The following is a 72,089-nucleotide window of genomic DNA, read 5'->3' on the forward strand; positions in this document are numbered from 1 at the left end:
CTCCATCCATCTCCTCTGCCTCATGTTCAGCTCTTTCTGATCAAACATATACTTCAAGCTCTTGTGGTCACTGAACACCGCAAACTGCATGCCAAACAGGTAATGCCTCCAAATCTTGAAAGCAAACACGATCGCATCCATCTCCAAATCATGAGTCGCGTAGTTCTCCTCATGAGGCTTCAACTGCCTCGAAGCAAAAGCAACAGCTCTACCAGACTGCATCAACACACAACCCAGCCCCTTTCCAGAAGCATCACAGTAAAGCTCAAACGGCTCCTCAGGATCAGGAATGACCAACACAGGTGAAGTAGTCAACCTCTCCTTCAACTCCTGAAAGCACGCCTCACACTCGTGAGTCCACACAAATGGAGTCTCCTTTCGGGTAAGGCGAGTCAAAGGGAGAACCATCGTGGAGAAACCCTTGATGAACCTCCGACAGTAACCTGCCAAACCTAAGAAGCTCTTCACCTCCGTAACTGTCTTGGGCCTCTCCCAATCCAATACGGCCTCAATCTTGTTGGGATCCACTGCAACTCCATCTGCTGAAATCACATGCCCCAGAAACTTGACTAATTTGAGCCAAAACTCATACTAGAAGGCTTAGCATAAAGCTTTTTCTCCTTCAGCACTTGCAGAACAATCCTCAGATTCTCCGCATGCTCCTCCTCAGTCTTGGAGTAAATCAGAATGTCATCAATGAAGACGATCACAAACTGATCCAGATACGGCTAGAAAATCCTGTTCATGTAATCCATGAACACTGCCGGCGCATTGGTGAGTCCAAACGGGATCACCAAATACTCAAAGTGACCGTATCTCGAACGAAACGCGGTCTTAGGGACATCCTCCGGCTTCACCCGAATCTGATGGTATCCGGACCGGAGAACAATCTTGGAATACACACAAGCGCCCTTGAGCTGATCCAACAGATCATCAATCTGAGGAAGGGGATACTTGTTCTTGATTGTCACCTTGTTCAGCTGCCTGTAGTCGGTGCACAATCTCATTGTCTCGTCCTTCTTCTTCACAAAGATGACCGGTGCTCCCCAAGGAGACACACTCGGCCGAATGGAATCTTTCGCTGAAAGATCCTCAAAATGCTTTTTCAGCTCAGCCAACTCCGGTGGCGACATCCGATATAGAGCTAAAGAAATCGGCCCCACACCATGCAACAAGTCAATGGAGAACTCTATCTCCCGCTGTGGCGGAAACTCAGGAATCTCCTCAGGAAACACCTCGAGGAACTCCCCCACCACAGGAATGCCAGTGATATCCTCATGCGTCCCACTCACCAAACCTCCCAATATGACATAACCAAATGCCCTTGCTCTCAAGGCCTTCCTAGCCTGCAGCAATGAAATATATGGCGAGGCACTAGCTGTGGAATCACACGGAGACATCACCACGCGCTTTGCACAACAATCAATTAGTGCACAGTTTCTAGACAACCAATCCATGCCTGGAATAATCTCCAAGTTGGCCATCGGCAATCCTATCGAATCCACCGAGAACTCACGGCCATCCACTGAAACGCTACATCGCGATGTACAGTGGTAGAATCACATATTTCTCCGGTGGCGGTCGTCACCCGCAATGGTGGAGAAAGCACAGACATGGGCAACTCAAGCCCTAAAGCAATCGGGGTAGCAACAAACGAATGCGTAGCCCTAGAGTCAAACAATGCATCAACAGCAATACCACCAATAGACACAGTACCTCTAACAAGGTTCGGAGCGCGGTCCGTCTGCTGCCTATCCAAGGTGTACACACGCCCAACAGAAGGTGGCACTGCAGGTGCCGAAGTAGAAGCCATCGGAACCATCTGCAAAGGAACTGCCTGAACAGCTGCAGCTCTCGCCGTCGACAACAGACAGTCTCTTGAGAAGTGGTCCTCCTTGCCACACTGAAAACAAACCAACTGCCCCGAAGCACAACGTCCCACATGCTCCTTTTCACATCCCGAACACCTCGGAGTGGAAGGAGGCCTAGCAACACTCCCTTGCTGTGAAGCAGCCTTCTTGAACTGACCAGGCGCCTGCCTAGTAGCCAACTGTTTACCCTTGCCCTTCCCAGCAAACTTCATGTCCTTCCAAGAAGTAGAAACAGGAGTGGAACCAACAGTCCCCTTGGTCTCGTCGACCCTGGCCCTCTTGGCCTTGCTCGCTATGCAGACATCCTCAATGTCCTTACACTGCTGAACCAGTGTACCAAAATCTCTCGAAGTAGCTCCAGCAATGTGCTCTGCAATCACCTCACTAAGTCCTCTACGGAACTTAGCAGCCCAAAGCATCGGAGTAGGAAGAACCATCTGGAAGTGCGCAAACTTCACCAGCTCATTGAACTTGGCCAGGTACTCGTCAACAGACATCGAGCCCTGAACCAATCTATCAAACTCCCCCTGCTTCCTCTCCTGCGCATCGTAGGGAAAGTATCTGCCCAAGAAGCACTCCTCAAAGAATGGCCACGTCATGACACGTCCCTGCATCTCATAAGCACGAGAGGTGTTCGTCCACCACTCATGGGCATCGCCCTCCAGCATGTAAGTCGAGAACATCAGCTTCTGTGGGTCTGTACACTGCATGACCCGAAATATCTTGTCCAGCGACTCCAGCCATCTTGCAGCAGCAATAGGATCCAAAGACCCCTCAAACACAGGTGGCTTATGCTTCCTGAAAGCATTCAGCCGGCGATCTATCACATCACGATCCTCAGCAGGCTCTACAAGAGTCTCCCTTGTCTCAGCGACATGAGCAGCACTGCTAATGTGGCTCAGGCTCTCATCCTGAACACTAGGTGGAGGCGGCGGCGGCGGACGTGGTGGTGCCTGGCCAACAGCAGGACCAGCCCTCATCTCCTCCAACATGACTCTCATCATCGTCATGTTCGCCATCCTGTTCGCCTCGAGGACATCCTCAGTGGTCTTCCGGTTCGCTTCACGAACCTCTTCTGCGGCTATGCGGTTCGCCTAGCGAACAACATCCATCATTGCCGCGTTGGCCAATCTAGTGGCCTCCTGATCAGCTAACCTAGCCTCCTGCATCTCAGCCAATGCAGTCAGGATAGGATCGGGTTGATCCTCAGAAGTCTCTCGTGTTCTCCCGGATCTTACCATGACTCTGCACAAGTTACACAATTTATGAGTTGATCAGGCCCACACAATGTGATTACATATGCATTATCATAATAAAATTCGATAGAGTAAACACACAGGACAGACACAACCAAACATCCTAACTATTGCAATACATACAGCCTTTTCCCTCGAACCATTGCTCTGATACCATAAATGTAACACTCTGTATATATCCGGTAATGTTATCATACTATCGTATTAAGCAGCGCTTAATTAAAAATGCGGAAAATCTTTTTCCTTTCAATTATGATGTCATTATCATTACCAACTTGCTTATTAATCAATTAATAAAACATCGCATGTATGTAATTGCAATAAAACAGCTAACCGAAATACCTCATAACATAGATAATAAAAGTGTGTCTCTAGAAATCACGGAACTACCACAAGTAGGCCGGACCAACTAGCAGGTTATACAACTCCAATCTAAAGGTACTAACATAAAATGTCATGGACAATCCCCATGCTCACTCAAATAAGGCAACAAGCCCAACATCAGTCTCAACAACAACATAATCATAAATAGGGGGAAACATAAATAGCATCCAAATCCAGTCATGGCAGCAATACAGCATAATATCATAATCAGCTAAGCTCTGGCCTCCTGCCGCCAGAGGCATCAGTCACCATACTACCTGAACCTGAAATAAGCATTCCCCAAACGTGGGGTGAGATCTCTAAACAAGAAATCTCAGTAAGACGAGGGGTCCTCAAGGATCTTCCACCCCAAGCTCACTTACATGTGCAATATAAGTTTAAAAGCAGTTCATCAATATCATTTCTAAAACAGTGCAATGCAGCAGATAATCATGTCATGTGTGTCAATTCTATTCTACTGGCCAGAGAAATGCAGGATTTATATACGCCAAATACCCACACATAGTGCAAGACGCCACTTGCATTCACCCCGGATCACTATATCGTATGACGCCACATACTCAGGCTTACCGTCAAGATGAAACAACACATGCATATTAAAAGCCATTACACATAAAGCTCAACAGCATTTCAAATGTTCAAAGCATGTAACACAGCATGCATATAACCACACCCCTATGGGACATGGTGGAACCACAACATGGTTAAACCGAGGACACGTAAGCTTACCTTGTAAACTAGCTATCCAAAGCCAAGAGTCCACAGCTCAAAGTCCAAACACAGCAGATTCACATATGGACCAATACTATATCAACAATAATACTCTACAAGTATATAACTTAAAGACAACGCCTTTTATTACGCTTTACGTCTTAAGGCTTCTCACCAAGCCATAAGCCCATAGTCACTTAGATTCTGACTTAGACAATTAATTACAGAAGTTCAACTTCATCAAAACTAGGGTCCACAAACCCAAACATTAGTTCTGGATGAACAGTACGCTACTGTTCATCGCAAACCCATAATATCCGGATATTCCTCTGGACTATATCCGGATATGCAATATCCGGATATCTCACTGGACATTTCCGGATATACAATATCCGGATATCCAGAATCCCATATTTGGATATCTTATATCCGGATACCCAAAACCCATATCCGGATATCACATATCCGGATATCGAATATCCGGATATTTCACGACAGAATGCAGAAAATGCATTTCGTGAAGATATCCTTCCAAGGTTCCATTTTTAACACTTAATTACGTTAAAGCATGCATCTTTATATTGATTAAGGTCCACACCCCAGTTGGTTACTTGGTTAACTCACTAAACATGCAAAGATCACACCTTTAACCCATTAAAACACAAGCTCAAGGTAGGTACAACTCACCAAAGCTCAAAACAGAGGATCAATGGCTCTTGGAGCTCACCACACTGCCTCTACAGGTTCTGGAAATAAGGTGTACGAAAATGCAACACAAAAGGTTGGTCCTTTCTTCACAAAGAAGCTTCTTTAAGCTCCAAAATGCCACCACAAAGGCTCAACACTCTCAACCCCCAAAGTCAGCAACCAAGGACCCTCCAAACAGAGGTAAAAACCCAGAATGATGCTCCCAACACACTCACCATAGTGTTTCCACTCACTCAAGGTGTCTACAAGAAGAAAGTGTGGAGAAAATGGCTTCAAACCTCAAGAAAGGAGAAGAGAAGCCTATGGAACAGTGTTTCAAGGTTCTGGTCAGCCACTCTCATGCACAAAAACTAAGGTCCTAGGGTTATGTGCCAATCATAAGGCTATATGTAGTGGTTTAACAATTAAACACACAATATTAACTTTAATTGCTACGCTTAACATTTTAATCCCAAACTCTGGATTCTTAACCTACTCAATTTTACAAGAATTATCATATTTTTTGTATAATTTTTGGAGCACCTTTTCGGTACGCGCTTTTCAAAGCGAGTACCAGTTTCTAGCACCCGTTCTCATTATTTGGACTTGAAACTCGTTTTACAAGTCCTACATATTATTCTAGTAATCAGCAAGCACTTATTATAATTTTCTGGGATACTTTTTCGATACACATTTATACCGACTAACAGAACCGATATCTGCACTTCTCTTCCGAAAAGCGACTTTTAGCATTCTTAATCACTTACTGTAATTATTAAAGCCTCATAATAATTATTAGGGTCAATTATGGAATCATTTCCTATTTTCACATAATTAATTAATTAAATACCTTAATTAACGGTGCAGGTTCTTACACTAGGGCAACGTGATGAGTTCTTTTCTAGTTAATGGCGATCCACCGAAAAATTCCACGGACACACAGGGTTCTATGCGCAAGAGCATTAAACGATCAAAGAATGGAGAGGAATTCTCCCCTGATTCCTCGAACAAAGGGGCGAGTTTGGGTAATATACAGGAGCGTATTCCGTCTGGAAAACCCAAGTCCTTCGTCGAGGCTCTGCGAGCTGATACCAGCTGTATGGGAGAAGAGGATGCTTGGCAAGATGATCTGTATGAGGACAACAGTGAGCCTCTAGACCCAAGCCTAGGTGCCATAGATGAGTTTGGCTTTCAAACTATATTCGGTGCTGATGGGTTAGTAAGAATAAGGTGCACCAAAGAAGCGAAACAGAGATTAAGAAGCCCATGGAGAAACGCCATCATCGTCAAGCTTTTGGGGAAGAGAGTGGGAGTTATGTACATGAAAACAAAACTGGGTAATCTATGGGCTAAATCGTGACCCATTGGAGTGGCAGACTTGGGGAATACTTTTTCTCCGCGAAATTCTCAAGCTTGGAAGATCTAAACTTGGCGTTAACAGGAGGACCTTGGATCCTGATGGGTCACTACCTGGCCATCAGAAGATGGGAGCCGTTTTTCAATCCTCATAAAGCAAACATTCACAGGGTAGCTGCGTGGATCCAACTGCCAGGTATTCCTCAAGAATTCTGTGTGTCTCCGTTTTTGAAACTCATAGGAAACACAATAGGTAAAGTGCTGAAGGTAGATAAAACAACTTCCACGGGGGATAGAGGGAAGTTTGCTAGACTGTGTGTGGATTTAGATCTTGCTAAACCCCTTAGGGGTGAATACATTCTGGGGGATGAAGTTTTTAAAGTAGAATATGAGGGCTTGTGCCTTATTTGTATCAAATGTGGTAAATATGGCCACAACACAGATAACTGCCCTGATTTTGTGAAAACTGATGAGTCTAATAGCAATAAGGAAACCAACATGGCGGATTCAGCTAACCCACAAGCGAACCAAGGGGTAGGCCCATGGATGGTAGTTCAAAAAAAGAAATTTTTTAAGAACTAATCTCCAAAAAAGAACGAAGCAAAAGGAGAAAGATCCTTTGGAGTGGATATCTCCAACAGTAAGAAGCCTATTCCTCTAAAGGCTGCTGATCCCGCTAATATGAGGAATCCAGGATTGGAACAAGCTACAGAGACTAAAATGGGGATGTACAAGGAAAATAAGAGGATTCCTCTACCCCAAGTTACTCCTAAGGCCACTAATTCGAAAGCCTCATCAGGTTCATCAGGTCTGAGTAATTTTGCAGCTAAAGCCACCTATAAACCAAAAAGTCAGAGAAGAAAAAAGCCTTTGTTTTCTCCTCTGAAGCTCAACCAAACAGAACAAGCTCTAGGCATGTAGAGCTCTCTTCATCCAGCAAGGTAATCAGTAAAAGTGACAGCAGTTATGTTCCCATCCCTCTACTGAACCTTTGATAAGTATCAGCAAAGATATTGTTTCTGCTGATACAAAAGGTGATCTATGTTCAAAAATTGCTGCTGCTAGCATCATCAGTACCGTCAGTCCTGTGCCAACTTGTGCCTTATGTGAGGTGGAAGAAAAGCCTTCGGATATGGATACTAATATTTCTAACAGTGATGAAAGTCTTGGGAAAATGGAGAATCCAGAGAGAGAAATGGAAGATGGAATTACTGGAGAAAAACTCTAGTGAAATTGCAATTGAGCATATGGTGAAGTGTGATCAGGGACTCAGTAACCCTGGTACTAATTCAGTTATCCAATGAACTGTCTTGTATGGAATTGTAAGGGTGCTGCAAAAAAAGTCATTCAAAACATCCCTTAGAAATTTCATTAAAAAATACAAGATTGGTTTGGTTGCCATTTTGGAACCTAGAATTAGTGGAGCTATTGCCCAGAAGAAGATAAAGCAACTGGGATTCAATAAATTTGTGGTAGAAGATGCAATGGGTTTTTTGGGTGGTATCTGGATTTTATGAAAAGGGGAAAATTTCAGTGTAACTATCATTGAGAAATCTAGCCAATTTATTCATGTTTCCTGCTCTACCAATCAGGGGTTATCTTTTTTCCTCACAGTGGTTTATGCCAACCCTAGAGAGGAAATCTGAGAGGAACTTTGGATGGATTTAAAAAGAATCAGTAGCAATTTAGTGGGTCCTTGGGCCATGATGAGAGACTTCAATGAGATTTCCTCCTTCAAGGAGAAGAAAGAGGGAGCCCCAGTTAATCTGTTCAGGTGCCAGAAGTTCTCCACTTTTCTTAATGATTGCAGTCTGCTTGACATGGGTTGCAAATGATCTAATTTCACTTGGAGGGGGCCCAAGTGGCTCCACCTTGATAGAGTTTTCAAAAGGCTGGACCATGTTTGTGCTAATGCAAATTTGAGAACAACATTTGCAGAAGCCACTGTTAGATCTCTGCCTAGGTTGAACTCTGACCATAATCCTCTCCTGCTCTCCCTCTCCCCTCCAAATCAGGACTGGAAAGAGAGACCTTTTAGGTTTCTGGTAACCTGGCAAGACCATGCTTCATTTCCTCATTTTCTCAAGTTTGTGTGGAAGCCGAATCTAAACATAAGGCAAAGTCTGAGTAACCTAGTTCCTCCTCTAATTTCGTGGAATAAAAGGGTGTTTGGTTGCATTCAAGTGAGGAAAGACTATCTACTCAAGAAGATTCAAGACAACCAAAACAGCTTTTCTACTCATCTGGATCATGTCCAAACTGAGTTAGATAAAGCCCTTCAATGTGAGCTTAACAGGGTCTTGGAACAAGAGGAAGCTTTATGGTTTTAGAAGGCCAGATGCAAATGGATTGCAGACGGGGACCGTAATACTACCTTTTATCATACTACTACCATTATTAGGAGAGCAAGAAATAGGATCAGGGAATTAAAAAATGATGAGGGTCAGTTTGTGAAGGAAGAGAGCAATCTGATTTTGCTAATACATTCCTTATTCAAGAACCTTTTCTTAGAGGAAGATGAATGCAAACCCTGGATCAATACCAAGAATAACTGGCCGGCCTTGGAGGATTCTGAATTGGTTGTCCTGCAAGAACCCATCACGGACTCCTTAATCAAAGAGGTTTTTTCTCTATGAATGGCCTTAAAGCTCCTGGTCCAGATGGATTCCCTGCTCTTTTCTTCCAAAAGAATTGGGATTTAGTGAGATTACAAGTGTTTGATTGTGTTAAGTAGGTTTCGAATATGCCAGAAATGGTGGGAGATCTAAACAAAACCCATCTTGTCCTTATTCCCAAGCTGGCTAAACCCGAAAAAATCAACCAATTCAGGCCAATTGCCTTGTGCTCTGTTATCTATAAAGGAATCAGTAAACTGATTGTGGGAAAGCTGAAGTCGCTTCTAGACAAGCTAATATCTCCACAACAAGTTAGCTTTGTCCCTCATAGACAGATCCAGAATAATATTGTTATTGCTCAGGAGATGGTCCATTCAATGAACAGAATGAAGGGGAAAAAAGGTTTTTTGCAATAAAAATTGATCTAGAAAAAGCTTATGACCCGATGTCCTGGAAATTTATCCACAAAGTGTTGACTGAGGTGAATATTCCAGTATCTCTGGTTAATCTAATTATGCAATGTATCTCCTCAACTGAAATGGAAATCCTTTGGAATGACACTAAGGCAGGCAGTATCTCCCCCAGCAGAGGCCTAAGACAGGGTGATCCAATATCACCCTATATTTTTGTCCTTTGTATGGAGAAACTTTCCCACTTAATTGCGGACTCTTTGGAGAAGAAAGAGTGGAAGCCAATGAAAGTTGGAAAAGGTGGGCCTTCCATTTCCCATCTTTTATTTGCGGATGACCTGATGTTATTTGGAGAAGCCAACATTGAGAAAATAAAGACAACGATGAGCTGTCTCAACAATTTTGGCAGCATGTCTGGTCAAAAGGTTGGCTTCCTTAAATCCAGTATATTTTTCTCTAAAAATGTCCCTCTGGACTATGTAGCACCGATACTGACACGGGACACGTGACATGATACGACCCGACACTCTGACACGTTAATTCTAAAAAATGTTAGATTTCGACACGTTATGACACGTTTTGATATTAAATAATATTTTTAATTTATGTAATCTATATTATATTTAATATTCAATAATTTAACAAAAAATAAATATAAACTTATAATATTCATAAATTTTGTAAAGAAACATAAGATATCTCAAATATTTATATTAAACTCAATAAAATGGTAATCGCAATTCATTGAATCTAATAGTTGAAACTAAAAACTCAATGCAACGCAACATTTGAACCTTTTTCTGAATTTTTATAAGGCGTATTGGAGTGTCGGAGAGTGTCGGACACGACACGTCAGAATTTTTGAAGTGTCGGTGCTTCATAGCCTCTGGATGTTGCTAATGCAATAGTGGAGATCAGTGGTTTTGCTCACACTAAGAACCTGGGAAGATATCTGGGCTATAAGATGAAGCATGGCAGAACTAGCAAACTGCACTATGGAGAATTAATGGATAGGGTTAATAACAGGCTCCAGGGCTGGAAGAAGCAATGTTTGTCAATGGCAGGAAGGATTATTTTGGCTAAATCAGTTATGTCAACCATTCCTATGTTCAACATGCAAAGCAGTCTTCTACCTATGGGAATTTGTGAAGAGATTGCAAAGGAAATTCATTTGGGGAGACTTTGATTCCCAAAGGAAGTACCATGCAATTGGCTGGGATAGCCTCAAGCTTCCAAAATATCAGGGTGGCTTAGGGATTATAGATCTCAGACAACAAAATGAAGCCTTCCTCCAAAAATGTGCCTGGAATATTATTCAATCCCATTCGCAACTTTGGGTTCGGGTCCTATCTCTAAATACAGAAGGAATATGGATTTGATGAAGGAGGTGACTTGTAAACCTTATGATTCCCACTTATGAAAAAGCCTATGTAGGATATGGCCTAAAATGCTCAGCAATACTGTTTGGCAAATAGGAAATGGGAGCAAAATAATCTTCTGGACAGATGACTGGATAGGAATCAACAGTAACCTCCTCTCTCTCACAGCTAATCCTCTTACAGATGAAGCTTCTGACCTCAGAATTAATCATAGTAAATTTTTGCTCAGAGGAGGGATGGAACATGCAATTCCTGCTAAGCCACTTTGACCAAAGCATTGTTAATCTGATCCTAGCCATTCCTCATCCAGAATATGGTGTAGGAGAAGATACAATTGCTTGGAAAAACTAGAATCCAGGTCTCTCCATAGTTAAACTTGCATACTGCAATCAGGCCCTTTCAACCACTGTTCCATCAAATAACTGCTGGGATCGAATATGGAAGTGGAACGGAAAAGAAATGATTAAGATTCTACTCTGGAAGATGCTACATGGTAGAATGCTGACAAAAGAAAAATTAGCTAAATGGAGTGGAGGGTCAAACAGTTGCCATCTCTGTCCGGATAAAGTGGAGGAGTGCTTACATGTTTTTAGGGACTGTTATATGGCTAAAAAGGTTTGGCTTTTACCTATTTTTCATCCTCTTCCTCAGGTATTTTTCAATTTGGGCTCCTTTTATGATTGGTTACTCTTAATTTGCATTTAAAATCCTGTCATGAAAAGGATTGGAGGGATACTTTTTTCATTGTTTGTAATTCCCTTTGGATTTGGAGGAATAAAGAGATCCATGAAGATAACTATAAGAGACCTTTGGACCCATCAACTTATCTAGCAACTGAAATCGAAGAAATCTGGTGTAGTAAGGATACCAGGAAAAAGGGTTTCCTTCGCATCCCTCCTTCTATCAAACCCGTAGCTTGGATAGCCCCTGATCATGGTTATTTCAAACTGAATGTGGATGGTGCTGTGGATGGAGAGAGGGCTGCCTGTGGAGGCCTTATAAGGGATAGTAATGGATCCTGGATTGGTGGTTTTTCGGTGTTCTTAGGTTCCTGCTCCCCCTTATTGGCTGAACTATGGGCTGTCTGTCATGGCCTTGTATTTGCCTGGAACCATAGTTGGAATCATATTATTTTGGAATCCGACTCTTCTCAAGCTTTAAGTCTTCTTACCCATGATGGTAATGATACTCGAAAGCTAACTTTAGTTGCTAAGATTTGAGTTTTCCTGCAAAAGGATTGGACTATTCAGTTAAATGGTATCCCAAGGAAGTTTAATATGTGTGCAGATTGGATTGCGAAAAAGGCCTTGGATGGTCCTCACTCCTCAGGGTCTCACCCCAATCTCTTCTCCTCACCTTGATCTCCTTAACCTTCTAGCTGCTGATATTCTGGATCCTGGGTTTGCTGCTGGTGTTAACTAGGAAATGTGTAGATTTTCTGATTTTTTAGTTTTATCCGTTTCTTCTGTTTGTTTTTCTGGTTTTTTGTTTCTGTCAGTTTTCCTTCTGTTTGTATTTCTGGTATTTTTGGTTGTTGTTTTCTTGTTTGTTGGGGCTTAGCCCGTATGAATACCAAAAAAAAAAAAAAAACAATATTTGGAAGCTTATAAAGTGGGCAACTACAATATCAAATGGGCTTTGTTGAAAAAATATATAAATCAAAGGGGTTGCTGAAAATAAATGGGATATTAGGGGTTGAAAAATGGTAACATAGAGCTCACAATATTACGAAACTCCATAGTGAAAAAGTAATGGAAATGTCACAAAAGATAAAATTGCTCTTATACTATATTGAAAATTCTACAAAATTGAAGTTGATTTAATTGTGGAAAGACATCTATAAATAGACGCAAAGTTAATGAATACATTTAATTTAAATAACTAACATATATCAAAGGATAAAACATAAGTTGTTTACACAATGTAAATGTTAACTTATCCTTATTCCTAATATTTTTTTTGTCTTTGATCAAAACTTTCTAGTTCTACATTTGCTTCACTAGCCAACCTATTCAGCTTTTTGATTAAAGCATTTGACCTAGTCAATTGACCCAGTCAATTGACCCATTTCACCTGAGTAAACAAGGAAAAATCTAAATCGTCGTAGTCGTGCCATGTGTACGGAGAAACCCGAGCAAATAGGAAAAATCTCGAACAAAATGAAAAAAAAAATAAAAAAAATAAAACTTAAACCGGAAAATGAGTCATGGTGACGTCCCATGTCTAATAATAATAATAATAGTCGTAGTCTTCGTAATACCATGCGTGCCTTTTAAATCTACTGTGCTAAAAAAAATGGGAGTAGATCCTCTTACGTGAAAAAGTTGTCATATGATCATGTTATTTGATCACAATCACTCATTGATAATGAGATAAAAGAGATAAAAGTATATAATTTTGAAATGATTGACTGTGATATGACCACATGATCACTCTTTCACATAAGAAGATCCACTCCAAAAAAATATATTCCAAACTGGATCGCCAGCAGGACTTTTATTTTTCAAGTCGCGTGCGAAAGACAACCATGCGTCATGAGGAAAGTGGCTAGTGGGTCAGTCATAAATCGTCGTTGGCTATTACTTTCTGTAAACAAATTTCACAATTGTTTTGGAATTTCGATGCTAAAGTTTACATTTTTTCATGTGGGACAACGTCAACGAGAGAAAAAGAGAAAATAGGCCGACACATTTTAGGTGTTGAGGATATGTGATAAACACAAAAACGAATATAAAGGATAAATATTTTCGTACTTCAGAATCATGACTTTTAAAAATATAGTGGAAAAATCATTTTTTTAAAAATATTATTTAATAGATCAAATATTATTGAAATTTTATTTCAAAAAAAGTGTGAAATTTTTCCAATAACTGATATTCTAAAAATACCATCTATTTGATAATATTCTTGAATGATATTTTGAATTTTTTTTTTTATAAAATCTCAAAAAATTAAATTAATTTTTTTAAAAAATCTTATACTAAACATAAATAAATAAAATTGAAATATATTTTCTTCTCTCTCACTGCAAAAATCATCTTCTCCTGTTACTCTCAAATCGAAACATGCTCTATTTTTTTTTTTTTCATTTAACTTGATGGCGCCCACTAAATTTCTCTCAAAATGCTCTCTTCTCTGACCGCAAAAGACATATAAAACCCAATAAAATTACCATTATCATTTTTTTTTTTAAACTTGGTTATCACTTTAAATCTCAAAAAATTGAATCTACCAAACACCCCACAAAATCTAAATCCTTTCACTTGAAGTTCATAGCTCTTCCGACAGTGGCAAAGCTTTGTTTTCAGAAAAGTGAGCTTCTTCTTCACGTACTATAGTTCAGTTTTCATTCTTATCTTTTTCTTTTTCTCTTTCTAGAAATGTAGTTTTTTTTTTTCCCTTGAGAAAATGCAGGAAGGTTAATTAAAAGGAAATAAATTTTGAACTTCGAAATTGTTGTGTGATGTCATGTAATCTATTCTGTGGGGTGAATTTGTTCTGATTTCACGTCTATTAATATTTTTTCTTTCCTCCTCCACCATTTTCGATTTATTTAGTCCCTTCTTGCTGAATGAAAGCTATGGAATTCTAATTTACTGATTGTTTAGCAAAGAGATAACCCGAAGTTGACTTTTCATTAAATAAAAAATAATAAGTTTGACTTTAATTTGCGTATTGTTTAGTATGTCTAATATTCAATATTACTTTTTTGGTTGATTGTTATTCAGAATTATATATATATATATATATATATATATATATATATATGGACTTAACATTTTTGCAGCAGCCGTCGACACTGTTATCTGACACAGAAAATGGGTCCAGGGCTTTTAAAATAAAAAAAAACTCAAGGATCCGTTACCGTATACTAGGATCCGGACGCGGATCCTTGCTTGCTGTAGGTACAGAAACTGCAGAAATCATCTTGCCCATATATATATGGATCCGGACGCGGATCCTTGCTTGTTGTAGGTACAGAAACTGCAGAAATCATTTTGCCCATATATATATATATATATCTATATTATCAGTAGCAGAGGTTCCTGCTCCTGTTGCAACTGTTGTTGTTGAGTAGTTGTGAAATTGAGTTTTCCTTAGTTTTGTTTCATTTTTATCACCATCTCAGTTGTTTTGGTGCGTTAGAATGGATTTTCTAGCTATTGAGAGCTATCAGATGATTACAAGTTGATTCTCAATTATCTATTTTTCACCTCCAGGGTTGATTAATTGGAACACCAGAGTTACTCTGATGACTTGTTGCTCTCATCTTTTCAGAAAAAAAGGGTCTTCGTCAGCCATACGATTAAATGGAGTTGATATAGGTATACTGCTAAGCAATATTGTACTTTTTTCTAGTATGCACTTGCGGTCAGCGTTCCATGAATGATATTCTTCTGCTTTGTGTAACTTTTTATTCAACTGAATTGTTCTAAAACTTAATCTGATAATCCCATTTGATTTTAAGCAAGAATTATCTACATGATTTTATTTATTTGGGAAACAGCCTCTTTGTAATTATGCAAGGGTAAAGTTGCTTACAAGGATTACCTCCACCCCACACTCGCTAATCGAGTTTAACGGGAAGTGGTTTTTTTTTTTTTTATTGTATTAATTGAACTTTTCTTCTTGAGAAAAGGTTTGGTTGGGTGATGTTGTTACACTAATCTAGGATGCAAGCTAAATTTATCTGAAGCATGAGCCCAATTTTAACATGCTATGTTTTTATTGGCAGATAATATGCAAGACTTTGATTCCAAATGTTCTATTTTTAAGTCAAGTTAATATATGTCTATATATGCTGCAACAGATATTTCAGAAATTCAGAATGTGAATATTTACACTCACAAAGAATTGCGAATTGCCACTGAAGGTTTTAGTCCCGCAAACAAGATAGGGCAGGGAGGTTTTGGATCTGTCTATAAGGTGATTGCAGTAGTATGGTATCATCTAGAATTTTCAAAGAATTCTTAGCCCTACTAAATTACTTAAAAAGATATGGTTTTGTTTCTTTCTACATGTCTTTTTTAGTGACTTATGGTTGTGCAGGGAAAGCTGAGAAATGGTTCTCTGGTAGCTCTAAAGGTTTTATCAGCTGAATCAAATCAAGGGGTCCTGGAATTCTTGACAGAAATCAAGGTTATCTCTAGTATAGAGCATGAGAATCTAGTGAAGTTGTATGGATGCTGTGTGGAGAAAAACCACAGGATTTTGGTATATGGCTATCTTGAGAATAATAGCCTAGCACAAACACTTTTAGGTACGTGAATTGTTATCATTTTTTTTAGATATATGTAAAGAACCTTGGGATACACCACTCCAAAAGCTAGCTCAAAGGGTGGGAGTGTCCAAGACCTTATAAACTCCACATTAGTTGCACATGCAACCAATGTGGGGACTATATATCTCAACACGCCCCCTCACACGAGAGCCTATTGGGCTTGAAGAGTGGACAATGCAACAGGCCCAGCCTACCTGTGCTAAGAAACGCCACAAGAGAAAGTGGGAGGCGGCGAGGCTCTGATACCATGTAAAGAACCTTGGGATACACCATCCCAAAAGCTAGCTCAAAGGGTGGGAGTGCCCAAAACCTTATAAACTTCACATTAGTTGCACATGCAACCAATGTGGGACTATATATCTCAACAAATTTATAAAATAATATGTTATATATTGATCTAATTCAGAGAGTTACAATATATAGAGACTCTAATGGGCTTGTAGGAAAGGCCAAGACCTAATACAATCAGAATAATTACAAACTAATCATATCTAATCAGATCTATCACATCTAATCATATCTAATCAGATCTAATCATATCTAACACTCCCCCTTAAGCTGGTGCGTATATATTGTGAGCACCAAGCTTGTTACAAATGTATTGAACCCGAGGACCTCTAAGAGCTTTAGTGAAGACATCCGCGAGTTGATCAGAGGAGTTGACGAAAGCAGTCTTGATTTCTCCGGAAAGGTGAGAGAAGGGCGAGTCTATCTGTGCTGGTTTCACTGGAAAAGTCCACCGGAACAGTGCTCACGCGGTCGCGGACGTGGCCGTGGACAGGGTGGTCGTGGACAGAGGCCTCGTTGCAGTTATTGCCAGAATCTTGGACACTTTGAAGAACGCTGCTATAGGAAGTACCCTCACTTGAAACCACCGACTGCCAACTTTGCTCAGACTGATGTTACACCACCTTCCACTGGATCAGTAACTCTTTCCAGTGCCAAATATGAGGCACTTCTCAAGAAGGTTTCCTCTCAGCATCCCACTCAAGACACTGGTAATCATATTGCTTGCCTTTCTCAATCATCTCTAGGACCTTGGATAATAGACTCAGGTGCTACTCATCACCTTTGTGGTAATAAGGATCTTTTCACTTCACTTTTTATTCTAATAATTTACCCTCGTTACTCTTGCTGATGGCACTAAGGCTCCTGCTCGTGGAATTGGGGAAGCCAACCCAACTCCCTTTTTAGCCTTGACCTTTATTTATTATATACCCGACATTCCTTTTAATTTAATCTCTGTTAGCCAGTTGATTCAGTCTCTTTCCTGTACTGTTACCTTCTCTAAACAATCCTTCTCTATGCAGGATCCGGGTACGGGGAAGACGATTGGAGCGGGCATTGAGTCACGAGGTCTTTACTATCTGATTGCACCACTTTCTCCAGTAGCATGTTCTCTCACAGAATCTCCTGAGCTACTTCACAGTCGTCTGGGTCATCTAAGCCTCTCCAAGCTTCAGCATATGGTTCCTTTTTTATCTAGTCTTAAGTCTTTAAATTGTCAGTCTTCTCAGCAAGGAAAGTAGACTCACTCCTCCTTTGCTAATAGAGTCAATAAAAGAGCTGATGCTCCCTTTTCTATTGTTCATTCTGAAATTTGGGGTCCGAGTCGAACAATGTCTGTTTTGGGTTTTCAGTATTTTGTCACATTTATTGATGATTTCTCTCGTTGTACTTGGGTTTATTTAATGAAAAATCGTTCTGAATTATTTTCAATTTATCAAAAAATTTGTGCTGAAATAACTACTCAATTTGGTGCTTCTATTCAAATCCTGCGCAGTGATAATGCAAGAGAATATGTGTCTTTTGAATTTTCTAATTTTTTGGAGAAACGTGGAATGATACACCAGACCACTTGCCCACATACTCCACAACAAAATGGAGTGGCTGAACGTAAAAATAGACATCTGGTTGAAACTGCACGTACCCTACTAATTCACATGAATGTTCCACTCCGTTTTTGGGCAGATGCTATAATCACCTCTTGCTTTCTCATCAATCGCATGTCCTCTTCCGTACTTAATAATGAAGTGCCACATAGTGTTTTATTTCCAGGAGCACCTTCCTATCCTCTACCTCCACGTGTATTTGGATGTACGTGCTTTGTTCATGATCTTACTCCAGGTAAAGATAAGTTAACATCCAAAGCTTTCAAGTGTGTTTTCGTTGGATACACTCGTTTTCAAAAAGGGGTACTGTTGCTATTCTCCTGATCTCAAGCGTTATATTGTTTCGGCTGATGTTCTTCCTGTTCCTTGTCTTGATTTGTCTTTACCAGTTGCAGATGAATCTATCCCGGAGGAGCTACCCCTTGCCTCCATCCGTGAGGAACGTCCTTCTCTCACCTATCAGCGTCGTCAGCCTGCGCCTCCAGCAGATTTGACTCTTACTGACTCACCGCCTGCTCCAGTCGACTCTTCCCCTCCGGATCCTCCATCAGAGATTACTCCCATTGCCCTTCGCAAAGATATTCGATCCACTCGCAGCCCTTATCCGCTTTATAGTTTCTTGAGTTATGATAGACTTTCTTCACCACATTTTACTTTTGTTTCTAGTCTTTCGTCTGTTTCTATTCCTAAAACCACAGGTGAAGCACTATCTCATCCGGGTTGGCGTCAGGCGATGATTGATGAAATGCAAGCACTTCACTCCAATGGCACCTGGGATCTTGTTCATGCTCCTCCTGGAAAGTCAGTGGTCGGCTGTCGATGGGTATTCACTATCAAAGTTGGTCATGATGGCACTGTTGATCGCCTCAAAGCTCGTTTGGTGGCCAAAGGTTACACTCAGATATTTGGTCTTGACTATGGGGATACTTTTTCTCCTGTTGCCAAGATGGCATCCGTCCGCCTATTTCTTTCCCTTGCTGCTGTTCGTCACTGGCCACTCCTTCAACTTGACATCAAAAATGCCTTTCTTCATGGTGATTTGCAAGAAGTTTACATGGAGCAACCACCTGGTTTTGTTGCTCAGGGGGAGTTTGGAAAAGTGTGTCGTCTTCAAAAATCCATATATGGTCTCAAGCAGTCTCCTCGAGCATGGTTTAGTCGCTTCAGTTCTTCCGTTCAGGCGTTTGGCTTAATCCGCAATAAAGTTGATCATTCTGTATTTTATAGGATTATATCTCCTGACAAGTGCATCTATTTGTTAGTCTATGTTGATGACATCATTCTCACCGGAAGTGATCAAGACGGAATTCGTCAGTTAAAACAGCATTTATTCAGTGCATTCAAACAAAGGACCTTGGGAAGCTGCTTTACTTCTTGGGAATTGAGGTGGCGCAATCTAGACAGGGCATTTCTATTTGTCAAAGGAAGTATGCCTTGGATATCCTCGAAGAAACTGGTATGTTGGGGAGTAAACCAGTTGATACACCCATGGATCCTAATGTCAAGTTATTGCCCGGACAGGGGGAGCCGTTATTTGATCCTGGACGTTATCGGAGGCTAATTGGGAAGCTCAATTATCTTACTGTGACTAGGCCAGATATTTCTTTCGCTGTTAGTACGGCTAGTCAGTTCCTTGATTTCCCTTGTAATTCACATTGGGATGCTGCTGTGAGGATCCTCCGATACATCAAAGGAGCACCAGGAAAAGGTTTGTCGTATTCAGATCAGGGAAATACAGAAATTTGTGGTTATTCAGATGCTGATTGGGCAGGATCACCCTCGGACAGGCGCTCTACTTCCGGCTATTGTGTCTTCTTTGGAGGAAACTTAATTTCGTGGAAGAGCAAGAAACAACCTGTAGTTGCTCGGTCTAGTGCAGAAGCTGAGTATCGTGCAATGGAAAATACTACCTGTGAGTTAATCTGGTTAAAGCAGTTGATTCAGGAACTTCATCTTTGTGAACAGAAACAACCCATGACACTTATCTGTGATAATCAAGCTGCGCTACATATATCCTCTAACCCTGTCTTTCATGAGAGGACCAAACATATAGAGATTGATTGTCACTTCATTCGAGAAAAGATTCAATTAGGAGAAATCACATCTAACAATATCAACGGGTGTCTGAAACACTAACGGGTCCTACTAATCCGGTTTCGGATTTGAACCTCTCCACCCTTCCAGAAGTTGTGACTCTTAGGAATTGAACCCAACTATCCTTTGCACAGATCAATCCTAGGGTCTAGCTGGACACCACTAGACCAACTACTCTTGCGTGTGAATTGTTTTCATTTGATAATGAATGTATTAAAATTATCCTAGTAGTAAATTGATACTTTTAATTTCATAGGTGGAGGCCATAGTAGCATCCAATTCAATTGGCATGTACGAAGGAACATTTGCATAGGTGTTGCCAGGGGCCTTGCATTTCTTCATGAGGAGGTTCGCCCACATATTATTCATAGAGACATAAAAGCAAGCAATGTATTACTTGACAAAGACCTTCAACCTAAAATTTCAGATTTTGGCCTTGCAAAGCTTATTCCACCAAACCTGACTCATATTAGTACACGTGTTGCTGGAACAGCGTAAGTTCACGATTCTGTCTTCCAAGTGCTGGAGAATTTTTATTTCGTTTATACTATGAAATTTCAGATTTTGGAATTTTCAAGTCTATTAACACTTTTTTTCTCTCCATTTTCTCCCTACCATGCCCCTGTTTGGTTTTGTAGTGGTTATGTGGCACCTGAATATGCAATTAGAAATCAAGTGACAAGAAAATCAGATATCTATAGTTTTGGAGTTCTACTACTGGAAATTGTTAGTGGGAGGCCTAACACAAACAGACGTTTACCTGTGGAAGAACAGTATCTTCTTACGAGGGTAAGGATTTTTCTTTTTGCAAATATTGAATAATTAAGAGCAATTGTATGTAGTATAGGATTTAACTTTTATAGTGTGACTGAGTAAGTTATATATTCCATGAGATTTGACATGTATTGATAGAGAATATTATTCTTGTTGCTCCTTCAATGCCACTTCACTTTCTTTTTCCATCTATTAGTTTAAGATATGGTGTTGTAACCACATCAAGTACTCCCATCTTGACAGTGAAAAATAATATGTTGAAATTGGGTATCAATCGTTTGAAAGAGTATCATTAATTAAATAAAACTGCAAACGGGGAAGCCATATTTATACCTTATATTCATCCCATTCTCTACTTTATTTACTGTTTTCTCCTTATAGTCCTTTAAGCTCCCATATTAGCTATCTGTAACATTTTATATACATGAGAAGGGCGGGTTAAAATGTTGACCTTTAAAATTGCAACTTAGAAGACTAGAGCTAATGGGTGAACCCTCTAGATTTTGGCCTAGAGTTGCTATATTATCGTGGAAACAAGTTATATTTGTTCAAATGACATGGTTGTATCTGTGTTTTTAGTTGCATTCTTAATCTTTTTACTGTCATTAAAAGAGTATACATTAGTGTGACTAGCCAAGAAATTAATTACTGTGTTTGCTATAAAACATGAAATTAGTCAATAGGGATGCAATGTAGTCATTTTAAGTGAATGAGCTCTTGTAGTGTAAAATTTGTACAACATAAGAGATACTTAACCTGGGAACGTTTTCTTTTTTGGTGTCATGGACTGAAATCCTATTCCCTCACAGATGATGTCCCTCAAACTTTGGAATCTCAATATAGTTTCAAAGGTTTGCAGCCAACTGCATATAGATCCTTTCTCATATAATATGGTTGCTGGTAGGATATTTAATGCCCATTACAGCTTAGTAGATGGGAACTCAACTTTTGAGAAAGGAGTGATAAAATAATGTATCTTTCAGGCATGGGATTTGTATGAGAGAGGGAACCTAGAAAGACTGGTGGATCCTTTTCTAGATGGAGACTTCAATGTTGAGGAGGCAGTTAAGTTTTGCAAGATTAGTCTTCTTTGCACACAGGATTCTCCTCAGCTCCGGCCATCTATGTCCACTGTGCTTGACATGCTAATTGGGGGAAAATATGTGAGTGATGAGAATATGACAAAACCAGGCATGATATTTGAATTTGTGGAAGCCATGGTTGAAGAAGGGAAACAAAAAGGCAAGGCTGAATTGGATAGTACATCTTTGTTGGCTGGTTCAGGGAAGCAAGATGATTCATCTTCATCAGGAACGGTGAGCTCTTTTGCTACCATGACCTTCACTGCAATTTGTGATCGAAGCAATTAATTTGGTTGTTATTAGGTAACCTTCAATCGGCCCTTAGTGTTTTTCCTTTCCCCCTATATGTAAAGTTGCCTATCTTTGCTTCCTTTTTTTTAATTCAAAACAATGTAAGTTTTTGTTATATATCTTTTTCTCACACAGAGAGGGCGAGTCTAAAAGCGATAAGGTTGCTTCTTGTGATTGGAAGGTCACATGCTTAAGTCTAAGACACAGCTTCATTGAAAAAGTGCAAGGGTAAGATTGCGAGAATCGACTATCACCCCTATTCTTGCAAATCGGGAAACCTTGTGCACTGAGATTTGCCCTTTTTTATCTTCTTCTCATACAGACATACTATATTAATCAATGATGATGAACTCAATTTTGGAATCCTTCAGTCATAAAGAGACGAGCAAACTTTTTGTAATATAGGACTGTCTGTGGTCTAGACCATGTTTCAAAGTATTTTGAATCAGGAGATTGTCTATTATTGGCTTGGTTGTTTGTGGCCCTTATGCTGTTCTTTGTTAAGAATAATGCTACTTCCATTTTACTTGCCTAAGCATGGAAATCACAATCCTCTCAAGAATCTTCTCAAAAGTAGAGTTGCATTTTTTGGTAATTTTATGTGTCATTAAACTTTCTCCTACCTTTATTGTGGTTGGATTTTGCAGTGTAATATTCAATTCTGACTTGATTGTTGTGTTCTATTTATAAGTGTCTACATTTTCATAATGCAACTGTTTTATTCCAGCTAATGGAAACAGAACTTGTTTCTGTTCAACCAGAAGAAAAGAACTTAAATAATCCTGTTCTCTAACAATCATCCGTCTTTATTTATTGGTAATTGTACAATAAATTTGTACTAATAGCTAAGAAAGCATGGCCTTATTGTAGATACATGCAATGGTGGAGATAGGGTGGGGTGGTCCCCCCCTCCCCCCTCCCTTCCCTTTTAAGTCCATGCAAACCTTTATCTTGGACCTGTTCATATTTCAGAAAAAAGGTAGTGTAGTATAAGGTGTCCTCTCAAACCAGGGGTGGGCCGAGGGAGGAGTTAGCATCCGCAGTCGCCCCTCCCTAAAGTTTAATCTTTATTTTATTTTATTTGTAAAATAATATTTTTTTTTTAATAAAAATAGACTATTAGTATTGATAGTTAATTCCTCCCTCAAAAATATTTATAATGTTTCTATCTTTTATTAGTTTTAATAATATTTATATTTTTAAAATCATATTCTTGTCCCTTGTTATAAAAATTTCTGGATCCGCCACCGCCTCAAACTCACTCTTTTAGCTTTTGTCCTTATTATTCCTGATGTACATATAAAACTCGGATAGTTTTTCAAATTTGATTATATATGGATCCACTATCGTATTACCTGCCCAAGTTAATGTAACTTTTGCTTGCTTTGCCCCTTTCACTAAATTTTCTGCCTTTAAATACATGTGATGAAGAGACCATAGTACTTACACACAGGAAGTTAAGAATCAGAACAATAAATATAGCAAGGTTCCTTGTTTATTTGCATGTAAACATGAAATTTGCTCATCAAGTCATCAGTATTCATCGATGAAAAAACAAATTAAAAAACATAAATCAAAGCAAGAACTGTAATAAGTGCTTATTACTGTCGCAAACCTGGTCTATTTTCTGATTACGTAACATCTGAATCAAAGAATAAAAAAAACAAAGCACTCTATACCCCATTATGAAGCCCGATACACTGTTGTCTTAAGAACTCAATTCCATAAAATCTGCATTCTCTATTCCCAGTTTCAATGTACCGATAGCTATATTGCATATCCCTTGAAAATTAATATCACAAACAAAAACAACACCTAAATACAATCAGCATATGGCATCATCATCCTAATAATAACTTCTATCTTGTGAATTTGTTTCATTTTTTAGTGTATTCCCATCGATTTAATATGCTTTCGCTCATTTATTTTGTTGATGGTTTAACATAAGAGATTTTATCTCAATGATGGGTTTCATCTTTAAAGCATTTCCTATTAAATTTATAATATATTTTTATCTTGAAACTTCAATTTTCCTATATTTTTAAAGGGTCAGGATACTTTGATACCGATGTTAAACTTTGAAATTTTACATCAAATCCTAATCGAATATTTCTGCTAATCAACATTTATAATTCCAGTGAATCAAACTTATTAATTAATTATTAGTTCCTAATAAATTATAACCGTTGATTGGTGGAAATTAACAGTTAGAATTTGAGGTCAAATTTTAAAGTTTGACACCGATATCAAAGGATCCTATCTCAATTTTCAATGATAATTAGATATCTTTTAGGCTTATTGGAAGTAATTTAAGAAAGATTTAATTTATTTTTGTTCTCGAAAATTTCCTCTTTTTTTAAATAATAAATTTCTATGGGAAAAAAATAAACTCTTATATTTAATTATTTAGAGTAAATGTTGATGTTAAACTTCAATTATTTTCTTTTAATTTCAAATTGTATTCCATGGATAGATTGCTGATCAACATAACTGATCAAACCAGATATGGAGTGGGCTGGCCAAACTGTATTAAGCCTGATCACACACGGTTGAGATATGGGTTTTAGTGCTTGGTCTTGGGCCTTCAGTCAGGATGGGATCAAACTGCGTATATGCCCTTTGCGTTAGCACGTTAAGTCTGACTGGGGGGGTACATGCGAAGACACTCCGATGCTTAAGTCAGTATCAGAGGCAGGTGATGTATGTTGTTAAATGTAAAGGATGATCGTACTTGGGTGTTGAACCCTTTGTTTATATAGTAGTTATGATGCCGCCTTAGCAAGGCGGCTTGGCTTCTGATTGGCCAAGTTTGGGTTGTAGGTCAGTACTAGGATCTGAGTTGCCTTATCTTTGTTAGTGCCGAGTTGTAGAGTCGCGGTAAGCTGGAGCTGTCCGTTGCTTATTGGCATAAAGGTGCGGGGGATTGCCTTGGACGTTAAGTTTGCTTACTTGAGGGGGTTTCATCCGCGATATGGTTATCGCGGCTTGTCTGTCGCGATGAGGGCATTGCGGCTTACGCGCGTAGTTGTCTGTCGTGCTTGCTCTGGATCCTTGGTGGGTTAGGCTTTTTCGTATGTCATTGGGCCTATATTTTATTCGGATAAGTTGCCCCCTAGCTGGTGGTTTTGTCATATGGCAAAGCCGCGAGCTATTTGCTGTTTAGAAGCGCGGTAGTTTGTAACGCATGTCCTTCTTGTGTGCCGCGGTAATCATGTTAAAGTGTTTTCATGAGTATTAGCCGCTTAAGAACGGTGGATTAGACGTTTAACTGTCAGAAGCATTAAATGCTAGTGTTGTTACGTTGGTGTTTAGGGGTAAGCGTGGGTGGTTTCTGAAGTGAAAAAGCTTCCTCTTCCTGCCACGTGTCCCCTCAAATCCGTTTAACACAACACGTTTTGGTGCCCTTCAGACTATCCGTTTTGAGAAAAACCTTTCGTATTTGTACTGAGCCTTTGCTTTGGAGGGAAAACTACTCAAAGCGTGGGTTGTTTTTGTGAGAAATTCTCTGCTCCTCAGTGCTCATTTTCTGCATTTCCGGTGTTGACACGTCCTGCTAGTGGTGTTGCTAATCTGAAGTATAAATCTCAGGTGTGTTCATCTTCTTCCTTTACTTTTTCTATTTTTTGTGTATCTCTAGTTTGGTAGTGTACCTTCTCTGTACTCAAGTTATGTCTGATAATCACAAATGTACGGACTTTGTCAGATTTTTCGAACGGTCTGGCTCGTCCAGTCCTCCTTCGAGATCGTTACCTAGGTCAAGGTCTTTGGGAATCAGAGAAGTGTGGTCTACTGATAAGTGTGTTGCTCCCTGTCCCAAAACTTGTGGAAACGACAGACGTTTCCCCTCCGTTCATGGTAGGTTTGAATTAGGTTCATCATCGCAATGTTTTAATCGCGGACGAGTATTGTCTCAACAAAGTTCGTCTTTGTTTCCCAAGGTTTCTTTAAAAATGACTGGGCCCATAGTGATATCGAGTGATTCCTCTTCGAGTATTGAGGATAGCTATAAGTCAGCTGATTCAAGAAGCCCTTAATCGCCTTCCGTAAATTTATCGCGCTATTCTTCGTGTCCTATCACGCGCGAGTCTTATGGTCAGAAGAGCCCCAGTCCTTTTCCTTTAAATGTAGTATATCCAGTCGGGTATCCCTTTAAGAAAAGGAATTTTGATCATTGTAGACCTACATTTGCTTCTTCTTCTGATTTGTCTTCCTCTACTGATTCTTCTTCTTCTGAATCAGACTTTGTGTCTCCCCAAATCAAGGAAATAATGGCAAGACGTGGTGCGCATGAGAAGAAGAAGCTGAAAGCGCAATCTGACGCGAAGAAGAAAGTCTTACGCATTAATCCCGATGGAGAATCTCCTGTGAGACAAAATACACGGGATGAAGATTCCCTGAGTTGGGTGGCGGATACAGTATTGGATACTAAGTCTGTGTTTTGCTCTCCAGGAGAGTTGGCGGAAGTAACAGCAGCTCTTCACCTTACACCTGATAAAGCTTTTGACGATCAGTGAGAGATTGGTGTTGTCCCAAAGAACGAGCGCGTTTGTTCTTCGCGGGAAGAAGGATCAACCAGACATTTTATGATGATGTACTCCTATTTCTTTTTGTCCATAGGAGTTCGTTTTCCCTTTTCCTCTTTTGTCTGTAGATTGTTGGCGCATTTGAATGTGGCGCCTTCACAACTGACCCCCAATGCCTGGGGTTTTATCAGAGTATATGAAATGGTCTGCAAGGCCTATAATCTTTTTCAATCTGTAGAGTCATTTTTGTACATGTTCAGTGTAATGGGACTGCGTACTAGCTGGATGTCCTTTAGAAGTAAGGTGAAGTTTTGTGAATCATACTGTAGGAAGATCAATAAGTGGAGTGCGGAATATTTCAAGATTTATCTCGCCAAAGGTACCAAACCTTTTTTCCTAGGAGATGATAGGAATCCTATCTTTCCGTTATACTGGTTCAAGTATCCTTCGAACAGCGCCATCTTGAGCTATAATTTTAGTGACTTAGGTGACCTGGAGCAGAAGACTGTGACCACTTTGAGTAAAATTGCTCGTGAAGCTTCTGATACGGGTTCTTTAAGCACGCACACAATTTTGAACGAATATTCTGACGATGATATTCGAGCTTTTCTGGTAATTTGGATCCTTACTCATTTCATGTGTGTTGTAATCGAAGTATATTTGTATATCGCGTTGTATAAATATGTTGTAGGAATGTCTAAGCATGAATTTCTTTGTCTTTTTTGCAGATAGTGCAATGGCGGCTTCTTTGAGTAGGTACGAGAAGATTGCGGCCATGCACGGTATTACTAAAGCTAGTCCTTCTGTGCCTGCCAGGCCTTCCCCATCTGCGACCACCATGATCGCGGAATCAAGCGAAAAGGTAGCCGCACGATCGAAGTCGCCAACGCAACCATTAGGTCCCCCTGCTGCCATTGTGGATGTCATCCCTCCTGCACAGGGAACGAAAGATACCGCCATGGGGAAGAAAAGGAATTTTGAAGAGATAGCCAGAAAATCCAATATAAGTTGGCTAGATCTCGTTATGTGGGTGAAGGTTGGGAGTTTGACAAGAATATGTACGCCAAGGGCAGAGAAGTAGGACCGCACATCGAAGCTCTTTCAAGAGAACAATGGCTGAAGACTTCTCAAAATCTGAACATAGCGAATCAATTCATAATGTCTGTTCCTGGTAAGTAACTTACTTTTGTGTCATATATTTAAATATGCCTCGGTACTTTTGATAATTTTCCTTCTTGTAGCAGGTTCGGTGGATTTCCTGAAAGAACATATTGCTGCGTTGAAAGATGACATCTCCCAACAACGCGCTGACTTTGAAGAGAAGTTGAAGAAAATTGAAGAAGATGTAGCCAAAATGAAAGCAAGTTTGGTTGAGAAGGACAAGACTTTGCAGGAAATGACAACCTCCACCAAGGAATTAGAAAAGGAGAAGGTTGATATGAGGAAGCGCGTCATGGAGTTGGAAGGGAATGCAGATTCGTGGGCAGAGGAGAAGGCATTCCTGACCAGCGAGGTTAAGAGGTATCAAGGCTTATTTGAGAAGGAGGCTGCGACAACCTTCGCTAATATTATAGATCAAGTGCGCTTCTTCAACCCGTCGGTGAAGTTGGACAATGTCTGTTATTATCATTATTTTAAGGATGGCCAACTGATGACGCTGAATGACCAAGATCAAGAAGTTCCTGTGGAGCTAATTAACGCGATGGATACTGAGACAATCGTGTTGTCCATGCAAGAGCCAACTTCGCAAGGACCGACTACCGTGGTTAAGTATCGCGCGGAAGGCGATGATGGTCCTCAAGATATGTCAATTCAGACAGTGTGATTTTGTTTAAAATTTTTTCTGAATTGTTGGTCTGTAAGGGTGGTATGCCTAATTTTTTAAGACAATGCTGTTTTTCCAAACAACAGGATAATGTTGATCATGTGGGTGCTATTTAAGTTGTGATGGTGCTTGTACTGTTGGTTGCTCTTTATAAACGTGTGATGACTGTGTATCATGTATGTGGCCTGGCGAAAAGCAGATGTGATGGCATCTTACCGCGCTACCTGCGCGTTTGTGCATTCATATGATGTCAGAAGTTGATTATCGACGAGGAATATTACCCTCCTCGTCCTTCTTCTCTTTCTTGCCAAAAGAATACTTGGAGTGTCATTCGAGATAATGCCACCAGAGTTCATATGTATTATGTGTCTTCCGTGTTTGCGCAATAGTTCAGCGCATTTGCTTTTTTGGCTAGAATTGAGGCTTGTGTTTGGTAGGACACTTGAGAATCATAAGCAAATATCTGTGATAATTAATCAAAGTATAATGCGTATATCTTGCGTACCGTTTGTTAGTTGGTATGTCTTCTATTTGTAATTTGTGGAGCGTGTCAGGCATATCGCGCTTTGAAGGAAGTTTTAACCAATTAAGGTGTTACCTTCCCTTCATTCTTTTTGATTGGAGGATCCTTTAGAAAATCCTGTAGATTGAAGGATCCTTTTGGAGGATCTTGTTGCTTGAAGGATCCTTGTGGGGGACCCTGTTATTTGGAGGATCCTGTTACTTGAAGGATCCGTGTGCAAGACCCTGTTATTTGGAGGATCCTTATGAGGATCCTGTTACTTGAAGGATCCGTGTGAGGGACCCTGTTACTTGGAGGATCGTTATGAGGATCCTGTTACTTGAAGGATCCGTGTGAGGGATCCTGTTATTTGGAGGATCCTTATGAGAATCCTGTTACTCGAAGGATCCATGTGAGGGACCCTATTACTTGGAGGATCTTTATGAGGATCCTATTATTTGTAGGATCCTTATGAGGATCCTGTTACTTGAAGGATCGTTATTGGGATCCTGTTATTTGGAGGATCCTTATAAGGATCCTGTTATTTGGAGGATCCTTATGAGGATCCTGTTATTTGGAGGATCTTTATGAGGATCCTGTTACTTGAAGGATCGTTATGGGGATCCTGTTGAGCTGGGAACGTTGTGACCCTGTCCACTTATGCGCGATGTAATATGTATCAATTAAGGAGAAATTTGCAATCTTTATTGGAAAAGATAAAATGGAAAGACAAATATGCGATGAACAAGAAAAGACTTAGCTATAAAATATCTTAAGCTTGTCCGCGTTCCATGTGCACGGGATAGTAAGGCCAGATAATGTCTCAATGACATATGCCTCTTTATCCGTTTTGCTGTAGACGCGATATGGACCTTCCCAATTAGCGGCCAGTTTGCCTTGTCGCGCGTTCTTATTGCCGATGTCTGCTCTTCGTAGGACTAAGTCGCCTACGTTGAAACTTCGTCTTACAACCTTTAAGTTATAGCGCGCTGCTATTCTCTGCTTGAGTGCTACTTCCTTAACATGGGCAATTTCGCGCATTTCATCAATTGCGTCTAAGCTATAGAGTAATGCCTGTGAATTGCTGTCTTCATTTGTGTACATCCTTCGCCATGACGGTTCTCTAATTTCAACTGGAATCATGGCTTCATTGCCATAAACCATGCGGAATGGGGTTTCTCCTATTGTTGAATGCTTGGTTGTTCTGTAGCCCCATAACACAAAGTCTAATTGTTCAAGCCATTCTCCTTTAGCTGCTTCTAGTCTTCTTTCCAATCCAAGCTTCAAAACTCGATTTGCAGCTTCTTCCAATCCGTTGGTTTGTGGATGTTCGACAGATGTGTATCTGTATTTGACATGAAAATCTTGAAGTAGTTGATTAAATTTTTTGTCCACAAACTGCGTACCATTATCAGTATGATGGTGTGTGGGACGCCAAACCTGCTTATGATTTGTCGATAGAAGAATCGGCGAACCTTACTGGCTGATATCGTAGCTAAGGCCTCTGCTTCGATCCATTTGGTAAAGTAGTCGATCGCTACTAGCAACCATTTGACCCCTCCCGCAGCAATTGGGAATGGTCCCAAGATGTCCATGCCCCATTGATAGAAAGGCCATGGGGATAATATTGAAGATAATTCTTCTGGGGGAGCATGGTGTAAGTCTGCGTGCTCTTGACATTTGACACGGTGCCGCACGTGTTTTTTAGAATCCTCTTCCATAGTGGGCCAAAAATAACCTGCTCGAAGCAATTTTCGAGATAAAGATTTACCTCCCATGTGATGTCTGCCAATTCCCTCATGTACTTCAGAGATTACATACTGAGCTTGTTGCGGATCGAGGCATTTAAGCATCGGAGAAGAAAATCCATTCTTGTACAGCTGGTTGTTGATGATAGTATAAAATGACGCTTTGCGCGCTAGCTTTTTTGCTGCACGCGTTTCTTGTGGTGTCTCTCTTTTGTATAGGTAGTTCCAAATTGGTGTCATCCATGTATCTTTATCATCAAGTGGCATGGTGTCATCTTCGACCATGGAGTGCGCACTTTGAGATGGATGAGCTTTTCGTTTAGTTACAACCATTATAATACTAGGATTGGGGACGCTTTGTTGGATCACTGATCTATTGTTTCCTGGTCCTTTCGTGCTGGCTAACTTAGACAGAATGTCATCACACGAATTTTGCTCTCTGGGGATGTGCTCTATTTTGAAGCTTTGAAACTCTGCTAGTAGTAATCTTACTTTTTCCAGGTATTTTATCATTAGTGCTTCTTTCGCCTGATAGCTCCCTTGTACTTGTGCAATTACTAATTGCGAATCACTCTTGAGGATTATATTTGTTGCCCCCAAGTCTTTAGCCATGGCGAGTCCAGCGAAGACTGCTTCATATTCGGCTTGGTTGTTCAGACCATCGATGGCATGATAGTCAAGACAATGACTACTATTCAACATCCCCAGGATTTGGAACAGGTATTTCAGCCTATGTAGCACCGATACGACACGCGACACGTGACACGACACGACACGACACTCCGACACGTCAATCCTAAAAAATTATGGATTTCGACACGTTGGGACACGTTTAATATTAAATAATATTTTTAATTTATATAGTGTATATTTCATTTAATATTTAATAATTTAACAAAAAAATGAAACTAAATTAATAATACCCATCAACACGTTATAAAGATGGAAGCTTTAATAAAAAAAATAAGAACTGGGATGAGAGAGAGATATAATATCAGATAGAGAGATCAAATCATATTAGAGAGATCAGAGAGAAGAAGATACAACAAGAGCGTGATAGGAATTGACAACAATGATGCTGAAATGATCTCTTATCTACTTAAGGGGAAAAAAGACAAAAAGATAAAATTGATATGATCAGGTGCAAGCTTTATTAATATATTTTAACTTTTAAAAAAAATAATTTTTTTAAAAAAAAAATTAAAAAAAATTACGAAAATGCCATTTGACCGTGTCCGACACGGTCAAATTCGCGTGTCGGAATGGTCAACGTGTCGGAAAAAGTCAACCGCATGTCTGACACCGTGTCGGAGCGTGTCGCCGTGTCGGAGCTTGTCGGACTCGACTCTTCCTGTTTTTACAAGTGTCTATGCTTCCTTGATTTCAGCAATTGTGCAAATACAGGTTACGGCTTAACCCAGCCAAATGCGCGTTTGGAGTACCTGCTGGAAAATTTTCTTGTTTTGTTGTGTGATAAGGTCCAAGAGATGTTGGGGTGTCGGTGGGTCATCTAGATGGATGGGAATTGGTGCCACTGAAGAAGCTGATTTTTCACGGGAAGCAGGGGTCTCCTTCCGCTTTCCTTTGGAACCATTCTGGGATTTGCTACGGGTATCAACCATGTTTTTAGAAGAAGATGGGTTATAACTGATAGATCCCCACAGACGGCACCAATGATCAGACCAGATATGGAGTGGGCTGGCCAAACTGTATCAAGCCTGATCACACACGGTTGAGATATGGGTTTTAGTGCTTGGTCTTGGGCCTTCAGTCAAGATGGGATCAATTTGCGTATCTGCCCTTTGCGGTAGCGCGTTAAGTCTGACTGGGGGGTACCTGCGAAGACACTCCGATGCTTAAGTCAGTATCAGAGGCAGGTGATGTATGTTGTTAAATGTAAATGATGATCATACCTGGGTGTTGAACCCTTTGTTTATATAGTAGTTATGATGCCGCCTTAGCAAGGCAGCTTGGCTTCTGATTGGCCAAGTTTGGGTTGCAGGTCAGTACTAGGATCTGAGTTGCCTTATCTTTGTTAGTGTCTAGTTGTAGAGTCGCGGTAAGCTGGAGCTGTCCGTTGCTTATTGGCATAAAGGCGCGGTGGGATTGCCTTGGAAGTTAAGTTTGCTTACTTGAGGGGGTTTCATCCGCGATATGGTTATCGCGGCTTATCTGTCGCGATGAGGGCATTGCGGCTTACGCGCGATAGTTGTCTATCGCGCTTGCTCTGGATCCTTGGTGGGTTGGGCTTTTTTGTATGTCATTGGGCCTCCATTAGGCCTATATTTTATCCGGATCAATAACTTTTATCTTGTGAGTTTGTTTCGTTGTTTTGCCCTATATCTTTTAATATATTTATTATATAATCTAATATAAATTAACTTTAACCGATTAAACCAATAACCCACCAGTTGAATTATTAACCCAATGACCTAGTATTAGTTTTAGTTTAATAGCTATGACATATATTATATAGGGGAAAGATCCGTTCACAATTTTTTTTTTTATAAATTACACTAAGTACGACCGGTCATACACTCTTGATTAGTGTATGACTGGTCAGACATAGTATAGTTTGTAAATATAACCTTCCTCTAGTATATATCATTATATAACTTTGGTTGATCACTGATTGAACTGTGTCGCGTTAATTTGTTATTCCAACCGAGTCTATAAACGACTCGAGTTTAATAATATCGATTTTTTTAGTTTCTTATTTAAACATGTTAACCATAATAATAATTTTAAGTATTTTTTTTATAATTTCATTGTTCTAGTATATGAAAATCAATTATAAATAGAATAATGTATTTTTCTTATACTAGTTAATTTTTTATGAATTTAATTATGATGCACTGTCAAGTAAAACACGCCAGTGTTAATCTAGATGTATAAATAATATTACTCTTGTTAATTATATTGTGTATATTACACTAAATAAAATTACATTCCCGCCAATTTATTTAGCATTACAAAAACAAACTTTAGTATATATTCCCTATATTGAAATCTGATCACCTAAAATTGCAAAAATATATGAACTCGTTGCCTAATTAAGAAATAGATCATGCAAATCGTAATTATACGCAAAAATTAAAGTAGGAGAAATGCAACATTCGTTTCTTCAATAAGAAAGGAACTAGTAAACAATCATCATGCGCATGATGTCCTAGCCACCTCTAGATGCATCAATATAAAATAGAGTGTTTCTAACAAGAAAAAAATAAAATAAAATAACAAAAAATATGATATGAAAACACGTAAAGATTGTGAACTGTTAATGCATCCAAACTTAATAAAAGAAAACTCCTTTCATATATTTTGGTCTTAAACATGATATAAAAAGGATTAGATCATAATTGAAAACAGGGCAAGAATTCAATCCACTCATCACAAAATGCCTCTTAGGAACATTGCAAACAAAGGGTGTACTTGAAACAAACGAGTTTTCTTTGTTTAGTTCAAGCAATTGATATAAGAAAATGGTTTTGGCCACATTTATCTCAACCTTACTTCTAATAGCACTAGCCTCTAAAATCATTCGTTATTGGCTCATAGGAAAGTCTCTCTCTTTGCACAAGAACAAGGAGCTTCCACCTGGCCCACCAAGGTGGCCAATTGTAGGTAACCTCCTCCAATTAGGGAAACTCCCACATAGAGATTTGGCATCTTTATGTGACAAGTATGGTCCTTTAGTTTATCTGAAATTGGGTAACATTGATGCTATTACTACTAATGATTCTAATATTATACGTGAAATACTTCTTTGCCAAGATGATGTTTTTGCCTCTCGACCACACACTCTTGCTGCTGTTCATTTAGCATATGGGTGTGGTGATGTTGCACTAGCCCCTCTAGGTCCTCATTGGAAGCGTATGAGAAGAATTTGCATGGAACATTTGTTAACAACCAAGAGGCTTGAATCCTTCTCAAAACATCGTCAAGATGAAGCACAACATCTTGTCAAGTATGTTTGGGCTCGGGCCCAAACAGGAAAGCCTATTAACTTAAGGGAAGTTTTAGGTGCTTTCTCAATGAACAATGTTACTAGAATGTTGTTAGGAAAACAATACTTTGGGTCTGAATCTGCTGGCCCCAAAGAGGCTATGGAGTTCATGCACATAACCCATGAGTTGTTTTGGTTGTTGGGTGTGATATATTTAGGTGACTACCTTCCAATGTGGAGGTGGGTGGATCCTTATGGGTGTGAAAAGAAAATGAGGGAAGTGGAAAAAAGAGTGGATGACTTTCATTCCAAGATTATTGAAGAGCATAGAAAGGCTAGGAAGGATAAGAAGGGGATAGCTGAGGAAGGTGAAGAAGATATGGATTTTGTGGATGTTTTACTCTCTTTGCCAGGTGAAGATGGAAAACCACGCATGGATGATGTAGAAATCAAAGCTTTGATTCAGGTATTGGCACTTTTTTCCATTTTTTACTTTTTGGGCTCATTTTCTATTGTTTAACACTTCATGAATAAGATAAAGCATTGTTTCTCTCTCTCTAAACATTGTAGATAATTATTGACCACCTAAATTTAATTTTCAACCTATTTCCCCATTAATTAAGTTTAATAGTGCAAGTTAAACCTACTATACTACAGTAACAAATTTGGAGCACGTTCATTTTAGACCAGTATAAGAACAATACATTCAATCTTATAACATATTAATGAGAGATTTTATACTTATAACATATTTTTTCTTATAACATATTGAGAGATTTTATACTTATAACATATTTTTTCTTAATACATTCAAAAAAAAAAAAAGAACAATACATAATGAGAGATTTTATACTTATAACATATTTTTTCTTTCAATCTTCTACAATTACTTTTATTCTCGTTGGATAAAAATAAAATCACATTCAAATCTTAAATGTTAATAATCTATTTACATATAATAACTTTAATTTATTAGTCACTTGGACCGCTGGATATAAATGAGATCAATAACTAAGATTAAGAATGTATCTTAATCATGTAAAAAAATGATGTCATTTGTAAATAACTAATTTAACCCAAAAACTTAAATTAGTGGATGAGGCTACATTAATTAATTATTAATGTAAAGAACCAATGTACAGGCCCATTTACCCGTGCTAATAAACTTCATAAGAATTAATTAAGGGATTTGCATCTATCATGTCACATGGCACAAAAAAGTTTCCTACACACACAATATTTTGTGGGACCCACACCTTTTAAAGCAAAATAAAAATAAAAATTAAGACACACAACGAATCTTTATAATATTACACAATCAATTTTCCTACAACATAACTCTTATAAAATTCATTAATTAATTATTAATTAAATGGGGGACAGTGAGAATCGATCCGGTGACATCGAGGCTCTAATACCATGTAAAGAATCAATTCACGTAAAAAAATCAATTCAATCTAAAAGCTTAAATGGTTGAGTGACACTACATTTATGATTTTATAAATCTGTAACACTCTTATAAATTTAAGTAATTGTTATTATTTTGTATAATTATGAAAATAATGATTGGCAATGTGTAGGACATGATAGCTGCTGCAACAGATACTTCAGCGGTTACAAATGAATGGGCAATGGCAGAGGTAATAAAGCATCCACATGTTCTCCACAAAATCCAACAAGAGCTTGATGCAGTAGTTGGTCCCAATAGAATGGTAACAGAATCTGACTTGACCCAACTTAATTACCTACGATGTGTTGTGCGCGAAACATTCCGTATGCACCCAGCAGGGCCATTCCTTATTCCACATGAATCTCTTCGTGCTACTACCATCAATGGTTACTACATACCTGCCAAGACACGTGTCTTCATCAACACCCATGGTTTGGGACGTAACACTAAGATTTGGGACAATGTTGAAGAGTTTAGGCCAGAGAGACATTGGCTAGGTAATGGGACTAGAGTTGAGATAAGTCACGGAGTGGACTTCAAGATATTACCTTTTAGTGCGGGAAAGAGGAAGTGTCCTGGGGCACCACTTGGAGTGACTTTGGTTTTAATGGCTTTGGCTCGACTCTTTCATTGCTTTGATTGGGCACCACCAATGGGTTTAAATCCTCAAGATATAGATACTAAAGAAGTTTATGGAATGACTATGCCTAAGGTTGAGCCCTTGATTGCTGTTGCTAGACCAAGATTAGCAAAGCATTTGTATAATTAGTTTCAAGGCATTTCGAATTTGGAATAATTTGACAAGTCTAATAAACAAATGTTGCAAGTATTCTATCAATAAGTTGAAGAAAAAATGTATGAAAAAGGAAAATGTTGTTTAAATATGTTTATGGGTTTTATAAGAGTTATGTTATAGGAAAAGTGATTGTGTCATGTTACTGAGATTCATTTTTCGTGTCTTAGTTTTTTTTTTTTACTTCAAAAAATACGGACCCCACAAAATATTGTGTGTGTAGGAAACTTTACCATGTCATGCCAAAGGACAAACGAAAACCCCTATGTTTATAGTGTTAATAATTGTCAGATTTTTTTAATAGCATAAAAAAAATACAAATATTTTAGTTATTTACATGTACATAAAATTTAAATAGGAGTATATGCATGTATGCTAGTCCGGGTGATAAGGAATTTGATTTCTCTTATATAATGCCTCAAATTCAAGTTTTGTGAATGAAAAAAAATAAATGTTGGGAGAGATTATCTCTTATAAGTCACGGGCTTATCCAACTCAATCATGATATAATTGAAAAAACCATTTCAAATTTAAAAGAATCACAAAGCATATTAATGTAATGAGAGATGGCAATTTTTAGCAACACATTGACACGACATAAACAATTAAGGCACGAGAAATTCATGTTCAGATCGATTTATTTTCAAATTTATGTCACAAAAAGTATATATCGTGTTACGTGTCAACTCGTAAAGACGAAATTGACCCTCAATAATCGTTTTACAGGTTATTCATATTGTGTGTTGTCTCGTGCTATGTCAACCCACATAATAAGTGACACACTTTGAAATTGCTTTATTTGATTGTGCTCACTTGCATACCAATACATTTCCTTGATCATACACTTGTACCATCATTGTGATTTGCTTATCTTAAATCAAACATTGAAAAAATAGATTTTCAAAATAGGGGAATAGATATTTTCCAAATTTTTTTTATAAAACACAATTTACTCTCCTCTTGAATTTTGAATTGTCAAATCGTTTAATATCACATGCCAAGAAAAATATTTATATAATATTTTTTATTGAAATTAGCACTTTTGATGGCACCATAGAGTGTAAAGGCTTTTAGTCTAACATTTTACATAAAAAATTTGTAGAACTTTTCATTTGGACTTTAATATTAGTATTGCATGTTGGAGATGTGAACTTTTGGAATATATTTGGCTAATTGATCATTTCGTTCTTATTTAAATTTTTTACCATTTTGTTCCTCTTCTCAAACTATATATCAATATGTCTTAGAAAATGTGAATCATTTCATTCATGGAAAATATGAAGTTACAAATGAAGCCTTTTGCTGTGTTTTCATTATATACATCATCTCTAAACACGAAGAGAAAAATAACTAACTAACAGCAAGGTGTACACGTCAGCTAACAAACTAACTGACTAAAAATAACCGATTGCTATATACTAGCTAACTGACTCACTATTATCAGTATTGGAGTATGTTAACATCCCTCCGCAAGTGGGACTATGTATGCTCATAAGTCCCAACTTGGAGACAACATTCTGAAAAGCAGTAGCATATAAAGTTTTGGTAAAAACATCAGCTATTTGACTTGCAGAAGGTATAGGCAGTAAGTGAATGAGGCCATTTTCTATCTTTTCACGAACCACATGGCAGTCCAATTCTACATGTTTAGTACGTTCATGAAAGGAAGGGTTATGTGCAAGATATCTAGCAGATGCATTGTCACAGTAGACAGAAATAGGCTGAGATACAGGAAAGCAAAGATCATTAAGCAGGTAAGATAGCCATTGAAGTTCATAAGAGATGCTTGCCAAAGCTCTATACTCAGCTTCACAAGAAGATCGGGACACTGTTGTTTGTTTCTTTGATTTCCATGAAACCAAAGCTGAGCCAAGGAAGACACAATTACCAGTTATGGATCTGCGAGTATCGGGACAACAAGCCCAGTCCGAGTCAGAAAAACCAGAAAGCTTGAGACTATTTGTTGATGGGAAGAAGAGACCAACAACAGGAGAATTCTTAATAAATCAAAGAATCCTTAAGGCTGCAGTTTGATGCACTTCTGTGGGAGCAGCCATGAACTGACTCAACTGTTGAACTGAATGAGAAATGTCAGGTCTTGTTGCTGTAAGGTAGAGAAGTCTTCCAATAAGACGACGGTATGAAGAGGGATCAAGTAGAGGAGTTCCTATGGAGCGTCCAATTTTTAAGGAGGCATCCATTGGTGTAGAAACCGGTTTAGTAGCAAGTAAATCGCTGTCATTTAGAAGCTCCAAAGCATACTTTCGCTGATTAAGTATGATGCCTTTCCTTGAACTTGAAATCTCAAAACCAAGAAAAAATCGGAGTGATCCAAGGTCTTTGATGCAAAACTGTTGATCAAGGAAGGCTTTAACTCGTTTGATTTCAGCCATATCATTTCCTGCTAAAACTACATCATCTACGTAGACAAGCAGTGCAGTAAAGGAAGACCCATGTTTAACAATAAACAGAGAGTGATCAGCTGAAGATTGGACATAGCCAAGCGATGAGAGAGCTGCAATGAGCTTTGAATGCCATTGCCTACTGGCTTGCTTAAGACCATATAATAATTTCATCAACTTGCAAACTTGGTTTGGTTTCTCACTGACAACACCAGGTGGTAAAGCCATATATACATCCTCATGGAGGTCCCTATGTAAAAAGGCATTATTGATGTCCAATTGTTCAAGGTGCCAATCATTTGCAGCAGCTATAGCAAGCAAGATTCTCACTGTTGTTAACTTAGCCACTGGAGAAAATGTTTCGAGATAATCAAGACCTTCAACTTGAGTGTATCATTTTGCCACTAACCTGACTTTGTGTCTTTCGATAGTCCCATTTGCATTATACTTTGTTTTATAAACCCATTTACATCCAATGGGTGTTTTGTCTCTTGGAAGATCAACTAATTTCCAAGTATTATTTAGAGCAAGAGCCTTTAATTCTGCATCCATGGCATCTTTCCAGTGGAAGTGTTTGACTGCCTGATTGTAAGAGGCTGGATCTACCTGTAATGAAACATTAAGATAAAATCTTTTGAATTTTAGAGAACAATGATTATAAGTGAGGACATCATGTAATGGATATTTGGTGAGGCTAGAAGAAACTTCGGGTTTCTGATTTTGAGTTGTCTGTGAAATGTTGCAATGGAAATCATGGAGGTAAGTAGGAGGGTGTCTAGGCCTTGAAGAACATCTAAGTTGGTGGTCTTGAGGTGAATGAGGCAAATTCACCTCACTGGAGTTGGGACTGTCATCCATTGAATGTTGAGTTATTGGTTGGGGAGGGACATTATTGGAAGGTTGTGGTGGTTCATCATTGGAAGTGGGTTCATATATGATTTATGAATGTTGTGGAAGTATGGAAAAATGTATGGGATCTGTATTAGGTTGGTCATGTGAACTGGAAAAAGGAAAATGGATTCATAGAATACTGTGTTTCTGGATATGAAAATTTGTTTGGAAGAAATATCATACAAGATGTGTCCCTTAGTATTTTCTGATTGGCCTAAATAAGAACATTTGCGTGCTCTAGCTGACATTTTGTGTCTTTGAGATGATAAAGTGGAAGCATAAGTGAGACAACCAAAAACCTTAAACTTGATCAATGCAGGTGGTTTGGAATGAAGAATTTCATATGGTGATTTCTGGTTTAACAGTGGAGTAGGCAAGCTATTGATAATGAAGACAGAATGAAGTACTGCATAATTCCATAGAGAATGTGGCAAAGATGCTTGAAATGCAAGGGCTCTTGTGGTGTTCATTATATGTTGATGCTTCCTTTCTACAAGACCATTCTGTTGTGGTGTCTCAACACAGCTGGTCTGATGAATAATTCCTCTGTTAACATACTCTGATACTGATAATAGTGAGTCAGTTAGCTAGTATATAGCAATCGGTTATTTTTAGTCAGTTAGTTTGTTAGCTGACGTGTACACCTTGCTGTTAGTTAGTTATTTTTCTCTTCGTGTTTAGAGATGATGTATATAATGAAAACACAGCAAAAGGCTTCATTTGTAACTTCATATTTTCCATGAATGAAATGATTCAGGTTTTCTAAGATGGTATCAGAGCTTTGAAAAGCTCTGGTCCATCCATCGACTTCTGCAATCAATACTCTGTTTCCTTTTCTTTTTCACTGCTACAATGGCAGAATCAAACCAAATTTCAGATCCCTATTATCTTCACCCAAACGAATCTCCATCTTTGATCCTAGTTACTCCATCGATGAATGGAAGGAATTATCACTCTTGGTCACGTGCAATGAAGGTGGCTCTAACTTCGAAGAACAAGCTTGGCTTTGTGAATGGTACTATAACTGCTCCATCATAAGATAATATGAAGTATGCAGCATGGGAGAGATGCAACATGATGGTGCTGTCTTGGCTCCATCGTTCAATAGATGATTCAATTGTCCAGTCTATAATCTGGATCGACAAAGCAAATGAAGTTTGGGACGATTTGAAGGATCGGTTCTCATAATCCGATATGTTTCGGATCTCAGATCTCCAAGAAGATCTATATCAAATGAATCAAGGTGACAAAACTGTATCAGAATATTTTACAAGTCTGAAAACTCTATAGGACGAACTGAGCAACCTTAGGCAACTTCCAACGTGCACATGTGGAAGTTCAACCAAGATTCATGAATACAGAGAAGGAGATCAAGTCATAAGGTTTCTGAGAGGTCTTAATGAGCAATTTGCTCGTGTTAGGTCTCAAATCATGTTAATGACTCCTCTTCCAACCATCAACAAGGCGTTCTCTCTAGTTATGCAACAGGAAATACAACTTCAATTAGATGTTCATGGTGGAAATGCATCTGAGACAAAAATTTTGCAAGTTCCACAGAGAATTTTCGTGGTCGTGGCTCTTCATACAGAGGAAGAGGAAGGTTCAATGGAGGAAGAGGACAAATCTCATGTGACATCCCTCGAAATTAGGAAAAACTAATACAGATTACGCTAATCTCATGGTTACTCGTGGGGAATTAATATTGAGTTAGTAGGTAACATTCCACACAATTAGGGAAATACATAAAATACCTTAAAGTATAAGAATGCACGTGTAAAAAATAAAATTAAATTAAATTTGATATATATATATATATATATATATATATATATATATATGTATTGTTTGTTGGTCTTCGAAATTATTGAGAATTAGCATAGGATTAAAACTAAGTTAGGAGATTATTGAAGTATAGTATTAAATGAAGATTTATTTTAGACATATGAAATTTTAATTATAAAGTATAGGAATGTATTAATTGTAGCACATAAAAGAAAATAAAGCATGATGTTAATTAGGCCTTATTTGAACTGAAAATATTATTGGGTTAGCTTCTAGGTAGTATCATTTTTGGGCTGCATATTTTGGTCCCTAGAATGCTCATTGGCCGAACCTATAGGGTTTTAGGAAGGGTATTGGATTCAGCCCAAACTCTCCACTCCTTGCTAAAGTTTTATCTCATCATAGCAATCCTACAAGACAATTCTCTATTGGGTAGAAATCAACACATGGCAAAAAGGATAAGCCATTTCATCCCCTTGTTTCATGCGCTGTAGTGCTGTCAAAAAGTTGGTAGCTTGTGTGACTAAACTACCTTAGATCAGCCACACTCCATCTCTCATTCACATGTGCCTAGAGCCTTGAAAAAATTCTGATGTAGCTTGCATAAAATGACAACCTAAGTCAGCCTTGTCATAGTTTTCTTGTCACATGCGCGTGGGCGGGGGAAGGAAAAATACAAATTTGGTTGCTTGTAGACTTAGCCTTTTATGTCCAACTTTAACTTGTAACCAATAAAGGAAAGTGTGGTCAGATTGCATGTAAAGTAATAGGGCAGAAGCCTTACCCATCTTGTCACCTTATGCGCTCCAAATGAGGGAAAGTTTCAGCCACTTTCCTGATGGCACACACAAGCTTAAATCAGCCTTCTCAACCCTCTTCTTTCATCACCAAGCGCTGAGTTAGTGAGGAAGTAGGCTGGACATTTTGCAACCTTTCTTTCCCAAATTTTTATCTTCTTAAACCGTGTAAACGTGCAGAAAAAAACAAAAAACAAGGTCTTGTATCTTCTTCTCTTCTTTGACCGTGAGAAACAGCAAGAAATATACCAAGAAAAAAAAATAGCCAAACTACATCTTACTATCCTCTTCTCCTCCTTGAAACTGTGTACCCTTGTAAGCCATCACCATATTGAAGAGCTCCTTCCACTTCCTGCTTGTCTAGCCGAGGTCCTTGATGCAAAAAGGATTTAACTCAAGAAAATCTTCTTTTCTTTTCGTGCACACATCTGACGTTGGAGGATTGGACTGCTGTGTTCGTGAAACTTAGAAAGTGGTGTTGTGCTCCTTGTTCTATTCGACTTTCTTGTGTGCTACCAGAGAGGTAAGCACTAAACATCTCCTTCCTTACTCTAGTCAAGTCGTGAGGCATATTAGGAAATAGCCTTTGTATCTTCTTTAGCCTTATTATTATTTCTGCCTTGAGAACATTGGGTCATAGTTTGGAAACATGAAGAAAAGTAACGTTGAAATAATCATATAATAAATTTTGGGGCTGTTACAAAGTAAAATAATAAAACAGCATGTTTGGACCCCCTTTATGGCGCACCCTTCATGGAGTAATTATGTTAGAATAAATTATCTTAAATGGTTGGTTTAGATGAAACTGATTCTGATTTAGTATCTCTCAAAAAAATTTATGAAAATATTATGATAAGAACAACATGCATAGACCTCTCTTATAGCGCACCACTCATGGGTCAGTAAGCTTTAGAATAGAATTGTCTTTGATGTTGGGTTAGTTTAAAATCAATTCTGTTTTGGTAAGTTTAGATATGCTCTAAGCTTCATTTAAATTAAATATACAGCAAGCTAAGTAGGCCTTATTTTGCGCCCCTTTGAGTGGAAAAGTGGAAGTTACATAATTTATTCTTGAAGACCTCCTATGTGTTGAAAACCGAACCTATATTAGATGTAAGTGATAGGATTTGTCTCTAATTAATAAAAATAGGGCTGCTGTATTTTATTTAATTAAAGTTAGAAAATTTGTGTAGATGAAGCATGAAAACCGATTCTGCCCTAGTGGAGCTATTAAAAAAATTGCTCACTGTTGAAAGTGTATAAAGGTTGAATTAGAATCAAAAATAAATTTATTGAAAAAGAACCTTAAGGCCGAATGCTATAGGAATTATTAAGTTTGGGAATTTGATGAATAAATTGAATGTGCACTGATTTATTATACTGTAAAATTAGGTGTGAAAAATCGTTGAGACGTTGGACTGTTTCGTTGTGAATCGGTAAAGTAAATTTCGACGTACGAGGTATGTGTAGGCGGTATTACCTAATGTGACTATTGGCTAGTGTATGGAATTGTGATGTGATGCTCACATTTGTTCTATGTATGTTATTTTGATGATGAGCCAATGGTAAGAATATGAAAGGATGATATGATATATGCATGCATTTTACATCATAATACATTTTTCTTATGGGTGCGATTGCATAACATGGCATGCATACTTGATTCATGACATCTTGAATATATATTTGTATTCAGGACATGTGACTGAGCATGCATCATATAGGCATGCCTGGTACCAGGAGAGGGGACACATGGCTTCAGTCCGCATAGGTTCCACAGTGGGATTCACCTTCATGGGAGCCATTAGGAATACCTACTGTGATGCTACGCGCACGACGGTGCTATGAGCGTAAAGGAAAAAGGGCGTTATATACGCGTTATGATATATGATGAAAAGGATTAAATGTTTGAAGTGACTATTTATGATTTTGTGCCTAGTTAATATTATTGCATTATGGTTTTGTTGCCACACTACTGGGATTTTCTCTCACCCTTTTGGGGCTGCTATTTTTACAAAATGGCAGGAGGACGTAAAAGCTTTTGAGGACTTGGATATTTGTTGTTGGCTTCTACTGTTTGGGCATGCTGCTATTGATGTGATATTTTATGGATGACTGTATGAAATTGAGAAGCTTTTATTACTGTGAACTATGATTTTATTATTGCATTACGATTTTATGACCAGCAAGTATTTTGGAAACAGATGTTGAAACGTTTGCGAAAAGGATTTTGACATGTTATCTAAATGCTAAGTTTTGAAAAGTCTCTGCGAGCACTTTGTAAGTTGCCGTACTGGGGCTACGGACCTCCGATTTTCTTATAATTTATATGCATGCGTAGTCCCAGGTGTCTAGTTTCATTATATATAAACCTTGTAAAGAAATTCTGAAAGATCGATTTATTATGAATTTTACCAGCCAGGATATTTGTGATATTTCCACTATTTTCTCTCTTATTTTGCGAGTTATGTTTTGAGGGGCAAACGAACTCCAAATCACTATTATTTTATATGAACGTGAAGCCCCAGATGTCTAGTTTCCAGATTACAAAGAATATATTTTTGAATCGTTGAACTGGATTTTATACGAATTTTTAAAGACAGCAAGGTCTATCAGGAAATTTATATTTTTAATAAGTTTAAGAAATTTTGTGTACTCTAATTTTTGCAATTAACCAGATCCCCTCTTTAGTTTTAATTGGCAATGTAAAAGCGAAATTTTTTTTAGTCTCTAAAATACTATTAAAGAACTCTAATTCCGCTTAGCAAACAACTCTCTTGGAGGCCTACAAGAGAGGGTGTTACATCTCAGGATCTAAGTTTTGCACTCACTGTAAGAAAACCAATCACACTATTGAATCGTGCTATTTCAAACACGGTTTTCCCCAAGGATATAGATCCAAAACTTTCCAGAATTCTAGTAATTGAATTCACACAGTAGAAGGGAACATAAGTCATCAGATAGCCGACAGGAACAATTTGGAGCAACAAGTGTCAATTCCAAAAGCAAAGTATGATGAGTTCGTGAGTTTCATGCAGCAACCTATATCTGCACATTCAACCAATATGGCAAAAACAGTGTCAGCTGATCACATTCCAAGCATTACAGGTAAAAATTCGATTCTATGGCTTTTAGACACAGGAGCCACAGACCATATAGCAAACTTTCGTAGAGCTTTTTCCTTCATTCACAAGATTGAACCTGTATCTATTATGTTACCAAATGGGCTCTCTATTACTGCATCATACTCTGGAAATGTGGATATCACTCCCTCACTCATCTTAAGGAATGTATTATATGTCCCAGAATTCAAGGTCAACCTTATTTTAGTGACAAGGTTGCTAGGGAACATTGATTGTTTTCTGACTTTTCATAATTCTCATTGTTTGATCAAACAGAGGAGCAATTTGAGGACGATTGGTATAGCTAGAAGAATGGGTGGCTTATTTGCTATGAATACTGATGAATCAAGTTCAAGACCACATTCTATAACCTGTAGCAATTCCCTTCAATGTAATAATAAGGATCCATTACTGTGGCATCTTAGATTAGGCCATATATCAGAAAACGTTTTAAAGCATGTTGCTTCACAGTTTCCTTTTGTTCCTAATGTACATACAAAACCATGTGATATATGTCATTTTGCTAAACAAAGGAAATTGCCCTTTCCTTCTGGCACCACACAAGCCACACTAATTTATGAGAGATTACATGTTGATATTTGGGGGCCATTCTCGGTTCCTTCTGTACAAGGACACATATATTTCTTAACTCTAGTGGGTGAGTTTTCTAGATTTACTTGGGTGAAGTTTATGATACATAAGTGTCAAGCTCGTGATCTTCTGCAAAATTTCATCATTCTTGTTGAAAATCAGTTCAATGTGTCAGTTAAATGTGTTCGTACGGATCATGGAAAATATGAAGTTACAAATGAAGCCTTTTGTTGTGTTTTCATTATATACATCATCTCTAAACACGAAGAGAAAAATAACTAACTAACAGCAAGGTGTACACGTCAGCTAACAAACTAACTGACTAAAAATAACCGATTGCTATATACTAGCTAACTGACTCACGGTTATCAATATTGGAGTATGTTAACAATATATCCTTCTTTTTAAATTGTATATCAATTTATTTCTGTTTTATTGAAGTTTGATCGACACTCACTCGATTAAATAAGTAATTTACTTGAATAAATGACTTACTAACGACTAAAGTTCGGTAAAACTTCGGTCAAACAAAAACAAATTCCAAAGAGTGGTTGCGATCAAATAACATGACCACTTTTTCACATGAGAGGATCCAAATCCAATTCCAATATACTTAAGAAGAAGGGTAAAATGGTAAAATAAATCTGAAATAAGGACAAAATAATAAATCAGCCGATTTATTTAGCTCAAATATTGCCATGGCAAAAATTTGAATTATTTCTCTCATGTCTCGAATGATTTCAATCCATAACCTAATTTGACAAATTCTGTCTTACGATCATGACTCTAAATAAATGTGAGTTTTGAATATTAATCTCTTCTTGCGTACGAATGTTGAACTGATATTGTGGTAGAGAAAACGAAAAAATCTGTACATTGTAATTAATTGAGAAAACCGTTGTGACATTTGAGACATAATTCCTTTTCTTTTGAGAATTTTAGCTTTGATTAATAATGGATTGATGTTGTCTTCTATCTATTTTTAACTTCAAAGTTAAACACTTTGGTCAATTGGCATTATTTGAATTAAAGTTTTGTTCCCTCATGTCTAACTTATTTGTCATGAATTACTATGTTTTGTTGAATATGCTTTTGTCTGGAGGTAAAACACTAAAATGAGGGAAATAAAATGGACATAATTAGTGTTTTTTTAATTTATATATTTCCATTTGTTATTTTGAACATCATTAAATGTTGATTATGTCTTAAGTGTTATAATTCGAATAATATTATTTTTTCCATTAATGTTGAATGAGTACATTTTCTTTTGTAAAAAAAAGGGGAATAACTTAGAGTTAGTTTAATAAAAAAACTAAAAAAAACATGAAAACTATTTTTAAATTTTATAATGCGTTATTTAGATTTAATTTTCTATTGGTTAATGTTGTATTGAGTCTATTTTTTAATAAAAAATAAAAATAAAATGGATAAAAATAAAAACAAAAATAAAATATGTTTTTTAAAAAGAATCTTTTTAGAAATCAAAATAAGTTATACTTAAGAATAATATGGCTTTGAGCTTCTTATCATACCAAAGTATACATAGGAGTGAGAATTATTCCACCAAGTTGTATTTTATATATATTTTTATGGAAAAAATATTTATTCTTTTAAAGAACATAATATCGTGAATTTTTAAGTGAAATTACAGTATTTTATTATAATATTTGACCAATTGTCTTTTCATTTACCAAAATTTACTTTTTATTTATTTTTTGAATTGACTAAAATTATAGTAAAATATTATGTTTCACATAAAAGGCATAATGTTATTATAAACACTAAGTATTTATCATTTTAAATGACACGACACTATTTTTTTTAAAAAAATTTCCTATCCATGAACCTTTATAATCAATTCTTTTTCATGTAACTGAATACCCGCACCACGTCAATCTTAGCCAATAACAAGGCTTACCATTGACCACAACCACGAATAAATTGTTGGTACTATTGTAGCACCAAGTGCTCAGTACTATTTTTATTCATTTTACAAAAACACGGAAAAAATAATCCACGTTAATTTCTTACTTGGCATTGAATTTTTAATTTTTCATTGTTTTTTATTTTCAAAAAAGTTTTGGTTCTTTGTTACGTCTAACTCTTGCCACTCCTCTCATCTTTCTATGTTATCTTTCTGTCACTCATTCCAACTTCATTTGTTCTCTCTCTCTCATTTCTTTCTTCTTCTTTCTCTATTGTAACTCTCCCACACTTTGATATTCTACTTTAGAATATTGCAGCGGGGAACTCAAATTCTCAATTGAATGGAGGTTCAGGTGTGTAAAGTATCATAACTTTTTTTTCTTAGCATTAAAATTTATAGGCACATTCGACTATTATGGAAACATTCAAGCAAGTAAGTTGCTCTGTTTGCTCAACAGAGGTAAGTGTCTTTGATGAATGGCTTATCAGTTATTCAACATTCTCCCAAGTGAATATTGACTGATTCATATGTATCTATCGAGTATGGATTAAATTGTCATATATCATAGATACTTCCAAACATGTCTTTGAACTTGCTTGTTTGTTTTTTGCTTTATGGTTCCTGCTGCCAATTTTGAAAAGAGTTCCCAAAATGCATAAACATGTAAAGAATTAGAGATTCATTTAAAATCGTTCATTAGGGGGGAAAAAGTGTCAGCCTTTGTCTATTTTCATAAATGATCCCACTAATGAAAATTTTAAAATATATATTTTAAATTATTATTGCTTTTTGGGGAACCTCAATATTTATTGTTCTATTCTTTAATATTTTTCTTCTGCTCTCCTTTTTTTAATATTTAGTAATCTTTTTTGTTCTTTGAGTTGCAGTGTTTCATCCCTTTAGAATCAAGTAGCCCTTATATAATTCCATGCATTGTTGTGTTTTTATTAACTAGCTTCCAAGAAACAATTGATACAGTTGTTGAATGCAAAGGGAGTTGCGATATGGATATTCTATATTCTAAATCATTGTCCTTTACTGAAGTGAGTACTTCTAAAAGTGAACATGATGATGAACAAATACAGATGGCAATGATTATGACCAAAGAATAAGATGGATACGCTAAAAATTGAAATGATGTTTTTCATATGAAGATGAAGCTTATGTTGGATTTATGCTATTTTGCCAAAGCCTAATTAGGCTCAATGTATGAGAAGAACCCAAGAAGCTTAGAGCTAGGGTTTCTTGGTGTCCATATAAATAGTCTCACTTCAATCATTAGTCTCCAGGCCTATTGTTGACAAATCTCAGATCTAAAATCCCAGAGTGCCCTCACACTCATCCCCTCCCACTCGAGAACAGTCTGAAAGATTTGTCAGAAGCCATCTTCAGCAAGGAGATATGCTCATGTTGTGACGCTGAAGAGGTCAATTTGTGAAAGAAGAGATTATGTGGTAGCATAGGTGAGAAGGATCAAACCAACAATGAGGTTTGCTCGTGATGTGACGCTGAGGAGGCTAGTTCGTGAAGAGGGAGATCACGTGGTAGCAAGGCGAGAAAGATCACCACTCCTACACAAGGGAGTTTCCTCGCGGGTCTCCACTATAAGAGGTAAAACTCTATGAGACAAAGAACCATGATGATCTATTGCATTACAAAGCATAAAGGTCTTTACGCTTCTGTATATCCAATTGTGCCAACAACTTACAAGTTTTATAATTAATATGCTAAATTGACTGATTTTATTGTGAGAAAATCACAGTATCAAAGATTAGCAAATGGAACCATAAGCCAAAGAACATTTGTTTATGGAAGAGAATGATATAGAAAGTTGAAGGATCCTTCACACGTGAACAAAGTAAATAAGAGAGAAATAAGAACAAGTTGTCAAGTTATAATATGCTTTAAAATTGAGAAGGGTAATTGGATTGTTAATAAATTTATTACAAAGTGTTATTAACATTTCAAAAAATTACAAGCAAACATTTCATCTTTCTTTTACACAATAAAGTTGATTATGAAAATAGCATGACTAATATTTTTTTGGAGATATGTCATATCAAGAACAAATTATAGTCACTTTGGAGATATAGTCATTTTTTACACAATCTACTTAACAAACAAACAAAATATAATTTGTGCACCTTTCATTAGGGTAAAACATCTTAAACAAAGTGTTCTATTTGGTTGTGTTTTCTTATTAAATGAGACAACATAGTCATTCATTTGGCTATTTGAATCTTTTCTTGAAGCAATGGGTGGACTGCAACCTAAAATATTTTTTTACTAATTAGTGTCAAGCAATGGCCAATGCATTAAGAGAGTTGTTCATGAATCTCAACATCAACTTTACTTGTGGCATATTAGCCAAAATGCTGCTAAGCATCTTCCATATCTTTTGAGACAACCTTATTTTAAGGTTCTATTTAATAGATGTCTTTACAATTGTGAATATGAGTAAGAGTATGAAGAAGTATGGGCCCAGTTACTCATAAAAGTTTATATTTCAAAAAGCTCGTGGTTGAAAATATTTATGAGTTATGAGAAAATTGGTGCCCAGGATTTAGTGAGAATTAATTTTCAACTGGCATCTTAGAAGTGAGTATGAGTAATATTTTCCATACAATAACTTGTAAAACAATGTCTTTTACTCAGTTTGTGCTTCGCTATGAAAAAGTTTTGAAGTTCAGACATTGGTCATAGTTGCAAAAAGACTTTGAGTGCAATCAATATGCACCTCCTCGAGTAAAAAAACTTGCAGGTATAGCCAAACAAGCTTCATAGGTATATACTCATGTTATTTTTGAAAAATTCTATGAAAAACTATTTGATTCTTTATCTGTGGAAATTGAAAAAATCAATGAAAATGGTACTTTCTTTGGTTACAAGTTGGTTAAATATGGTGATGAATAACAATATTTTGTGACATTTGTACATGCAAATTGATTGGTTGAATATAGTTGTAAGAAGTTTGAATTAGTTGGTCTCTTATGTTTTCATGCATATATGATACTTAACTTTCACAATATTTTTCATATACCTTCTCAATATATCTTGAAGAGGTGGACAAAAGATGCTAAAGATGGTTTCAATGTGATTGATAGCATTCCACCCCAAGCTTGTGAGGTTTCAGCACAAAGAATTAATCTACATATAAGCCAAATAATAAGGAACACCAATTCTTTTGCAACCAAGGGGGCATTGACAAATGAATCAACCAAAATGGCTGAAGATTACCCAGAGCATGGGATAAAAATGTTGGAGAGGATGTTCAAAAATACTAGTCTAGTTGATACATTCACTAGCAAACCTACTCAAGTTGATGATATATATGACTAGTGATGAAAATAAATATAAGCATAGTAAATTAAATTCAAAAAGGGAATTATATCTGCGACGTGTTCGAGCAAGGAGAGTTACAAATGCTAGATTGAAAAGTCAACTAGAGAAGAAAAAATGTAAGAAATATATATCACAAGCTCGAAGCAAATCTCAAGGTGCTAGTACATCTAAACCTCTAAGGCATAATCATGTTGATAAAGCTAAAATGAATAATATAATTAGGATCATACTTTTTTAAATTTTATAGAATTATATGCTTATTGTTGTTTTTTGTTTTAGCAAGTACAATGCTAAAGATTTTAGCACATCTTCAACACCTCCACCAGCTTTTGGTTTTTCATTTATCTCTCAAGTGGAAAATGCTAATACTCTTCCAACAATGTTTTATTTTTCATATATCTCTCAAGTACCATATACATAAGTATTATTATATTATAATTTTTCTAAACATGTAACTTAGAGTACTTAATTTCCTATTTGCATGTCTCTTATTGAAGGAAGCTCTTGTAACTTGAATATTGATCATTCCATACCTTACATTCAAAAGATTTATCATTATTAAGAAATTACAGTTCAAAGAAATAAAGCAATATTGATAATACATTCTCTTGTAGTGCTTGTTACAAATGAGATGGCAATCCAAAAGGACTAAGGAGAAGAAAGTTAAATTTTTTTGAGAAATCGCTACTATAAAATGAATGTTATTTTTTTCACACAATTCATCATATCACAGGATTATTTACACTAGCAACTCCTAGTCATAAATTCTATTTCTTGCCAACAACAACTCTCCATTTGATCTAAAGAGACTTGGAAGCCTCAACAAAGTTGTTAGTCTTAGGTATAAGACCTTTAACAACACGTTTAGTAGTAAATCTCTCAGCCTACTTACCAAAGCAGGAGTCTTTACTTCAACCAGTAGATTCTTCCACGCACATGTTCTATGAAATTGAGTCATCCCAAAAAGCTCCCAAAAGAAATTAAAAAGAAATTATTGCGAATACAACAAGTACATCGGTCGTTCCAAGTAAAACAGACACTAAGAATTTTAGAAAGATTCTTCATAAAAAAAAAAAATAAAATTAGAAAGGTAGACATAATATAAACTAAAATTAAAAAAATGTTAAATGTCCATTTTTGGCAATAAAAAAACCCTAAAGAAAACCCCAAATCCTCACTGTACTGTAAGACACTGAACCAGTGTAGGTGCTCAACTCACCCTGCTTGCCTTCCAAAATCCACAACAATGGCGACCCAAATATTCTCTAGAACCATCCCCAAATCTCTAACCCTAGCTTCCCTCTTCTCTCGCTCTTTCTCATTCTCTGCTCCCACGCCCTCCCCTCTCTCTGCACTCTCTTTCCTTCGCCGTCTTCGCCCTCTCGCCGCCCTCCGCCACCACGTCTTCCCCCTCCCTTCTCCTTCCCTCCGAACATTCTCTACCCGAGGCACATCGTCCGCGCCCAACGAACCCAGCCCCAAACGTATCCCGAAAGAGAATATCATGCTCGACGGGTGCGATTTCGAGCACTGGCTCGTCATCATGAACAAGCCCGAAGGCGAACCCACCAGAGAAGAAATCATCGATGGCTACATCAAAACTCTCGCCAAGGTCGTCGGAAGGTTAAGTCTTAACCTTTCAGCATTTTTTGTTGAATTTGATTTTTTTTTTTTTTTTTTGTGTTAATATGTTCTTATAATTCTTGTAAGGAAAAATGAATTTTATTTTTATTTTTCATTTTTTTGGGGTGCTTGATTGTTTAGGGCAGTGTGATCGGTGTATTAGAGGTTTTCATCAACAAGTTATATTAAATGGTGAAACTAATGGGTCATACATAGCTTATATTGCATGTTTAAGACTACATTTTAAGTAATATATTTAGTTTTTCTTATGGTAAATTTTTATTATTATTTTATTGTAAGTTCTCAGAGATGTTTATGATTTACTTAGCTAAAGTAATCAGTATTTCACCACGGTCAGAATGATTAAAGACTCAAAGTAATAATGGATGCGCTTTTTTATTTTTTTATTTTCTAATCATTGATTACACGTTGTTCACTTCTTCTGTAGTGAAGAAGAAGCAAGGATGAAGATATATTCAGTTTCAACTAAACACTACTATGCATTTGGGGCGCTTATAACTGAAGAACTTTCGGAGAAAATTAAGGGTAAAGATAGTTCGAAACTTTTTGGCTTCTATTTCCCTTTGTGTAGTAGTGCCAACCATCACAGGTATTTTGTGGAATTGCAGACTTTGAAGAAGTTCAATGGGTCCTTCCTGATTCATACTTGAATGTTAAGGAAAAAGACTACGGAGGTGAGACCTTTGCTTTTATTCTCACCTTATTTTTATATCGTCTATGAAATGTGAATTTGTTTTCATATATATTCATTACATCCAAGGTTGTTCTTTTGTGCACGCAAGGTCACATATTCAAATTTAGGAAATAGTCTTTTTGCAAAAAAGTAAGGGTAAGGCTTCCAATAATCGAACTTCGTTCTCCTAAGTTTAGGAGCCTTATTATATTCAGTTCTATATCTGGGATATAACGATATTCCTTGGCTGTGTTTGTAAGCATTATTATTTTGTATTTAAACGAATTCCTGCGTGCATCTATTAAGTTATAAAACTTACCTGGTTTTGTTTCATAACAGGATTATAATATAATCTTTTGCCAGTTATTGTGTCATTTGGGCTGCTAAATTGCAATAACACCATGTTTTGTGGACTTTTTTTTTTCCCTCTCTAGGTGAGCCCTTCATAAATGGGCAAGCTGTTCCATATGATCCCAAGTTTCATGAAGAGTGGGTTAAAAACAATGCAAATGAAAATAACAGACGCGATAACAGGCCTCGCAATGCTGACAGGTCAAGAAACTTCGAGAGGAGGAGGGAAAATGTGGGTGGATCCCCTCCTCGAAGGGGCTATAGCAGCATGCCAACAAACAATTCCATGGATCGTATGCCGCAGAATAACTACGCTGGTATGACACACAACAAGATGGGAGGGTTTCAACCAAATGCAGGATGGCCAAGTAATGCTCCCAGCAGAGACCACTAGCCTCGGTACACACCAAACCGGGATATCAGGTTTGCAACCTGAGATATACCTGGCGAGATGCTGGTCTTGTGGCCATGTAGATAATAAAGAATTGTGTCCAAGACCACCTAGGAATTATGCCAAGTTTTTAGGAAAGTAGAATTTTAATTTTACTCCTCTCTCTAGTTTTCTACTGCTTCATGAACCTGCATGTTGTGTAACTGAAGCTCCCCACTTTTTAAGGTAAGGTAAGATCAGTTTATATTTTTAACAATTATTTGTTTTATGTCAAGAGAGTAAGTTTTGGAGCAGCGATAAAGTTACTTTTCGATCATGGGATCAAGTTTGGGAAACAATCTATTTGCAAAAATGTAAGTGTAAGGTTACATATTGGAGGTTTCTTTTGCCCTTCATTTGTTATATATGTCTGAGGTTGTGGGCGACAGGGCACACCCACAATAATAAGCGGAGTGAAATTGGTTAGAAATCAAAGTAAAAAATTGGTTTAAAAGATCCCACTTTGCTAGCCTGGACTGAAATTACTCTTCCATGGTTTCCATGGTTACAGTTTTATTTGAAGGTTCACCAGCTCCCTCTCAAATTGATCATCAAGCTAATGCTTCCAGCATTGGGTGGGAGGAAAAGGGAAGGAAGGGTTAATATTTTGCTTTAAAATTGAGAGATATAAAATATTTATAAAATTAAGTAATCGATTATTAGAAGGCTATATTGACACAGTTGTTATAAAATAAGGATAAAAATGTAGAGTAAAAGATGAAGACATATAGAGAAAAGAGAAGAAGGCATTTGAAATATAGATTCTAAAAGTTTAGCTCTAATCTTTGTTTTTTATTTTTTGTCTTCATAATATGGGTTTTATAATTCGGGCTCGCTTTTTGTCATGTGACATGATTAGAGCACTTTTCTGCACACACAAATTAAGTGTGGGTCCCACGCTTAAAAAAAAAAAGTCAGACCAAAATCAGGATACGACGCCGTATCCTTAAGATACGGACGCGGATCCTTGTTGCAGGAATGAACAGTGTCATTCCTGCAACATGATTCTTATATTTCCCTTATAATTCTCATTCAACATGAGAATTGGAATTTTTCAACACACCTTTCAATTTCCATGTTGGTATAGGTCCTACATATGATTTTTTCTAACATATGGGTCCCACATGTTTTTTATTTCTACAACATAAGATTTCAATTCTCATTCAACATGAGAATTATAAAACCCTCGTAATATACATCTCTCAACAGAAGAATAGGTTACACCATATACATAATAGGTAGGTTAATGCACCATTATTTAGGAATACAAAAGGTTGTAACCATAAAGCATACAACACACCTAATAATTCCTAAGTTGTAACCACAAAGCAACTAAGGTAGTCATATATTCATAATTAATTTGCTTCTCCTAACATCAACGAACATTACTCAAGCGATATAAACCAATCTTCTATACAAGCTTCTCAAAAGATTAAGTAGCTAATGACTTTGTGAACAAATCTGCAAGATTTTCATTTGAGAATCTAATTGATATTTATCTCACCATCCTTTTGAAGATCATGTGTGGAAAAAAGATTTTGCGAATTGTGGTTAGTTTTGTCTTCTTTGATGTAACATTCTCTTATTTGAGCATTACATTCAACATTATCTTTGTAAAATAATATTGGTTTTCCCTTTATCATTTGCAGGCTACATGCTTCATATATAAGTTGAATCATTGATCTTATCCATACATATTCTCGACAAACTTTATATAGTGCAATTAATTCTGTATGGTTTGCAGATATTGTTGTCAGAGACTATTTTGTTGATCTCCAGAAAATTGCAGCACCGCAATATGTGAATACATATCCTGTTTGTGACTATAGTTTATGTGAGTCTGATAATACCTAACATATGCATGCTCAATTAACTCAGACTTTGAATTATTTAGATAAAATAATCTCATATCATGTGTTCCCTATAATAGCCCTCACTAGTAGTTATGGATTTAATATTGAAGAATAAATATAAAGAAAAATAAATAAAGTCACTTTTGGTGAAAAATGAGTTAAAATGACAGTAAAGTAGTAAAAATGCGGGTAAATAAAGTTATCCAAAAAGTGAAAGTAAATATAAAAAAATGACTAGAAAAATATTCTAGTCCATAGGGTAAAATTTGATAATGAATGGAGGTGTATAGATAGATAAGCTTATACCCACTGATAAAATAAACTCATTAAGTGACTCAATTAAGTCACTATTCTCCTTCTTCTACGTTTCATCCGACGACAGTAAGGGAAAGAAAAAAAATGGAGATTTTGGTTTTAAATCTTCCGAAATTCATAACTTGAGCTAGAGACCTCCAAATCACTCCGTTCCAAAGCCAAACCTGTGAGAAATTCCGAGAGGAATCTATTGGTACCAGTATTTCTGGGTGGGGTTCACTGTAGAGAGAGATCTTCTCCCCCAAAGATTTCGAATTTCATGGAAAAGATGGATTTTGATGGAGCTTAAGGCCATGGGAGCTTAGGAACTCATCTCTCCTTTGTTCTAGAATGCATTGTGGTAAGAAATTCCCTTCCTTTTCATGTTTTTATGAAGATTGAATTTAGGTTTTCATTTTGAAAATTTGGTTTGATTGAGCATGTTAGAGCTTGATTCAGGTTTAGCTCATGTTGAGAAAAGTGTTTAGATTAACGGTGAAAATGTATTTGAAAAATTAAAGATAACGTATTTTTGAATAGTGTCGCATACGTGAATAGTGACGTATACATGAATAGTGCTGTAGAGAGGAACAGTACCGTATATATATGAATTAATGAATCTTGGATTAAAGGTGTGTGATAAGCTTGAATTTGATGGACTAAAGCATTGGAATCATGAAGTTGGCATGATTTCCTGTATGTGCCTCTTAGCCATTTTCAAAGGAAGTATGTGCTATGAGTTACTGTTTTACAAAGCGAGCATAATTTTATGCGTGGAATAATATTCTAAGGTGTATGGACCTTTGCTTTGGTGAAATAAAAAAGAAAATAAGGTAGCTCCTTTGTATGGCCTTAAAATGAGTTTTGGCCATTTTCAAAGGAGGTATATGTTCGGAGATATTGTTTCGCAAAGTGAGAACACTTGTATGCGTAAAATAATTTATATAGGTGGCTAAGCTTGGGTTTAGGCACTAGACAAAGAGAAATCTTATAGCTCCTTTGTAATGGACATTCTGCCTTAAATTGGAAAAAATAGGCTTTTAGGTGGTAAGAGGAGTAATGAGTGTTCTAAAGGCCTTTTGGGACTATCCTAAAACTAAGTGAATATGTGGAATTTTGTAGGGATTTGTTGAACAAAGAACCACCCACTCATGACTTAATATGATTAAGTAAAAAGAAAATAAACAATAAAGTGTGTGTCTCTTGTATATTTACATGGCATTATATCATTTTATAGAGTTTTGTGTTGAATTTCTTCTCTAGGTGTGCCTAGAGACTGTGAACGTTTGGATTCTCGTGGAGCAAGATAAGTAGCTTGTTCTTCAAGTAAGCAAATTGTAAAGCTCCAAGAGGTAAGCTCTATGTTTATGGGGTTCGCTCCTACTTTGTGTTCCGCCATAGTGTACGGATTGTGGTCAGGTTGTATGATATGTATGAGATATATGATATAGATGCATTCATATAGAGCTATATGATAATATGATATGTTTTGTTTTGATGTGTTTACTTTGATATGTGTTAATATGATATGTTTTGTTGAGTTCCGCTTGGGGTCCACCCTTGGGTAGGGGTGGCAATACGTGTCAACCCGACACGACCCGCGATCGACACGAACAAAACTTGACACGACACGGACATGACACGTTTTGTAAACGGGTCAAAAAACATGAACCCAGACACGACCCACTGCGGGTCACGGGTCGACACGACACAACCCGCAAAATTCGAAATTTTTTTAAAAAAAAAAAAGATTTTTTGAAATTAAATACAATAAAAAAATCAAGAAAAAAACAGCTTCTGATTTATGAGATTTTTTGTTCCTTGTATGTAAATGACACAAAAATTCTCATAACTATATTCTCTTATTATCTATTCATTGTGACACAAATATGCACCTAAAGTAAATAATAATAATAATAATAATAATAACAATAACAATAATAATAAACTAAAATCAAATAAGAAAAAACATGATGAGTTCAATTTCATGAATTGTCATCTACCTAAAAAAACATCAGCATAAAACAAGTTCATGACTAGTGCAAAGTACAAACTCATCAAAATAAAATTATACAATAAATATTCTAAATTAAACACAAATTCCATTAAACACTAGTTTATAAACCAAGTTCATTTTAGGGTTCCTCCACCATCAAGTCCTTCATCAAGTCCTCAGTTAAATCTTCCACACGTACAATTTCACCATCTATTATAAAACAAGTAATAAAAATAATTAGAGCAAAAAATTATATAGCCAAAGATATCATCACAACCATAAATAAGATAAAAATATTACCAATTGCTCCATAGAGCCAATCTCTAGTGCAAATTAAAGCCTCCACTGCATCATGTGAGAGAGAACTTCTATATTGGTCTAGAACTTTTCCCCCAACACTAAAAGAACTTTCAGAAGCAACACTAGAGATGGGTATGGCAAAGATATCTCTGGCCATTGAAGCCACTTGTGGATACCTGTATTGATTACCCTTCCAATATGCTAATACATCTAATTTGAGCTTTGCATCAACCCTTGGCTCCTCTAGGTATAGCTCAAGTTGTGACTTTAGGGGCCCAGTAACAACATTAGAAGACATGAATTCCTAATAAAATTAAACAAAAAAACAAACACAAATTAAGCTAAGTTAAAGTAAAAAGAGAAAAGAAATAAAGCAACAAATAAAATAGAAGGTGATATAATAATACGTCAACTTACACTTAAGACATCATCATCATCAACCTCTGAGAATGAAGCTAAGCTAGGATCAGTGGTTGCACTTGCACCTCCTGTGTGTTGTGTTGAGGAAGATATTGAAGAAGGGTCAGGTCCATGCTTTGCATGCTCATTAAACAACTTGAACAACTGGCTATGGCCAAGACCGTACTATATTGGGACCAATACTTGTTGAATTTATTGAACATCTTTGTAGCCATCTCCCTAATATAATCATCAGCACTATGCAAAGCATTGTGTAATGTCATGTGTGCTTTAAATACCAAGGGAAAATACAAATTAGTCGTTGCATACTTAGTGCCAGAGAATATACAAGTAATTTCATAAAAAACCTAAAGAAACCTGTTAATCTTTTCAATCCTTTCTCGTTCTTCTATAGATGGACAATGCTTATAGTTAGAATCAGTCAATCTAAGATGAACAAAAGCACGTCTATAATACAAAGCACTGTTAAGCATGATAAATGTTGAATTTCACCTAGTAGGAACATCTTGCCTCAAACCCTTCTTAGAAAAAATCAAACTTTGAGTGACACAGTCAAAAAAAATTTCTTTCCTACCTTGTGAACCCCTCACATATTTAATACTTTCCCTCACTTTTATAATTGAAGTGTCAACCTCTTTCAAACCATCCTGAACAATCAAATTTAGAACATGAGCACAACAACGCAAATGGAAAAATTTTCCAGCACACAAAAGTCCATCATTAAGCATTAATTGACCACTCAAGAACTCAACACATGAATCATTTGCAGATGCATTGTCCAATGTCATTGCAAATATCTTCTTTTCTAAGCCCCATTCTATCAAAAAAGTGTGTATTTTTTCAGCCAAGGAAATTCCATTATGAGGAGGAGGCATATGACTAAAATTCAAAACTCTTTTGTGGATCCCCCAACTACGATCCACAAAATGTGCTGTCAAACAAATAAAACCATCCGTGTTTATAGAAGTCCACAAGTCAGTAGTTAAACTTACCCTACTTGAGTTTCCCCTCAACAAAGCATGCAATCTTTCTTTCTCTTTATGATACATTTTCAGACAGTCAGCCCTCACAGTGTTCCTAGTGATTAGATTTAAATCTCCTCGCAAGAACAGAAGTAAATTCTTGATTCCTGGCAATTCAGCAAACTGAAATGGAAAGTCATGCATAATAATTGCTTGAACCAACAACTCTCTAAATCTATCATAATCAAATCTAGGACAAACAGATACAGTGTTACTAAGAAGTAGAAAGCATGCACTGTCCAACATCTCTGCTATCCCTTTTAACACACTTATCTATATGCCTTCTCATGTTACCAGTTCCATGGCTAGAGTCTGATATATATGTCGTTCCACAATGTTTGCACTTGCAGTGGTCTTTCTCACCATCTGTGGTTGCTGGAATATAATCAAAATGGTTCCATACTTGTGATGTGAACTTCTTCCTTTTCTTTGCTGGACCTGCAGCATCTAAATCACCAACACTGTCAAGTCCATCATCCAATAGAGTGTTAAGCTCAGAGTCACCAACATCCAGCTCTTCTTCTCCCTCTTCCATTTTGTAAATTATCTAGGTACATGAAAAATAATATCTTAAATATTTATGCCAACAGATAAAAGAATCCCATGCATCTATGCTGATACAAAAGTATCCCATTTTAGTTCTCTACCATTAGCTAACACAACCAATCAACCATTTTTTCAAAGCATGAAATAAACTTCCAACAAACTCGGCCAAATCATTTTTAAAGCTTCGGCTTTCTACTTATTTTACTAGAATCCGACCTCACATGGAGGTAAGAAACTCCAAACCCCAAAAGATAATTAAGACAACAACATCTTCAAGCTTAAAATTCAAATGCCAAATAGAGAAACATAAAATATATTGAAAATTTTGCTGCTGTAGCAAAATACAGAGAAACACAACACCAATGAGTTTCATTGACATGTGAAATTTAAGCAAAAAAGGCAGCTACCGATTTAGACAACCCATGCATCTATGTTGAAATAGGAAGCATGAAAAAAAAACAAGAGGCACAGAGAGAGGAACCTACCCGGATTAAGCAGAAACCAAACTGATGATTGAGAGCTAGCAGATATCTATGTCTAAAATTAGGTTCTGCAAAAAAAAAAAAAAAAAAGTTCAAAACAATGAACATAGAAAACTATGAATACATAAAGGGTATATTGATTCTAGGAGATAAATTTAAACATTTAAATAGTCTTCTGGTTAATATAATGATAATTTTGTGAAGAAACGAGTAGAAGATTCTTTGATATCTATGATTTGTTTTGAATAAATAAATAAACGGTACATTGTTGTGGTGGAGGATATTGACTGCACCATAACGAAAGACAACAGGTAACACTTTACTTTCCTCTGTTTTTTTTTTCAGTTTGTGTTATTGGAAAGTTGATTCTAAATTGATATCATGACTATTTTCTTTCTTTACAATTAAGTATAACAAAATAGAAATTTCAGATTGTAGGCAGTGCAGCTCATTTCATACAACAACTTAAATAAAAAATCATCCATATACGGAATTGTAATGTAAAACTACCAGTGCCGACACACACACTTAGAGATAAAAATATTTGAATACAATGAACTAGTGGCAGGGCAATGGAGCTAGCTAAAGAGTGACCTTTTCAGAGCTGGAATTAAGGAACGCAGATGAAGAACTTCTAACAATATGAAGAAACTTGGGACAATCTAAAGTTCCCTTTATTTTGTACCTTTGTGTATGCATCTAAATAGGATTCACTAGTTTCTCTTTTAAATTTAAACCCTTCCATTAAAAGACTAGATGGCGTTAGAGACAAAACATCTATAACAAAATCAGTCAACCAGTGATGGGAACATTCCATCTCACTGGGAACACGGGAAACAAAATAATAACCGTAAGGTCATAGATAACCCCATCCTGGAGGACATGATGAACGTATGAACTGTAGTATAAAATACTTCAATTTAGTCAAGGCACTCAATGCTAAAGCCTAGAGATAATCATAAAAAAAAAAAAAAAAAAAAGTTAGCATGTATTGAGGTAATTTGATTTCTTTACGCATACAAATACACAATGATACGATGACACAAAAAATTCATATAAACTAATATAAGCTCTCTATAAGCATGCTTTTCAACAGAAACCATCATACACAGGAAGCATAAACACAGCAGATGCTATTGTAGAAATTAACCAGTGGAGTGAGTATCTAATTAAATGAAAATTTAAATTTAAATATTCATAAATAAAATAGAAAAACTAGCGTAGGGTTGGATTAGGTACAAACCTCAGCTTCCGGGGCAGTGAAATGGTCTTCCCTGCCATCTCTGTTTACCTATTCAACCAAACTAACTGATCACCCACAAATCAAAAACAAATCTTCTAAGTTGGAATATTAATCAATAAAATGATACAGAACAAGAGAAAAGGAAAACTAATTTGAGTTCAAAGAAAATAATAAGTTACAGAACAAGAGAAAAGGAACACTCAGAGATGAAAGAAGAAGGACTTACGAGTAGAAGAAGCTGATCCAGAACATTAGAGAACTTGAGAGATGGCGAGATAGGAGGACTGGAGCTGAACGGCGACGCTGTGAGGGGGAGAGAGAGAGAGGAACGGAGAAAGGAACAGAGAGGAACGGAGAGAGGAACGACGATGCTGTGAAGGGGAGAGAAAGAGAGGAACGGCGGCGAAGGTGTGAGGGGGAGAGAAAAAGAAGAACCGCGGCTGATAATTTCTGATTTAGGAATGGGATGATGAGTCGATGACTAGACCTAACCCTAAAACCTAGGTAAATGTACTAAATCACCCTTATGTGGGTTGACACGTGAACCCGCGGGTCAACACGTGACCCGACACGAAACCAAACGTGTCATTTTTTAAGACCCGGACACGGCCCGTCCTAACCCGCGGGTTGACACGACCCGTGATTTGGCGGGTCAGGTCACGGGTCAACCCGCGGGTCAATACCTGTATTGCCACCCCTACCCTTGGGAACACGTACATTGATTCCCACTTGGGGTCCTCCCCTGGGATTGACTGTGTACACATTTGTTATATGACTTGTTCTGATATGATTTCTGTATTGATCGTTGGCTGGAATTGACTTGTATGGTACACTGATGTCTTCTTGGGTTCCCCTGAGATTGACGGTGTACGCCTCTGATATGTTCTGGTTCCGCTTGGGGTCCTCCCTTGGGAACACGTGCATTGATTTCCGCTTGGGGTCCTCCCTTGGGAATGACTGCGTACGCCTCTGATATGTTCTGGTTCCGCTTGGAGTCCTCCCTTGGGAACACGTGCGTTGATTTTCGCTTGGGGTCCTCCCTTGGGAATGACTGCGTACGCCTCTGATATGTTCTGGTTCCGCTTGGGGTCCTCCCTTGGGAACACGTGCGTTGATTTCCGCTTGGGGTCCTCCCATGGGAATGGCTGCGTACGTCTTTGATAAGATTTGTGTATATGCTTTGTTTAGTTATGATATTTGATTATATGATATGTTATACGAGATATGTTCGGTATAGTATGATATATGATGTTTTGTATATTATGTATCTGACTGTCATGCAGGAAGTGAGCCCAGGGTATGGAGTGTTCTCTATAAACCTAGAGCTTACTAGAGATTCGTCTCTAACCCCGTTTGGGGATATGATTTCAGGAACACAGTTAATTGAAGAGCCCTCATGGGACAAGGACACTACCCGTGGCTAGAGGTACTAGTATGAGGATATGGAGTTCTGGGTGGCCGGACGCTACTATCTATTATTTATGTTATTTCGTATTCCATTATTTTGTGGATCATGATCTCTGATCCTTTATTTTGTATATGGCCTTATATAGTTTGTACATGTTTTCTGTTTTGATGCATGTACAATTATGTATTCAGGCATGTTTATATTCCGATGTACTATTCAGTTATATGCTTACATGTTGGATTTGCATGTTGTTAGACATAGTGGCACGGAGCCAAGTTATGCATGCGTCCATGGATGGGTATAGAGTCCTTTATAGATATCTGGTATTTCTGAAATTATATATGGTATAGACTGTATATCAGGAATATTTGAGAGTGGGATTGGAAAATCCCCAGTTGTCCAATTTACAGGGGTTACTCTGCCCGATTTTCGTCTTCCTCAAATACGAATTAAATTAGGAGAAGTATGCAATGCGAGATATCATGTGAATTAAGAATAATTAGAAGTAAAAAAAAAAAAAGTTAGCTCGTATTTTCGAAAGCTAAGTCTTCCGCTGTTTATGTTTGTATCATATGTATGTTAATTGAACCGGCTCGAGACGGGGATGTTACATTCCCCAAAGATAATGAAATATATATTTTATTCCATTTCAATTTCTTCGCATTGGAGTAACGTTATTCCTTGTTAGCACTTTTACCAAAAGTGTTATATCAGGTGACATATTATTGGCAAGAAAAATTCAAGCCCTAATTGCATTTAGTTATGGTACTTTAGGACCAAGGAATTCTTCATAATATTTTTGAGAACAGAAAGTATCTTTCTCACTTTTAAGAGATTAAACAACCATGATGTTGAACAAGTGGCCTCAAACTCAAGAGGGGGGTGAATTGAGTTTTAAAAATATTTTCACAAAATGCCTCACTTTCTTTCTTGAAAGCGATTTTCTTGAGTTAATATAATTTGGCACAAGCAAAGCTTAGAGAATAGAACTTAATACAAGCAAATAGTATGTAATGTGGAGATATAAATAAGTTCAAGTAATCAAATAATGCTAATGTAAAGAGATAAAGAGTTAGAGAGATTGCAAACATTATATATCCTGGTTCGGTCACCACCACCGTGACCTACGTCTAGATTGAAATCGCCCGTTCAACTTTCCACTAATTATCAAGCTTCAAGGGTGCTTGACAAACCACTACAACCTTCAAGAATATAGATTCTTGAAACCTTTACACTTCCACTCACTTGCTTAGGTTATGAGCAACTTCTTTCACTAAGGTCTCACTACCCTCAACACAAATGAACAAAATGAGAGTATTTAGAAAAGGATTTGTACTCTTGAAGTACAGATTATACAAGTTGAAGTTTATAGGTATTGATCAATTACACAAGAATAAAGCTCAAAGTTGATTTATGATCAAGATGATGGAAAGTAAGCAAATGATGTGAAATAAAGCAAGAATTGTGATTTTGATAGATGTCCCATCAAGGGGAACAGTGATCACCATTTATAGAGAGCCCCCATTACCCTTTGCACACTCATTTTCGCAAAACTAGCCATTTATAGCCGTTATACTGCTTACTGTCTAGTAAGTATTCGAATACTATTCGTGAGGTATTCAAATACTTCAACTGGTATTCGAATACTTTTCTTAAGGTATTCGAATACTTTGTTCTCAGCACAAGTATTCGAATACAGTCAAGAGAGTATTCAAATACTATCTTGACAGAACATCAATTATGCAGTTTTATGAGTTGTAAAGCATACATTTTAGTCTCTAATCACTTTTAATGTATTTCCTTGACTTGTACAGAATGTTTTGAGGTTACGAAATATGTCAAGGGTCTTTTTCATAATAATTAAAGCTTTTAAGTGATTGATGACATGGATAATGCATGCATAGAGTTAAATATCCTTTGAGCTCATTTATGCATCATTAATCAATTACCTTTACATTTAGATATAAGCTCTCAAGAGCATGTTTCAATCTTGATCTTGTGTGTTGAATGATTTGCTCTTGTTGTCTTGTTTGAATTGCTTCCTTGAACTTTTGATTGTTGCGAGTTGTATTATCTTTAACGTTGCTTCTATGCTTGTTTGTTATCATCAAAATTCTTGCATAAGTGAACTCTTCATTTTAAGCGCATTGGTTTCACACATGATTGAACTGAAATGATGAGTTATGTCGATGTTAAAATATTTTAATATCTTCTCTATATAATTTGATTGATGAATAAACAATTCATTAGATAAATGCTTGATTTGCAAGTTGAGACAAAATTTAGTTATTTCAAGATGTTTCATTCAAAATCATCCTATCAATATTTTGTAGTTTTCTGAAGCTCTTCAAGAGTTTCAATAATATTTAAATCATCAACATACACCTCAATAATCATAAATTCATATATCGATATTTTAATAAAAACATATGGATTGATGGAGTTATTTATAAATATTCACTAAGATGATTGTCCCATGATCGTTCATATTGTTTAAGTCTATACAAAGATATTTTAAATCTTATAACAACTCTAGAGGTTTTGATTTTTATGCTTCAGGCATTTTTTATCCTTTTAGGACTTATATGTCACTATCAAATGATTCATATAATTAAATAATAATAATAACCATAAGTGCCTTTGGAATCCTTCAAAGATTTTCATATGTATATGTCATTATTTAGTGATCCATTATGAATATTGTCTCTACATTTATTAGACGTGTGTCAAAGCTTTCAAAGACCGTCAAACTAATCAAATATACAAAAGTAGTTGTATCCATAGCTAGAGAATAATTCTTCAATAATATATAATTGAAAAATCATACCTTATATTTCGCGATTTTCATTTAACTTATCCCCTTATACAAAGCAATGAAGGTAGTCATCCACCATGTAAAACATGTATGTTTTACAACAACAATCACATTTTCTTTCTTTATTCACTTTTTTCTTTTTGGGAAATTTTCAAAGAAGAAAATATTTATTTTAATTGGAACGGAATTTAATCCATAAAAGGTTATTAGCTAATTTAGTCTTGATAAGTTTTTAACATTAAAAATACTCTGCAAGTTAATATTTATCAGAACCAAATTGATTTTAAGCTATGACTAAAATTCTTTTAATGACCAATCCGATGTTATTAACTTTTTGACGATCAAATTGACCTTTCAAAAATATTTTAAAGACTAAATTATGATTTACTCTGGTTATTGAGCAGTGAGTGAGTAACTTGGTTCAAAGTATTGACTTCAACCCAGGGTGCGAATATTATGGCAAGAATTTATTCCCAAATCCATATCTGGCTAAACAAAAGCTCAATGGTTAATCCATAGGTATGATGGAAGCTGTTTTCAGTCTTCATAGATGTCAACATTTATTATAAGTTTCTTCTTTAAAGTCGACTAAGAGAAAGATTTTGGTTTGATGGTGTTTGAAGATGCATTATAAAGGTTCACCTTCATGATGCTTCCTCTTAAAAATAAGTATGGTACTAAGTAACAGATTTTATCTCAAAGTTGTTATATGATAAATTTATCTTAATTGAAACTTACATAATATATTATAGGCTTTATCTTGGAAGTTATAGAATCATAGGAAAGTTATAAGGTTAATTGAAAAGTTACAAGAGTCGAATTAATGAAGTTACATGACCACTAGTACAAGATTGAAAAGACAGTGGTACATGTACATGCCCACTAGTACAAGCTGGGACTTGTTGCTGAAATTTTTTTTGTTCAATTAAAGGAATACCAGGAGCGTGCGCAACAATTGGAATAATAATTCTACTTGGTTTGTGCTGTGTATGACTCAAGTGCTTGGGTTTAGAGACTCTGAAAGAAAGTCATAAATGAAAAGGTAATGATAATTATGGGTGTTATATGATTTATCCCTTATGAGCAATCAACATTAAAGGCAAACCCAGGCTGATTTTAAATTCGAGATCACAAAGAGCAACTTTATCACTGCTCCAAGTTTCGCACTCTACGCAAACATTATTGGGAAAAAAAGAATATCATACACAATGTGGGGAGTTTTGCAGAAGGGATACAACTCTTCATCCATAGTGCCTGTAAGTAATGTTTTAGTTCAGTTGCAACTCAATCTTTCAATAATAAATGGTATTGACTAAACTTTCCCAATGCAGTATAGAGACATTATACAAAATTTCCATGAGTGAAGCAATGCTATGATTTCTCCTGCTGCCAAAAAGTCACTTCACGTTCTATATCATCAACCCCTGGTTGAAATGCAGTTAATTTTATTCTGCCTTTTATTTAATTTCTCACTGAGGCTGTTGTATCATTACTGCACGTCAAAGGGAGAAAAAAAAAGGATCCACCTAATAAATTGAGAGAAAGAGAGGAATAAAAAGTGACAGTAGTGTTTTTCTTCACAAAGAAATAGAGTAAAAGGAATATGAGCAAAGGTGCTGCAATCCAAAGCCAAGTAAGAGTATGGATATCATGAGATTAAATATTCAGACCAGTTTCCTATTGTACTACCAACAAAATACCAATAGTGGTTACCTTGTTCTACATACAACTCAATAACTATTTGTTACAACATAGAAACTAGAATAAGTATATAAACATCCAAGTAAAGGAGTAATCAGAATATGAAGAAGATTTCTTATCAGTGGAGTTTGCCTTTTTTGAGTCTAGCAGCTTGGATCTGATCTGCAAGTGATTCTTCTTTCTGCATTTTTTCTCTCTTGATAAGCTCTAAATCCAACTTACTGTAGGTTGGAAAAATGGAATGAAAAACTTCTCCTTCTCTAGCTACTTCATCGTTGATGTTGTTACTTATGTGAACCTAAAGACAGGACAAACATACCCATCTTAGAAGCAAAGTGGCATAAATAAAAATATAACAAAAAAGGGGGTTGGGCACATCATATTGGAATGAATGTAAGAATTAAGGTCATACTACACAGCTAAACTGGATTGATGCTTATAAGAACTATAAACCACTCTTAAAAAGGGCAATTTCAATGCTACTTTGGGAATGGCATATTCCTGAGATAAATGCTAGTTTACTCAGCTTGTTTCCCTTCTTGGTCTAAACCCAAACTATCACAGGATAACCAAGAGCGTAAATGTTTTCAACTGACAAAACAACCAATTAGTTACTGGATTTAACAATTGACCTTCCCATTGCTATACTACAACAGAAATAACTTTGTGCAGCATTCTCCTCTATCTTTCAAATGAACTAGGATTGCACAGTTTAGCATAATATTTAAATTTAATTGCCTGTCAATAGGTATGCTACTCTTGTTCCTAATTGATTCATCATTTGCATTTATAAATAGCCAATAAATCAGGAAACTATAAATGCCTACCTTAGTTGAATTATTGCAAAGTTTGAACTCTTGAGAAACTTCCAAGGCATCTTTGCCTTCTTTTGCTTTTCTATGCAGCTGACTCTTTATATTCCCACTTGCTTTAGTCCTCCCTTGACGATCTTTTCTCTTTTGAGTGAGCATTACCTTTTTTATTGCTTTTATCCGTGCTTCTTTCTCCGCTTTTACCCTTGCCATATCTTTTGCTTTTTCCTTCTCTGTAAGACGCTGAAGCTGATAGAGGAGAAACATTTCCTGTTGTATCTTTACATAGCTATCCCATTCTAGTTCTTCTTCTCCACTCCCTCCTTTCTTAGCTACTTCTGCTATGCTCGCACTCCATGACTGAATGAATTTCTTTGCTTCAGCAATTGCCATCAGCTTTTCTTTTTCCTTTTCCTCAGCCAGCATAAGTTGGTGGAGTTCCAATTGTTGTTTTAACTTATTGTAGCTATCCCAATCTAGCTCTTCCTGACCACTTCCTCCTTTCTTGGCTGCATTAGCTATGCTTTGTTCCCATGAAAGGAAAAATTGCTCCCCTAACTGCTTTGACTTCAACCGCTCTTGCCAAACACGTCTCACCGAACAACTTATTTTTGCCTTGATTTGATCACTGCAGGAAGGTTATACTTGATAAAGATTAGAGAATGCATTGTCACTGGCTACATTCATTCAATGTTTGTGCACAAAGATCAAGATTCAAGACAACATAAAATTTTTGTCAAACACTATAACCAATGAGTACAAAATATACTTTAGAGTAGCTTTCAGGTGGTGTCAGTATGATCAATATCTTGCTCCAAATGTAATATTAGAACAATTTTCCTTTATATAATTTATCACTTTAATAAATTGGCTCCAGAAAAACATCAAACAACTTAAATAATTCACAGAAATTTTGTAGTTATAAAAAAATAGCAAGATATTAGTATGACAACAATTAGAGTAAAAATGTAGAATGGCATGTTGTTAGACAAATGAGCCTATATATATATCATCTAGTCAGACAAGACAAGCAGCAATAACTAACAAATTCAGATGTAATATCCTAAAATAGACCATTAATCTAAGGAGTAGTTCCTATTGCATTTTGTTTCTCAATGCCAAGAAAGAAACAATTCTGTGCCATTTATACAACCTTAATGCCTATGTTATTCCACCATAATTATGTACAGTAGGAACTTCCACATGTAAATCTACAGTCTAAACCCAACTCTTTTGTAGAAAATTAGAATTCAAACATGTTTCCGTTTTTATTTCCTATTAATTAGGATTGATTATGATTGATTATGATTGATTAGGATTAATTGTGATTGATTAGGATTGTGATAGGATTGATTAGTCATCGCTTAGTCATTCTTAGCGATTCTTTCTTGTATAAATACTCACTCATGTAATTTATTCAATATCTATATACAAAAACTTCTTTTCAATATGGTATCAGAGCGGGTTCGTTCCTACCCTAATTCAAATCTGAAATAACCATCCAAACACTTCCATCACCGTCAAACACCTCCTAAACACCGCCTTGAATCTGTCCAACACAGAAACCTTGTTTACTGACCTCCGATCAAAAAAGTGAGGTGACCATTCGACTCAGAAGGATCTGACGAGTCGACCGCCGCTGGACCCATCGCCGTCAGCCGCTGCACGCGCCACCACGCGCCGCCTTCCAGACGTTTTTTTTTCCGTCGCGACTTGCACAGACCTTCTCGCCAGCTTCTCCCCTTCCTGTTCCAGAGGTCAGATCAAAAGTTTACAAAACTTGATTTTTCATCAACGGTCAACCCTTCTCTTTTTATTCATGGCTTCCTCAAAACACTCTTTTTATTACCACGAGCAACCTCCTAAGGCCACTAGTCATGTGGTCCAGCAAGGTACAACTTTCCATGTTGATAGTCAAAATCATTGGATCCTTGATTCTGGAGCCTCTGATCATATGACAGGTAATCTTGGCTTGTTTTGTTCATACACTCCATATTCTGAACCTTCTCGGGTCAAGATCGCCGATGGCAGTTTTTCCCAGATTGCGGGACACGGAACCATTAAACTTTCTGAGCTGATTACTTTGACATCAGTTCTTTATGTTCCTTCTCTGACTTGTAATCTCATTTCCATTAGCAAGCTCACCTCTGAGTTGCATTGCTTTGCTAAATTCTTTCCACATGGTTTGTGTTTTTCAAGAACAGGACTCGGAGAGGATGATTGGCAGTGCTAGAGAGGATGGTGGACTTTACTACTTTGAGGAGGATGTGACTCATGAAGCTGTTTTCGTAGAAAAAAACTCTATGTTTCCTTTTGATTCATGTAATGATGTTATGCTGTGGCATCGTAGGCTAGGCCATCCAAATTTTATTTAT

At 37.0% G+C, this 72,089-nt stretch overlaps 4 protein-coding genes across 6 annotated transcripts in view; 3 read left to right on the plus strand and 1 right to left on the minus strand.

Moving 5' to 3' along the window:
- The first annotated feature begins 13,861 nt into the window (after positions 1–13,861).
- On the plus strand, positions 13,862–22,743 carry LOC133292892 (cold-responsive protein kinase 1-like). Of its 2 annotated transcripts, none has more exons than XM_061491378.1 (7): positions 13,862–13,981; positions 14,890–14,994; positions 15,480–15,595; positions 15,719–15,929; positions 20,193–20,430; positions 20,575–20,725; positions 21,694–22,743. In XM_061491378.1, the coding sequence occupies exons 2-7, from the start codon at positions 14,922–14,924 to the stop codon at positions 22,078–22,080; spliced, it is 1,176 nt and encodes a 391-aa protein (XP_061347362.1). In that variant the 5' UTR covers positions 13,862–13,981; positions 14,890–14,921; the 3' UTR covers positions 22,081–22,743. The 2 variants fall into 2 exon arrangements, with proteins under 2 accessions (XP_061347362.1, XP_061347363.1); XM_061491379.1 differs by having other exon boundaries at positions 20,364–20,430.
- Positions 22,744–30,836: 8,093 nt separating this feature from the next.
- Positions 30,837–36,849, plus strand: LOC133292894 (cytochrome P450 703A2). The gene is made up of 4 exons (XM_061491381.1): positions 30,837–30,925; positions 32,160–32,292; positions 34,161–35,093; positions 36,208–36,849. The coding sequence occupies exons 1-4, from the start codon at positions 30,837–30,839 to the stop codon at positions 36,844–36,846; spliced, it is 1,794 nt and encodes a 597-aa protein (XP_061347365.1). The 3' UTR covers positions 36,847–36,849.
- A 16,028-nt stretch (positions 36,850–52,877) lies between these two features.
- Positions 52,878–55,125, plus strand: LOC133292893 (multiple organellar RNA editing factor 8, chloroplastic/mitochondrial-like). Its single transcript, XM_061491380.1, has 4 exons — positions 52,878–53,347; positions 53,796–53,893; positions 53,977–54,042; positions 54,476–55,125. Exons 1-4 carry the CDS (start codon positions 52,971–52,973, stop codon positions 54,784–54,786), a joined length of 852 nt encoding a protein of 283 aa, XP_061347364.1. The 5' UTR covers positions 52,878–52,970; the 3' UTR covers positions 54,787–55,125.
- Positions 55,126–68,846: 13,721 nt separating this feature from the next.
- The window catches only part of LOC133292896 (uncharacterized), a 7,954-nt gene continuing 4,711 nt past the window's right edge, over positions 68,847–72,089 (minus strand). For both annotated transcript variants that reach the window (XM_061491383.1, XM_061491384.1), the window contains exons 5-6: positions 69,730–70,342; positions 68,847–69,200 (exon numbers count right to left, since the gene is read on the minus strand). In XM_061491383.1, coding sequence (XP_061347367.1) covers positions 69,021–69,200; positions 69,730–70,342 — 793 coding nt within the window. In that variant the 3' untranslated portion in view covers positions 68,847–69,020. The remainder of the gene's footprint in view (positions 69,201–69,729; positions 70,343–72,089) is intronic.

The sequence above is a fragment of the Gastrolobium bilobum genome, unplaced genomic scaffold, assembly GCF_033153095.1.
Source record: "Gastrolobium bilobum isolate Gb01-03AN ecotype WA unplaced genomic scaffold, APGP_CSIRO_Gbil_v1 utg68701, whole genome shotgun sequence".
NCBI lineage: Eukaryota > Viridiplantae > Streptophyta > Magnoliopsida > Fabales > Fabaceae > Gastrolobium > Gastrolobium bilobum.

Bases quoted from the DNA above. Each gene is read 5' to 3' on its own strand.
- LOC133292892 (XM_061491378.1), top strand. From the start codon at position 14,922: ATGACTTGTTGCTCTCATCTTTTCAGAAAAAAAGGGTCTTCGTCAGCC. The intron at 14,995-15,479 runs GTATACTGCTAA...ATGCTGCAACAG, and splicing joins ATTAAATGGAGTTGATATAG to ATATTTCAGAAATTCAGAAT. The intron at 20,431-20,574 runs GTAAGTTCACGA...TTGGTTTTGTAG, and splicing joins ACACGTGTTGCTGGAACAGC to TGGTTATGTGGCACCTGAAT.
- LOC133292894 (XM_061491381.1), top strand. From the start codon at position 30,837: ATGACGCTTTGCGCGCTAGCTTTTTTGCTGCACGCGTTTCTTGTGGTG. The intron at 30,926-32,159 runs GTATCTTTATCA...TTGTGTGATAAG, and splicing joins TCCAAATTGGTGTCATCCAT to GTCCAAGAGATGTTGGGGTG. The intron at 32,293-34,160 runs GTATCAACCATG...AATTGATATAAG, and splicing joins CATTCTGGGATTTGCTACGG to AAAATGGTTTTGGCCACATT.
- LOC133292893 (XM_061491380.1), top strand. From the start codon at position 52,971: ATGGCGACCCAAATATTCTCTAGAACCATCCCCAAATCTCTAACCCTA. The intron at 53,348-53,795 runs GTTAAGTCTTAA...CTTCTTCTGTAG, and splicing joins CTCGCCAAGGTCGTCGGAAG to TGAAGAAGAAGCAAGGATGA. The intron at 53,894-53,976 runs GTAAAGATAGTT...GTGGAATTGCAG, and splicing joins ACTTTCGGAGAAAATTAAGG to ACTTTGAAGAAGTTCAATGG.